Below are 72,089 nucleotides of genomic sequence, written 5' to 3'. Positions count from 1 at the left end.
TCCCTTATGACTAAAGATGTTGAACATTTCTTTAGGTGTTTCTCAGCCATTCGGCATTCCTCAGCTGTGAATTCTTTGTTTAGCTCTGAACCCCATTTTTTAATAGGGTTATTTGTTTCCCTGCGGTCTAACTTCTTGAGTTCTTTGTATATTTTGGATATAAGGCCTCTATCTGTTGTAGGATTGGTAAAGATCTTTTCCCAATCTGTTGGTTGCCGTTTTGTCCTAACCACAGTGTCCTTTGCCTTACAGAAGCTTTGCAGTTTTATGAGATCCCATTTGTCGATTCTTGATCTTAGAGCATAAGCCATTGGTGTTTTGTTCAGGAAATTTTTTCCAGTGCCCATGTGTTCCAGATGCTTCCCTAGTTTTTCTTCTATTAGTTTGAGTGTGTCTGGTTTGATGTGGAGGTCCTTGATCCACTTGGAATTAAGCTTTGTACAGGGTGATAAGCATGGATCGACCTGCATTCTTCTACATGTTGTCCTCCAGTTGAACCAGCACCATTTGCTGAAAATGCTATCTTTTTTCCATTGGATGGTTTTGGCTCCTTTGTCAAAAATCAAGTGACCATAGGTGTGTGGGTTCATTTCTGGGTCTTCAATTCTATTCCATTGGTCTATCTGTCTGTCTCTGTACCAATACCATGCAGTTTTTATCACTATTGCTCTGTAATACTGCTTGAGTTCAGGGATAGTGATTTCCCTTGAAGTCCTTTTATTGTTGAGGATAGCTTTAGCTATCCTGGGTTTTTTGTTATTCCAGATGAATTTGCAAATTGTTCTGTCTAACTCTTTGAAGAATTGGATTGGTATTTTGATGGGGATTGCATTGAATCTGTAGATTGCTTTTGGTAAAATGGCCATTTTTACTATATTAATCCTGCCAATCCATGAGCATGGGAGATCTTTCCATCTTCTGAGGTCTTCTTCAATTTCTTTCCTCAGTGTCTTGAAGTTCTTATTGTACAGATCTTTTACTTGCTTGGTTAAAGTCACACCGAGGTACTTTATATTATTTGGGTCTATTATGAAGGGTGTCGTTTCCCTAATTTCTTTCTCGGCTTGTTTCTCTTTTGTATAGAGGAAGGCAACTGATTCATTTGAGTTAATTTTATACCCAGCCAATTTGCTGAAGTTGTTTATCAGCTTTAGTAGTTCTCTGGTGGAACTTTTGGGATCACTTAAATATACTATCATGTCATCTGCAAATAGTGATATTTTGACTTCTTCTTTTCTAATCTGTATCCCTTTGATCTCCTTTTGTTGTCTGATTGCTCTGGCTAGAACTTCAAGAACTATATTGAATAAGTAGGGAGAGAGTGGGCAGCCTTGTCTAGTCCCTGATTTTAGTGGGATTGCTTCAAGTTTCTCTCCATTTAGTTTAATGTTAGCAACTGGTTTGCTGTATATGGCTTTTACTATGTTTAGGTATGGGCCTTGAATTCCTATTCTTTCCAGGACTTTTATCATGAAGGGGTGTTGAATTTTGTCAAATGCTTTCTCAGCATCTAATGAAATGATCATGTGGTTCTGTTCTTTCAGTTTGTTTATATAATGGATCACGTTGATGGTTTTCCGTATATTAAACCATCCCTGCATGCCTGGGATGAAGCCTACTTGATCATGGTGGATGATTGTTTTGATGTGCTCTTGAATTCGGTTTGCCAGAATTTTATTGAGTATTTTTGCGTCGATATTCATAAGGGAAATTGGTCTGAAGTTCTCTTTCTTTGTTGTGTCTTTGTGTGGTTTAGGTATAAGAGTAATTGTGGCTTCGTAGAAGGAATTCGGTAGGGCTCCATCTGTTTCAATTTTGTGGAATAGTTTGGATAATATTGGTATGAGGTCTTCTATGAAGGTTTGATAGAATTCTGCACTAAACCCGTCTGGACCTGGGCTCTTTTTGGTTGGGAGACCTTTAATGACTGCTTCTATTTCCTTAGGAGTTATACCTGGTATCTGTCTAGGAAATTGTCCATTTCCTGAAGATTTTCAAATTTTGTTGAATATAGGTTTTTATAGTAAGATCTGATGATTTTTTGAATTTCCTCTGAATCTGTAGTTATGTCTCCCTTTTCATTTCTGATTTTGTTAATTTGGACGCACTCTCTGTGTCCTCTCGTTAGTCTGGCTAAGGGTTTATCTATCTTGTTGATTTTCTCAAAGAACCAACTTTTGGTTCTGTTGATTCTTTCTATGGTCCTTATTGTTTCTACTTGGTTGATTTCAGCTCTGAGTTTGATTATTTCCTGCCTTCTGCTCCTCCTGGGTGTATTTGCTTCTGTTTGTTCTAGAGCTTTAAGGTGTGCTGTCAAGCTGCTGACATATGCTCTTTCCTGTTTCTTTCTGCAGGCACTCAGCGCTATGAGTTTTCCTCTTAGCACAGCTTTCATTGTGTCCCATAAGTTTGAGTATGTTGTATCTTCATTTTCATTAAATTCTAAAAAGTTTTTAATTTCTTTCTTTATTTCTTCCTTGACCAGGTTATCATTGAGTAGAGCATTGTTCAATTTCCAAGTATATGTGGGCATTCTTCCCTTATTGTTATTGAAGACCAGTTTTAGGCCGTGGTGGTCCGATAGCAATATGGGATTATTTCTATCTTTCTGTACCTGTTGAGGCCCGTTTTTTGACCAATTATATGGTCAATTTTGGAGAAAGTACCATGAGGAGCTGAGAAGAAGGTATATCCTTTTGCTTTAGGATAGAATGTTCTATAAATATCCGTTAAGTCCATTTGGCTCATGACTTCTCTTAGTCTGTTGACATCACTGTTTAATTTCTGTTTCCATGATCTGTCCATTGATGAGAGTGGGGTGTTGAAATCTCCCACTATTATTGTGTGAGGTGTAATGTGTGTTTTGAGCTTTAGTAAGGTTTCTTTTACATATGTAGGTGCCCTTGTATTTGGGGCATAGATATTTAGGATTGAGAGTTCATCTTGGTGGATTTTTCCTTTGATGAATATGAAGTGTCCTTCCTTATCTTTTTTGATGACTTTTAGTTGGAAATTGATTTTATTTGATATTAGAATGGCTACTCCAGCTTGCTTCTTCTGACCATTTGCTTGGAAAGTTGTTTTCCAGCCTTTCACTCTGAGGTAGTGTCTGTCTTTGTCTCTGAGGTGTGTTTCCTGTAGGCAGCAGAATGCAGGGTCTTCGTTGCGTATCCAGTTTGTTAATCTATGTCTTTTTATTGGGGAGTTGAGGCCATTGATATTGAGAGATATTAAGGAATAGTAATTATTGTTTCCCTTTATATTCATATTTGGATGTGAGGTTATGTTCGTGTGCTTTCATTCTCTTTGTTTTGTTGCCAAGACGATTAGTTTCTTGCTTCTTCTATGGTATAGCTTGCCTCCTTATGTTGGGCTTTACCGTTTATTATCCTTTGTAGTGCTGGATTTGTAGAAAGATATTGTGTAAATTTGGTTTTGTCATGGAATATCTTGATTTCTCCATCAATGTTAATTGAGAGTTTTGCTGGATACAGTAACCTGGGCTGGCATTTGTGTTCTCTTAGGGTCTGTATGACATCAGTCCAGGATCTTCTGGCCTTCATAGTTTCTGGCGAGAAGTCTGGTGTGATTCTGATAGGTCTCCCTTTATATGTTACTTGACCTTTTTCCCTTACTGCTTTTAATATTCTTTCTTTATTTTGTGCGTTTGGTGTTTTGACAATTTTGTGACGGAGGGGGTTTCTTTTCTGGTCCAATCTATTTGGAGTTCTGTAGGCTTCTTGTATGTCTATGGGTATCTCTTTTTTTAGGTTAGGGAAGTTTTCTTCTATGATTTTGTTGAAGATATTTACTGGTCCTTTGAGCTGGGAGTCTTCACTCTCTTCTATACCTATTATCCTTAGGTTTGATCTTCTCATTGAGTCCTGGATTTCCTGTATGTTTTGGACCAGTAGCTTTTTCCGCTTTACATTATCTTTGACAGTTGAGTCAATGATCTATGGAATCTTCTGCTCCTGAGATTCTCTCTTCCATCTCTTGTATTCTGCTGGTGAAGCTTGTATCTACAGCTCCTTGTCTCTTCTTTTGTTTTTCTATATCCAGGGTTGTTTCCATGTGTTCTTTCTTGATTACTTCTATTTCCATTTTTAATTCCTTCAACTGTTTGATTGTGTTTTCCTGGAATTCTTTCAGGGATTTTTGCGATTCCTCTCTGTAGGCTTCTACTTGTTTATTAATGTTTTCCTGTGTTTCCCTAAGTGTGTTCATGTCTTTCTTGAAGTCCTCCAGCATCATGATCAAATATGATTTTGAAACTAGGTCTTGCTTTTCTGGTGTGTTTGGATATTCCATGTTTGTTTTGGTGGGAGAATTGGGCTCCGATGATGCCATGTAGTCTTGGTTTCTGTTGCTTGGGTTCCTGCGCTTGCCTCTCGCCATCAGATTATCTCTAGTGTTACTTTGTTCTGCTATTTCTGACAGTGGCTAGACTGTCCTATAAGCCTGTGTGTCAGGAGTGCTGTAGACCTGTTTTCCTCTCTTTCAGTCAGTTATGGGGACAGAGTGTTCTGCTTTCGGGCTTGTAGTTTTTCCTCTCTACAGGTCTTCAGCTGTTCCTGTGGGCCTGTGTCTTGAGTTCACCAGGCAGCTTTCTTGCAGCAGAAAATTTGGTCTTACCTGTGGTCCCGAGGCTCAAGTTCGCTCGTGGGGTGCTGCCCAGGGGCTCTCTGCAGCGGCAGCAACCAGGAAGACCTGTGCCGCCCCTTCCGGGAGCTTCAGTGCACCAGGGTTCCAGATGGTCTTTGGCTTTTTCCTCTGGCGTCGGAGATGTGTGTGCAGGGAGCAGTCTCTTCTGGTTTCCCAGGCTTGTCTGCCTCTCTGAAGGTTTAGCTCTCCCTCCCACGGGATTTGGGTGCAGAGAACTGTTTATCAGGTCTGTTTCTTTCAGGTTCCGGCGGTGTCTCAGGCAGGTGTCCTGCCGCTCCTGGGCCCTCCCCCACGGGAGCCCAGAGGCCTTATACAGTTTCCTCTTGGGCCAGGGATGTGGGCAGGGGTGAGCAGTGTTGGTGGTCTCTTCCGCTCTGCAGCCTCAGGAGTGCCCACCTGACCAGGCGGTTGGGTTTCTCTCTCACCGGGTCTGGGATCAGAGAGCTGCTGCGGGCCGGGATCCGCGGGTGTGGGACTTCCGGTAAACACAGAACGTGCCCGGTCCTAGAGAAATTCTGCTTCCTTGTGTCCCAAGCTCACCAGGCAGCTTTCTTGCAGCAGAAAATTTGGTCTTACCTGTGGTCCCGAGGCTCAGGTTCGCTCGTGGGGTGCTGCCCAGGGGCTCTCTGCAGCGGCAGCAACCAGGAAGCGAAATACATAGGTTTTAAGAAACAACTGAGGTATTCATATTTCATGTTAGGTTGGGGAAGTGCTTTCCCTCTCAATGATTCTGTTTTTCCTTTTTTCTTTTTAAATGTATTTTATTAGATATTTTATTTACATTTCAAATGGTATTCCCTTTCCAGGTTTCCCCTCCACCAAGCCCATGTGCCATCCTCCTCCATCTGCTTCTACACCAATGGCTTATGCTCTAAGATTAACAATAGACAAATGGGATCTTGTAATTAAAAAACTTCTGTAAGGGGACAAAATGGCAAACAGCAGACTGGGAAAAGATCTTTACTAATCCTACATCTGATAGATGACTAATCTCCATGACTTTGAATTTAATTTTTTTATAACATTTCTTTTTTCTTAGTTTTTCATTGGTTTACATATCAAATGATATCATATTTCCAGGTTAACCTGCCACAATGCCCCCCCATCCTATATCTACTCTCACCCCCTCCCCTTTGCCTCTTCAGTTCTCCTTTTATGTAACATGATCCAACCTGCCTCTGATAACCTGTAGCAAACATCAGACCACACTGCCTCACAGAAAACAAACTAGTTGCTATTCTACCCTGAGCCCCGCATTATATTGCTCTCCTACTTCTTTACCAATAGGTTAATTTTTCTCCCTACATGTAGAACATACATATACCTGCATATTAACACAGTATGTGTGTGTATTTATACATACAGACACATACAAGTGAAATACAAGTTTTTTTAGAAGCTTGCTGATAACCACAGCATATACACTATCTAGTAGGCACTTTGCTTCTGTTCTGCTTTTGATGATGGATTCCAATGAAAGTAATTTTATGAGCACTATTGTATCATGACCTACTATTTGAAAAAAATGTTTCTTTGGGGCTGTGACAATTTTGATTTTGCTACTGAAATGGACTTTTGAAGGAATGTCAGAATTCTCTTCCACTGTCAGGTCTTGAAGTCAGTGATCCAGCAAAGCATGCAATTGGAAAAATTCTTTTGCAGAGGATAATATTAAAGAATGTCTGATGCTTATGAAGTCCCATGGATTAAACTTACATCTTTGATAAACTAAAATAAAAATTTTATAATTATTTTGGATGACTGACCTCAAATTTCTTATCATTACTTTGAATAGGTATTATTCATTCTATTTTATTGAAAAAAATAACCATGTAAAAAATATTGAGAGATTTAAAACCCTCAGCATCATTTGAAAAAATACAAAAGTGACCCAAAATTTATCTTTTCAAATTATTAAATGCATTCATTTTATCTATTTTATTTCCTATTATTTATTCATATAATTTTACATTTAATTTTTATATTATTTGTACATTTTAATGAAAATAGAATTTTACCATTTCCCTCATTCCTTTCCTCTTTCCAGCCTTTTCCATATCTTCTCCCTCCAAGCTCTCCCATGCCCCATTGTTCTCAGATTATGGTCTCTTTTTCTTTGATATATATATCAAGTATATATATCAAGTATATATATACATATATATATTCAATGCATAGTTATGGTTCTATATAATATATTCGTGTATATAATAAAATGTGTGTGTGTCTATGTAGGGCTGTCTATATATAATAATATATGTATGTTTGTACAAATATACAAATGCAACTTGAAGAGCCAATTTCTGTTGTTTGTGTGTATATGAATTTAGCTTAGACCACTTTATAGGAACTCAAAATTGGGAGAGGTTAACTTTCCATATCTCTAGATATCATTTGCCCATATTTTTTTTCATCTAGAGGTTTTGAGATTTTCCCCTTTCAAGTTACCATGTCTATTGATATTGTCATTGTTCAGGTCTTATTTATGCAAACATTTCTAGTACAGGCAGTCTCACGATAGACATATATGATAAGTGCAGTTGTGATTTTCTGTGATACTCCATTTGTTATATAAACAAGTTTCTTTGATGAATATGTGTGTGTGCGTGTGTGTGTGTATGTGTGTGTCTGTGAATGTGTATGTGTGTGTGTATGCATACACTTAACTGTTATTTGTACTTTAAGATATATAATAGCATTATTCATTAAGATTTTATCAAATAACCTTGGTGTTATTTTTCATCCCCCTAATTCTCCTTGTATCAACCTATTATAACCTTTCTGGCTACACCAACCTTCCCCATTTTTCTGTTTTCCTTTTCTTTTCATCTGTATCCTGTTCTTCTCCTCTCAATCTACACCCTAATGGTACATTTGTATCTTACTGGTTTCAACAGTTACTCCATGTTTTATACTCGCACATGAAGATATGGAGCTGGAAACCAGAGATAAGACAGAACATATGCTGTTTGTCCTTCTTGGTCTGTATTATCCCAATTAATATCATACTTTCTAGGTATACCTTTTATCTACAAATTTCATGGTTTTATTTTTCTTTATAACTGAATACTATTCATTGACATGTATACATCAGATTTTCATCTTCATTTGATCAAGAATATTTATGTTGCTTCTACTTTGTAGCTATTATGAACATATTCTGGAGAAAAATAGTGTATGAAGTAGAAAAATATTAGACTCATTTACTACCTTGCATAAAAATTGCTCCAAGTAGATTTAAAAAAAACTCAATGTAATATAAAACTGTGAAAGCAAAACATAGGGTGTACCATACAAGGTGTAGGTATTGCAGAGGCCTTTTAAGGATTCTACTATCCTAGGAATTAAAGCCGACAATTGACAAGTGGGATCTCATAAGATTTAATGGCTGTTGAACAGCTACAATAAGGGAAGGAACAAACTTACAGAGTGGGAGGAACATTTGCTAATTACACATTTGGCAAAGGATTAAAATTTACAATATACAAAGAATTAAAACAACAGCTACAAAGAGTTAATTGAGAAACCAAATCTTATCCAATTAAAAACTGTGCCAGGGTTCTAAGCAGAAAGACCACAGTAGAAAAAATAAAAATGCTCAGAAATACCTCAAAGAATTCTCACCAGCCTTGGCAATTAGAGAAATGAAAATTAAAACAACAGAAAGCTTTATCTCACCCTAATCCTTAAGGGCTAAGACTTACAAGATAACTAACAAGAGATTCTGTGAGGTCCTGTGGAAAGGCAAATTCTCAGTCACTGTTCTTAGGAATGCAAATTGGTACACCCACTCTGGAAACAAATATAGAGACTCCTGAAATAAACTAAAACCAAGTCTACTATATGACCGAGCTACATCACCCCTTCTGAATGCCCAGTGTACTGGAAATCCTACTCAACAGATACTTGTTCATCGTGCACATCAACTAACATTACAAAACCTCTGTTGTCAATGATTCATTTAGATCCTAATATTGTCCATAAATGCATGTATATTCCTTGTTTGATAGAGAAGAAAATTCAGGCAAAATAGGCTTAGATTTATCCTTAGTAGAATATTGGTAGTGAAGAGCAAGAATTTAATATGAAAAAGTCTAGGAATATTTAGGGCAATGTGTCAACCAAAAGAATTAGAAAATTTTATTACCTTAGGAAAATTGAAATGGCAATTTGTGGCAATACTACAATAGTTTATATGTTTCTAAATTTTCGTTTAAGTTTTTACATGAACATATATTTACATCTTAATAAAATCTACATTATTAAAAAGGTAATTTACAACATAAATCTAAGTTTATGTTTAAATCGAAGTTTAAATTCCTTAGGAGTCTAGGACAGAAGAATTGTATGATCAAGACTACCCTGGTCCATGTATGAGACCCTGTCTCCAAAAACTTTTTTTTAATATAATACAGCCAACTATTGCAATAATGATTTAATCAATTCATGAGCATGGAATGTCTTTGGACCATCTGGTGTATTCTTGCATTTATATCTTTAGTATTGGAATTTCTTGGAGTACTTGGAATAGCTGACTGATAAAATAGACACAGACAAGAGATTTGTGAAAAACTCTAATAAACAATCCACTAAGAAGAGAAATAAGGTTACATTAACTGAAATCTTTGTAGAGCAGAGGATATCATTTCCACAGTGAAGACTGCAAAATAGAAGAGAGGGGATTGGTGCCAACTATGACTCAGGCAAGAAATTACAGTATACAAAGAATATAATACATATTCTAGAATATATAAAGAATTACTATCTATCTAGAATATATTAAGAATGTAATTGTCAAATAAACAAACCATCCAATCAATAAATGAGCTTAATAAATGACAGATCTCAACAATGTCGACAAAAACATGAATGGTCAATAAATACTTTAACGTGTATTCAACCCTTTTTTTTTCTATTGAATAAAAGAAATTGAAAGCTGTCATGGACTTCTACACATCCTAATCAGAATACCAACCATGAAGAAAACTATATCTTGTTAAAGATACTGTGATAACAGTACACTGCTTGTGGGGATATAAGCTGACAATGCTACTGTAGAAGTTAATGTTGTTTCCCTAAGACTAATTACACATCTATCACATTACACATCTGCACCACTCAGAAGTATAGGTGAAGCATTGTAAGTAATATTCTGATACCACAGAACTGTGTTTATTGCTATATCATAAACAATAGAAAAGAAATGGACCCGGCCCAGATTCTATCAACAGATGAATAGCTATGGAAATGTGACAATATAAGAATAAAATAATTTAGCTAAAGTCATTAACATTGGGTCGTAGGAGCCTGTTGCTTTCTGGGCATCTAGGACTTTCAAGTGGCTAACATCATTTCCCCATAGTTTACTGCTACATGCCTCCATTCAATTTTTTGACCCTTGGTATTTCTCCCCTGTCTCCTCCCACACCTGATTCTGTCACCCTTTTTCCCTCCCCCTCCTCTCTCCCTCCCAGTTTCTTCCCTCCCTCTAGCACCTGTGATTATTTTGTGCCCCCCTTCTAAGGTGGACTGAAGCATCCACACTTTGATCTTCCTTCTTGAGCTTGATGTGGTTTGTGGATTGTATTGTGGGTATTCTGAGCTTTGGGGTTAATATCCACTCATTAGTGAGTGAATAAAAAGTATGTTCTTTTATGACTGGGTTATCTCACTCGGGGAGATATTTTCTATTTCCATGCATTTGCCTAAGAATTTTATGAAGTCGTTGTTTTTAATAGCTGAGTAGTGCTCTATTGTGTAAATGTACCACATTTTCTGTATCAATTCCACTATTGAGGGACATCTGGGTTGTTTCCAGCATCTGACTACTATAAATAAGGATGCTATGAACATAGTGGAACATGTATCCTTGATATATGTTAAGGCATCCTTTGGGTATATGCCCAGGAGTGGTATAGCTGGGTCCTCAGGTAGTAATTACACATATGCATTTTTCTGAGGAACCTCCAGATTGATTTCCAGAGCAGTTGTAGCAGTTTGCAATACCTTCAGCAATGGAGGACTATTCCTCTTTTTCCACACCCTCTCCATACCTAACAAAGGGGAGAGAGAACCTGTAGAGACCATACCTGGAGGGTAAATACAGCCCCAGGTTGAGGGATGGGGCCACCCACCCATTTCAAAATATAAATGCAGAATTGTTCCTGTCTAAAGGAAATTCAGAGACAAAGAGCAGAGCAGACACTGAAGGAAAAGCCATCCAGAGACTGTCCCACCTAGGGATCCATCTTATCTACAGACACCAATCTCAGACATTATTGCTGATGCTAAGGAACTCTTGCTAACAGGAGCCTAGTATGGTTATCCCCTGAGAAGCTCTGCTAGAGAGATGAGGATGCTTGCAGCTAACCATAAGACTGAACATGGAAACCACAACTGAGTAGTTAGGGGGAAGAAAGAAGGAGCTGAAGGGGTTTGCAACCCTTGCTCGATTACCGTAAATGAACAGAACATGTGAAACTCAAGAAAGATGACCAAAATGCGAATGCTTCACTCCTTTAAAAGGGGAACAGGAATACCTTTGGGAGGGGATAGGGAGACAAAGTTTAGAACAGAGACTGAAGGAACGCCCATTCAGAGCCTGCCCCACATGTGGCCCATACATATACAGCCACCAAACTAGACAAGATGGATGAAGCAAAGAAGTGCAGGCCAACAGGAACCAGATGTAGATCTCTCCTGAGAGACACAGCCAGAATACAGCAAATACAGAGGCGAATGCCAGCAGCAAACCACTGAACGGGGAACGGGACCCCCGTTGAAGGAATCAGAGAAAGGACTGAAAGAGCTTGAAGGGGCTCGAGACTCCATATGTACAACAATGCCAAGCAACCAGAGCTTCCAGGGACTAAGCCACTACCCAAAGACTATACATGGACTGACCCTGGGCTCCAACTGCAAAGGTAGCAATGAATAGCCTAGTAAGGGCACCAGAGGAAGGGGAAGCCCTTGGTCCTGCCAAGACTGAACCCCCAGTGAACAGGACTGTTAGTTGGAGAGTGGTAATGGGGGAGGATGGGGAGGGAAACACCCATATAGAAGGGGAGGGCGGGGGTGAGGGGGATGTTGGCCTGGAAACCGGGAAAGGGAATAACATTTGAAATGTAAATAAGAAATACTCAATTTAATAAGGAGGGAGAAAACAAAAAGAACAACAATATCAACTTCCCAGCCCCAGACCTCCCCCAACCTCAGAGCACCCAGGGACTAAACCACCAACCAAAAAGCCTTTGGTCCTATGGTGGCTCAATATCCCAGTGTAGGGCAATGTCAGGGTGGGGAGGCAAGAAGGGGTAGTTGGGTAGGGGAACTGCCTCATAGAAGTGAGGGTGGGGAGATGAGATAGGAGGTTTAAGGAGGGGAAACATGGAAAGGCAATAATAACATTTAAAATGTAAGTAAATACAAAACATACTTTTACCATAAAAACATACTGTTAAAAAATGAATAGAATATTCATATAATTATACAAATAATCAACTTCCATGTGTATGTGGTCTTTCTGGTTTTGTTTTTTGTTATTGAAGGCCAGTCTTAGTTCATGGTGATTTGATAGGATGCATGGGATTATTTCAATCTTCTTGTATCTGTTGAGGCCTGTTTTGTGACCAATTAAATGGTCAGTTCTAGAGGAGGGGTGTTGAAATCTCCTACTATTATTGATTGAGGTGTGATGTGTGTTTTGAGAGTGAGTAAGGGTTCTTTTATGAATGTAGTTGCCCTTGCATTTGGAGCATAGATATTCAGGATTTAGAGTTCATCTTGGTGGATTTTTCCTTTGATGAATATGAAGTGTACTTCCTTATCATTTTCATAACTTTTGGTTGAAAGTCAATTTTATTTGATATTAGAATGGCTACTCCAGCTTGTTTCTTGGGACCACTTGCTTGGAAAATTATTTTCCTTTTACTCTGAGGTAGTGTCTCTCTTTGTCACTGAGGTTTGTTCCCTGTGTGCAGCAAAATGCTGTGTCCTCTTTACATATCCAGTCTATTAGTCTATGCCATTTATTGTATTGAGTCCATTGCTGTTTAGAGACAGTAAGGAATAGTGATTATTGTTTCCTATTATTTTTGTTGTTAGAAGTAGAATTATGGGGGTTGGGGATTTAGCTCAGTGGTAGAGCGCTTGCCTAGGAAGCGCAAGGCCCTGGGTTCGGTCCCCAGCTCCGAAAAAAAAGAACCAAAAAAAAAAAAAAAAAAAGAAGTGGAATTATGTTTGTGTGGCTATCTTCTTTTGGGTTTGTTGAAAGATGATTACTTTCTTGCTTTTTCTAGCGTGTAGTTTTTCTCCTTGTGTTGGAGTTTTCTATCTACTATCCTTTGTAGGGCTGGATTAGGAGAATGATATTGTATAAATTTGTCTTTGCCACAAAATATCTTGGTTTCTCCAACTATGTTAATTGAGAGTTTTGCTGGACATAGAAACTTTGGCTGGAATTTGTGTTCTCTTAGGGTCTGTATGACATCTGCCAAGGATCTTCTGACTATCCTTGTCTCTGGTGAGAAGTCTGGTGTAATTCTGATAGGTCTGCCTTTATATGTTACTTGACCTTTTCCCCTTACTGCTTTTAATATTCTTTCTTTGCTTTGTTTATTTGGTGTTTTGACTATTATGTGATGGGAGGAATTTCTTTTCTGGTCCAGTCTACTTGGAGTTCTGTAGGTTTCTTGTAGGTTTATGGGCATCTCTTTCTTTTGGTTAGGAAAGTTTTCTTTTATAATTTTTGAAGATATTTATTGGCCCTTTAAATTGGGAGTCTTCACTTTCTTCTATACCTATTAACCTTAAGTTTGAACTTCTCATTGTGTCCTGGATTTCCTGGATGTTTTGGATTAGGAGTTTTTTGTGTTTTACATTATCTTTGACAGTTGTGTCAATGTTTTCTATGGTATCTTCTGCCCCTGAGATTCTCTCTTCTATCTCTTGTAATCTGTTGTTGATGCTTGTCTCTATGACTCCTGATCTCTCCTAGGTTTTCTATCTCCAGGGTTGTCTTCCTTTGTGATTTCCTTATTGTTTCTATTTCCATTTTTAGATCTTGTGTGGTTTTGTTCAATTCCTTCACGTGTTTGTGTTTTCCTGTAATTCTTTAAGGAGTTTTTGTGTTTTCTCTTTAAGGGTTTCTTCTTATTAACCTGTGTTATCCTGTATTTATTAAGGGAGTTATTTATGTCCTTCTTAAGGTCCTCTATCATTATCAGGAGATGTGATTTTAAATCCAAATCTGGCTTTTTCAGTGTGTTTGGATATCCAGTATTTGTTTGACTGGAGAACTGGGCTCTGAAAATGCCAAAAGTGTTGCTTTCTGTTGTTTAGTTTCCTGAGCTTGCCTCTCATCATCTGGTTATCTCTGGTGTTAGGTGGTCTTCTTGTGTCTGACAGTGGTTTGACCATCTTGTAAGTCTGTGCATCAGTACCCCTGTAGACCATCTCTCTCGCAGCAGGATCTGGATTCAGAGAGCTGTGTCACAGGGTCAGTTCTTGGCTCAGGCAGAAACCAGAAGGGCTTTTCCCAGATTGCTCTTCAGTTCCTGTGTCCAGAGGGCTCCAGGCTGGGTTCCTCTTGGGCAAGAAATGTGAGCAGAAGTGGTGGTCTCACATGTGCTCTCAGGATTGTCTGCACTTCTGAGAGACCCACCCCCTCCTCACAGAATCTGGCTACAGAAAGCTGTGGCACCGGGTCAGCTCCAAGTGCTGGCAGAAACAGGAAAGAAGGATCCTGTTCCAGACTTCTCCTCATTTTATGTCTTCTGAGGGCTCCAGGAGGGTCCCTCAGAGCTGAGGTGGTGATCTTACCTCTGCTCTTAGGTGTGTCCATGCTCCTGGAGACTAGCTTTCAGCTCGGTGCACAGGTAGAAACCCGTAATATTTACTTATTTATTTCCATGCTTGTGTATGTTTATACTCACTCATCAGTTCAGATACCTACCCATAAAAGCCAAAGATGGTATTATCTGGGTTTTGGTTTTTTTGTTGTGGTTGTTGTTTTTTCTCTTTTTTTGTTTGTTTTGTTTTTGTAGCTAGATTTACAAGAAGTTATGAACCACTCTAAGAGGGTTCTGAGAACTGAACATTGGTGCTCTGAAATGGCAACCAGTTTTATAACCTCTTATTCATCACTATGACCCCCTGAAGTAAGTATTAATATTTGTCAATGTATGTCAGAGATATGTTCTAAAATGCATTTCTTTCCATTTGTTTGCCTATTCTCCTCAGTCATTCACTTAGGTATCATCAAGCCCATCCTCAGAAAATGCTGAGCAAGTGTTGGAGTGGAGCAGGAAAAGAGAACATAATCATTATTTTTTTGAGTTCCCAAATCATCCACCTAGCTAAATAATGTAATAAGCACTCAAGTTGTGAAATATGGTATATAATAATAGCTTCCCAGTGTGACCGGTATCCTATGGTGTGGGTCCTGCAACTTTATTCTAGAACAGAGAATGATTTGCCTTGAAGCTGTGGCTTCCTTTGAATGAAGATGAGTCAGACATTCTCTTGGGACAGGAGCAAAGGATATATATTACTGCATTTCCTGTGAATATTCTTTTCCACAGAAACAGCCTTTGTTCTACAATAATTATTTTAAGATACTTTGCAAGATGACACCATATTTTGGCATCTTCACTTTTAAAATTTTGTTTAACTTGAAGCAGAGAGATATCCTACCAGATCTTATGACTAGTACAAGAACTCAGAATGTTCTTCTGAAAGCTGGAATAGAGCTGAGGGATCTAAATTCACTCATCCACAGATCCATTCAACAATTAAGCATTCATATGTATTTCTTGTTGCCAGGGCCTGTCTTATGTAATCCAAATGTATCAATAAGTTAACAACAAGAACATAAAATTTGGGGGGAAAATGTACTTTTAAATGAGGTAATAAAAGTACCTCAAAAATACTCAAAGATTTAAGAAGAGTCGGTTCTTAGACTTTGTAGATTTCCTCTCAGGGAACAGAGAATGAGTCAGAGGTGAGGTCAGATTGAACATTTGAAGATCAGTAAAGGAGGAGGCCTACAAAAACCGGATGACCAAGAAAAGAGGTTATCTGTAGCTAGGCCACAAGAGTAAAGAAGTAGTGGGAGATAGCTTGACCATACAGAGTTGACATCATTTTGGCTATAGCACATGAGAAATGGGAGCCGATGGACTGATTTTATTTGTAGGTGATATTATACAACTTTATAAATTGTACTATTTCTGTGGATTAAGCATAAACTGTATGGATAGATTTGGAGTCTATCACAGGAACCAGGAAAGAAGTGACAGGAAGTCAGAATAAGATACTCAAAATGATGGTGGCAATACTCTATCTTTATTCTACAAATAGACTTTCAATGTGTTTGTGTGTGTGTGCAGGTACATACATGTATGCACATATGTACATGTGGAGAGCAGAATGCAGTTTAAATTGTTACTCGCATATTATATGTCTTTGATTTTAAGACAGGTTTGTCATTGGCATAGTCTTCAGCAATTAGGCTTTTCTGATGGCAAGCAAGTCTGGGGGATCCTCCTGTCTCAGATTGCAAGAGAATAGGAACATGTGTAACCATGCTTAGCTTTTTACATGGAGGCTGAAAATAACTCATATGCTCATACTTGCAAGTGTTTTACTGGTCTTCTCTGCCCAAAGAAATATGATTTCTCAAAGAATTTAAATGAGAGAAAAGAAAAAGGTTAATTTCAACACATTTTGTTTGTAGACACAATGCTAGAATAATATTATTGCTATTTAGAGATATAGCAAAAATGGCTACGTAAGCAATGTTAGAGGATCATAACAAAGTTTGTTAACATTAAATTATAATTTGAACATTATATGACAATAGCATGTTGACAAACAAATATGTCAATCAATAATTCACATTCTACTTTGTTTTATTATCTGAACAACTGTCTTATGTATGGTAAAATTATAGGAGGCTCATCCTTTTTGACACAGTTGGTTACAGGTGTATTTATTCCTCAAAATCAGTATGTTTCTTTAGTTCCCTAGTTTGTACCCTATTCTTTCTCTGCATTTTACTTCACCCATACTTCTTTCTTTTCCATTGACCAACTGTATACTAAACTGTCACAATATCTTGTCACCTGAGGTATTTTTTAAAACACATTACATAACTCTTCTGAGATGTAAATATTTTTTCTTTAAAATTTTGCTTCACTAATTCATGAGACAAATTTGTATCTGTTTCTTTTTATCTCTGATTATTAATGTTTTCATTATCTTTTGATGTATAGCTGCTTCTCCTTAATTTATTGATAAGATCTCAAGGTGCAAGGTTAGTCTTCATAAGTATCTAATTATATTTTCTTTTAAAAACACTTTATAGTTTCTGTGTTTACAAGATAATGTGTTTATTATAATCCTTTTCTCATTACCTATTGATGCACTCAAATAACTCTTACTATTTATGAAGGTACAAATTGTAATATGTCCAGAGCAATAAGATCTCAGGGGCTCGAGACCCCATATATACAACAATGCCAAGCAACCAGAGCTTCCAGGGACTAAGCCACTACCTAAAGACTATACATGGGCTGACCCTGGACTCTGACCTCATAGGTAGCAATGAATATCCTAGTAAGAGCACCAGTGGAAGGGGAAGCCCTGGGTCCTGCTAAGACTGAACCCCCAGAGAACTAGATTGTTGGGGGGAGGGCAACAAGTGGGGGAGGATGGGGAAGGGAACACCCATAAAGAAGGGGAGGGGAGAGGGGGATGTTTGCCCGGAAACCGGGAAAGGGAATAACACTCGAAATGTATATAAGAAATACTCAAGTTAATAAAAAAAAAAGAAGGAAGACTAACTGGAATTTCCCATACCACTGATATTAAATGTTAAAACCAAAGTGTTACTGTCCCAATTTTAATTATGTAAAATTAGGATTAAATTAACTAAATAAGAAAAAAAAACTTCTATTATCTTACTCTGATCCAAAAAAAAAAATGATCCCATCTATGTGATTACACATGCACATATGCAGATATACACAAACACACATACACACACACACACACACACACACACACACACACACACACACACACACCGGAGTCCCCCCTTACTTAATGGCATTTATTTCCTATGGAATTCCCTGACATAGGTAACTTTAAGTCATTCAGATTCTTCTTCATCCTACCCAGTTCATATTTCTAGAGTTATTTTTATTTGGATTAGGATATACTGAGTCTCTGACTATTTTTCAGTTTCCATTAACAACTTTCCTGTTCTTTGAATCCAGCTCCATATCTATCTTTCAGACATTTTTGTGCTCATTTCTCATGAAACTTCTATTGTATCTTACATGTCTGGGGAGGTGATATACCTATGCTGTGCTTGTTGGCTTTTCAAATAGCTGTTAAAATTCATTACCCTGAATTGTCCATCAGAGATTGCTATTGTCTCAGGAAGAGTTGACCAGAGACCAAAGGTCTAAATCTTTTATGTTCAACATAACAAAACACGGTTCCTATTTTTAAAAGAAGTATTACCAAATGCATCCGTTTTGTTGCTTTTAGAATTTTATCAATCCTCGTTCTGAAAAGAAAAAAAGATTTTTAGAATAGAGTGGAAATATAGCATTTCTCTGTTGTATTTGCATGTTTAAATAACTTGTTAAAAACACTGTTTTCAGGTGTGTCACAGTGTGAGGTACATTGCTAAAGTGTGACCATGTGAATAGACATGTGCATTCAAACAGCCATATGCAACCATATTTCTAAGAGACAAATTTACTCTTCCTTCATATGACTCAGCTTTATATTTTCTATTTGTATTTAAAAATGCTCTTGTTGACACATTAAATTGTTTATTCAGTAATGGGTCATGGAGACCTGCAGCTTGGAAAGCGCTGGTGGACAGCATGACATAGACATATGTGAGTTGATTAATTTTAATCCAAAATTCAAGGCAGTTACTTAACATTTGAATCACCTGAATCATTAGTCTATACTTCGGAGTTGTTGACTAGCACAAAAAGAAACTTGATCAAGGGTTCGTGTTCCTCAGATTTCCTAATGAGATTTTAATTCTTAAAATGCATTAGCATATTGTACAATTGGATTAAGGAATGTTAGAAATCATACTTAAAATAAATAATAAATAATACTCAGAATTTGAGATGGCTCCAAGTACCTGGGAGGTATAGATAGGTAAATAGAGAGAGATAGATGGATACATAGATAGCTAGGTAGGTAGATAAGTAGATAGATAGATAGATAGATAGATAGATAGATAGATAGATAGATATACAGAAACAGATACAGATATAATATGTTTCTTGAGCAAATAAACTTTCAAACATGGTTATACTACAAACTAAAATTTGGTGTTTTGCATGAGGTAACATAATTTATTCTCCACAGATTTCTTACTTTTGTTATTCTCGGTACATAATTACCCTGCCTATTCTAACTAAATGCACACTAGACCTTGTCAGAATCAATTTGAAATTTGCCTTGTATAAAATCTCCATTCACAGAGTGCTTCTCGTGGTAAAAATCAGAACAGATATTTTATTGTCTGTTTGACAAGAAATGTTTATAGTTGTGTTGGATTTTATTCTAGATAAGATCATTCATGCAAGCACACCCTGAAATTTGAATGACCACTTTAGCTTTGTAAACATGAAATATATGTGTTAATAGGCTTTGATAAATTCTTGAAGTTAAGGAACCTACTCAAAGTCATGAAGTACAAATGAAATTATATTTCTTTGAAATTTAAGTTGTACTTCAAAGATCATTCTACAGTTCCTTCTTATTACCGTCACCTTGGAAAAGCTGTATCCTCTAAGGAAACCTAGGAGTACCTGAAGAAGGGAGGCATGTCAACCACATTATTTTATTATCATTCTAGAATATAAAATGATTTATAATATCAGCTTCTCAAATCAAGCTCAAGAAAGTTATTTCAAAGGTAATTTTAGGTATAAAAATAGATGTTTTGAAGTAATATTATACTATTCATAAAGAATAAATAAGCATCATTAATCTTTAATAATATGTTAACATTAAAATATATCAGTTTTATTTTTCAAATTAATGTTTGATTAACAGTTTTCTTTTTATTTATCCTTAGTAGAGTATACAACATAATAAATAAGTACAATATTTTTGTAGACATAAAGAAATTGATTCTTTGAAATTTTTGTAATCGTTGCTTTTAGAGTTGAAAGTTCATTTATTATTAGTGAAAAATTAGTAAAAATTAAGTACACCACTAGTTTGTGTTACATGTAATCATTTGATGGAGGAAATATATATAAAGAACCTGATAGAATTTTAATTAGTTGTGTTACCCAAATCCTAACTCTAGATACTTTTCACGTTGTGTTTTCGCAGTGATTAAAATTGTAGGTACCATGAGGCTTAGAAAATTCTTTTTTTCTTTATTTTTTAATTGGATATTTTTAATTTACATTTCAAATGTTATCCCCTTTCCCAGTTTCCCATCCATAACCCTTATCCCATCCTCCCTCCCCTTTCTTCTATGAGGTTTTTCTCCCACCCATCCAAGCACCCTTTCCTGCTTTCTTGCCTTGACATTCCCTAACACTGGGGGGATAGAGCCTTGGCAGGACCAAGGGCTTCTCCCTTTGGTGTCCAACAAGGTCATCCTCTGTTACATATGCAGCTGGAGCCATGGGTCACTCCAGTTGTACTCTTTGGATGGTAGTTTAGTCTCTGGGAGCTTTAGTTGGTAGGTATTGTTCTTGTGGGTTTGCAAGTTCCTTCCCTTCAGCTCATTCGATCCTTTCTCTAACCCCTGCAATGGGGAGGTGTTGTCAGTTCAATGATTGGCTGCGAGCATTCTCCTCTGTATTTGTCAGGCTCTGGCAGAACCTTTCAGGACACAGCTATATCAGACTCCTGTCAGCATGCACTTCTTGGCATCAGCAATATTGTCTGGGTCTGGTGGCTGTATCTATATGGGATGGATTCCAGGTTGAGCAGGCTCTGAATGGCCTTTCCTTCAGTCTCAACTTGAAACTTTGCGTATTTCCTCCTATGAATATTTTTGTTCCTACTTCTAAGAAGGACTGAAGCATCTGCACTTTGGTGATCCTTCTTCTTGAACTTCATGTTGTCAGTGCATTATATCTTGCATAATAGGGGCCTTTGGGCTAATAGCATATCATCAGGGATACCATTCATGCTTTTTTGTGATTAGGATTTCTACTAGCTGTGTGGTCCTTTGTGATTATCACTGTGCCAGGGTTCTTAGTGTTTTCCATTGCTTTTGTCAGGATTATTATTTTGTTAAAATTTGTGTTGCCATTATTATTTTATTATTGAAAGTACCATACTGAAAGAATGGCATTTACATCCATTGAGGTTGCATTTCAAGGATTGGGGAATGGGTAGCTTAGTGGCAGTTCACACACCTATCATGTATGAAGCACTTGATTCAATCCTCAGCACTGTAAAAACAGAAATCTTTCTTTGCTCTGTGTCCGACATCTATTCTCATAGCAATGAAAATGATGATGGTTACTGTCCACTATGCATAAGCTCGTATGTACTTTTAGATTTGTGAACATTGTCTTAATTTATTCTTGATGCATTTCTATAGGATGTTTTAAAAAATGAACTTCTTTTGGCAGTTGATGAAATTGAAGTTCAAGCCAATTAAGATGTACCCTTATGTTAATGCCTTTATTAATAATTGGTTTTGGTTCTTCTGAGCCCATGCATTTTCCATTTGCTAAGGTCCCTCTGCTATGCAAAACTTCTTTCATATCTCTCCAGATTGGTCACCAGAGAGACAATTCACCAGGAGAAAACAGATTTTGAATACAATCCTACAAAACAAGGACCATGTGTGTTATTGCTCAGAAAGTCTCATCTCTCTTGAAGGAATGCATGGCCCTTTCTGAGATTGGTGTCCCCATGAGACATCTAGCTTTTATTTTATTTTTTAATTTCTTTTTATTTACATCCCATATACTGCCTCCCCATACTCCCCTCATAGGTTTCCTCCCTCATCTTCCCTCCCCTTTGCCTTTGAGAGGGTGCCTTCCCCAATCCCCTGTATCCTTCCACCATTGTGCATCAACTCTCTGCAGGATTAGGCCTGGCCTCTCCCACTGAGGCCAGACAGGGCAGCCCTCTGCTGCATATGTGCTAGGGCCTCGGACTAGCCCTTGTATGCTCTTTGGTTGGTGTCTCATTCTCTGGGAGCTCCCAGAGGTCCGAGTTAGTTGACACTGCTGATCTTTCTGTGAAGTTGTTATCATCTTCAGAACCTTCAATCATTCCCCTAACTCTTTCATAGGGTCCCTGACTTCTACTCAATATTTGGCTGTAGGTATTTGTTTATGTCTGTGTAGAGCCTCTCAGAGGGCTTCTAAGCTATGCTCCAAATTGCAAGCTCAGCGTAGCATCTGTAGTAGTGTCAGGGATTGGTACCTGCCCATGGATGGATCTCATGGAGGACCAGTTACTAGTCAGCCTTTCCCTCAGACTCTGCCCCATCTTTGTCTCTGCATTTCTTGTAGACAAGACCAATTTTTGGTTGAAAGTTTTCTAGGTGGGTTGTTGTTCACATCCCTCCACTGGAGGTCCTGTTCGGCTACTGGGGGTGGTCTCTTCAGGTTCCATCAGGTGGAATGTAACAGTGGCTAAATGTCACAGTTGGGCATTTAGCTTTTATTTTGAATGCACTCACTGCTTCAGAAAGACTGGCCTTCTTCTTTGAATATACCCCAAGTAAATATAATGCTTTCAGTCACTAACTAAAACACTTAAGGTTTCCCACTATTTTATATTTATTCCCTGTTTTAGAGTCTTTGAGACGAAATGTTAAGTAACTAAATCTACTACTTACCAAGCCCATGATGGAAGCGAGGCTTACGCTCTGAGTAGCAAACATTGCCATCGAATGCTGTAGGAAAGCTACAGTGAGACTAAAGAATTAGAGTGAACTGACACTCTCCTCTGTCCTGAGCAGAGCTGGGTCTGACTTGCTTTCCCTGTGAGTGTCCACCAGATACAGGGCATTTTGCAGGTGATGGTGCTTCTGTCGCTGACATTTCTTCACTACTTCAATAAGGCAGTATTTGAGGAACTTCTTTGAGAAAAGGTGTTCATAAAGTACTAAAAACTTCATCCTCGGCACCTTACCCACATTCTAAATATGGCTGGTATTACATCCAAACTTCTGTCAAACAAAGACATAGTATAAAGCCAATTTCAGATAAGTGAGCTGACACTTGAACTATACATGTGTCAAGTATCCTCATTTGAATACATTTAGCCCAAGGCAGGAGTTATGTTTCTTCTTATTCTGTTTCTAACCTCATCATGTAGTGACATACATTCTCTAATTTCTCCTGACATATGAAATTATTGCCATCTTACTGGGGTATGTTTCTTCTAATTTTACACTGTACATATTTAAGCACAGTGAGATTTGTTCTCATTTCTTAGTCTACCACGAATGGCCAATGTTTACATTACATCTGCACAGCAATAACTCCTTTCAAGGCAACTGGTACAGGCAAACTGTATTAAGGCACGTAAATGAGGAAAGAGTAGTGTTTCAGAAAGATGGTGGTATTCTTCCCCAAGCAATGAACTTGGATCCATATGGAATGAATCCATAATTTTAATTCCTTCTCAAATTAAGTGTAAACTTAAAATGTAGAGTACTAAGGACCTCTATCATATTGTTTGGTTTTGTGATTCCTGTTGTTATTGTTTCTATGTGCCTTATGCAAACAGTGTTTACAGAATATAGCTCACAGTTTGTTTTGGCAGGATGTACCTCTCCATTACTTCTTCAGAGAACCTATGTATTCCATCATCATTTGCTATGTCTGCTGCTGTCCTACTGACTCATCACAGGAACTATCTAGTAGACCTGTGCACTTACTATGGCTGGAACTTCAAAACATAAAATCTAGACTATAACTTTATCAATTACAATTCTATATCATTCATCATGGAGTATAAACATGATTTGAAATCATACATAGAAATTCTCAATACTCTTTTTATTATATTTTTTATTCTTCTCTCATGCAATATATCCAAACCTCCCCTTAGTCAAGCCTCCCCTCCCTCTTCTTAATAAAGAGCTACCTACCCAAACTCCCCAAATCTTAGTTACACTAAATGCAATGAGTAAAATGCTAAACAAATTATACTTGGTAACAGAAAATGTTAAACAGTAACAAAAGTTTCTCTGTGCCTTTCTTGATGTTTGTTTATGTCTCTCAATAACCACTGTGGTAAAAAAATCATTAAATATGAAAAGAGGTATGTTTCTTCGTACAATGAGGCTTTTAATGGGAGAATATTAACTCAATCTATTCAAGAGATTAATGTTGTGATTCTTTAGTTTAAATGATGCCAGTGTACAATGGACTTCAAAATCTTTTATAATTGCTGTTCTTGTATCAGGGAAGAGAGTGCTATGGGCTTCTTGAGAGTAAACATGTCCTACCTCTGGTATTTGGTTATTTCTGTCAACCCAAGCCTTAGACCAAGCTCATCTTAGTGATATGCCTAAGAAGCAGCACAGTAGTGTGGCTTAGATTAAGCATTGACATGTGGCTTCTAGGCTGGTCCTGTGTGCATAGTCTTCTTGTAAATGAAGTTTCAGTAGTTCTCAACTGTTGCTTCTTGATGCCCGCATTAGTTACTTTTGTTGTTGCTGTGTGGAAAATACCTGATAAATGCATCAGAATCAAGAAAGTTTATTTTGGTGCATCTTTTGAGAACAAAGTCCATCATTGTAGTCCAGATAACAGGAGTGTGAAATACCTTTATGTTACTATAATATTTTCTTTTAAGTCTTTGAATATTTCATGCAAATATACAATATGTTTGATAATATCCACTATTCATTTTCACACTCCAAATCCCCTACCAGAACCTTCTATTATCTCTCTCTTCCAAAGGCATGCTTTCCTTTGTAAAAAATAATTAATATCCAGCTAGTACTGCCCATATGAATATATTTATAAAGTCATGCTCCCCAAATAGAAAATTTACCATGGATTATACCCCTAAGAAAAGTAACTTTTTCATACCAGCAGCCACAAACAGGCCAAAACTCTTCTGTTAAAGGTGGGGCCTTGGGAACCCCTCCCACCTTACTGAAATTTACAATTGGTTTGGTGTTATGTAGGTAGTCCCAGATGCTATGAGGTCATGTGATATGTGCATCATCTATGTCATGTTCAAAGGTCAGTATTTCATAGCTCTGATCAACCTCCATCAGTTTTTACATTTTCTGTTCCCTCGTCTGTGATGTTCCCTTAACCCTATGTTTGTGTGAATCATTGATCATTGTCTTCAAACTCTTTATTGCTTATTCTCAACACTTTAAACAGCAACATATCCCTGAATGAGTCACTATCTGCATAAGTTTCTTTGACCAAGGTAAAAGGCAAATATTTAAAAATCAATCTGAGAACCATAATCATTTAGGAAAACCTCAATGGGTTTTCTTTGGATGTGTGACTGCCCAAGCCATGGGGTTTGGCTATGTTGACAGTACCAGACATACATTCTCTCTGTAGAGAATGTCCAAACTCAACCAAGAAATCAATTGATTACCTCTGTAGAAAGTCTTAACATTTATTTTATCACTGGGCCCTTCTTTTATAGCAAGTTGATACTGTAACATACAAGGTACAGCCTTGGGTTTAACTTTTGATTTCGCCTCTCCCACAGCATTATCGTCCGAGATACATGCTTTTGAGATTCTGTTTTCAACTTGATGGTTAATCTCAATTATTCGCTTGATTGGATTGATAAGGATCTAGAAGGTATATATAGCACACAACTGGTTATTTCTCAAAAAAACGGGCCTCAACAGGTACAGAAAGATAGAAATAATCCCATGTGTGCTATCAGACCACCATGGCCTAAAGCTGGTCTTCAATAACAATAAGGGAAGAATGCCCACATATACGTGGAAATTGAACAATGCTCTACTCAATGATAACCTGGTCAAGGAAGAAATAAAGAAAGAAATTAAAGACTTTTTAGAATTTAATGAAAATGAAGGTACAACATACCCAAACTTATGGGACACAATGAAAGCTGTGCTAAGAGGAAAACTCATAGCGCTGAGTGCCTGCAGAAAGAAACAGGAAAGAGCATATGTCAGCAGCTTGACAGCACACCTAAAAGCTCTAGAACAAAAAGATACTTCTAGAGCAGATGTACAAACAGAAAACCACCTATCCCAAATGTAGGCAGCACCACGAAGCGGGGCTTGGAGACCTGGATAATAAAAGTTAGTGTGTCTTCTCTTTGTCTTCTCTCTGTTTGCCATGCTCTCCTCCACATAGTGGACTAAAAAACATCAATACTTCACCTGTTGTTTCTCCTAGATTTTTAACCATAGAAACAAGCCACTCCTGCTGAAATAGTGCCTTTTCATCTCTGTGCCCCATTCTGTATCTCACATAGCACTTACAAATCTTTCAGTGTACTAGTCTGAGATAGTTTCTTAGATTATTTTAGTGAATCTGAGGTTACGAGAATGGCTAGCTTACATTCTTTACATCTAGAGTCAAGGATCTACAACTGATATTCACAGATTGCTTTTCTTTTTTTTTTTTCTCCATCATTATTAACTTGGGTATTTCTTATTTACATTTCGATTGTTATTCCCCTTCCTGGTTTCCAGGCCAACATCTTCCTAGTCCCTCCCCTTCCTCTTCTATATGGTTGTTCCCCTCCCCACCCTCCCCCCATTACCACCCTCCCCCAACAATCATGCTCACTGGGGGTTCAGTCTTGGCAGGACCAAGGGCTTCCCCTTCCACTGGTGCCCTTACTAGGCTATTCATTGCTACCTATGGAATGCTTTTATCCTGGTTGCACCAACACCATAGGTAGTTGGCAGGAAGATCATAAAGATATTCATTTCAAAGTATATTCTAGCAGCGTTACTTGTTGGCATTAACTGTTATTTTTTTTCTTATTCACATCACATCCTGTTCACTGCCCCTCCTAGGTCACTCCTTGGATAATCCTTCGCAATTCCTCCTCCCATTGTATTCTAGACAGTTTGCCTAACCCTGCATATCCCCTACCTTGGCATAACAAGCCTGTACTAAACTAGGCACATCCTCTCCCAATGAGGCCAGATAAGAAAGCCCAACTAGAACATATTCCACGTACAGACAAGAGCTTTTGAGATAGCCCTGGCTCCAGTTGTTTGCGACCCACATAAAAACCAAACTACACATGAGAGGGGAAACCTAAGTCCAGTTGGCATTAATTATAATCAATAACTAAGTTAGGGTGTAAAAATTGATCTCATGTAAAGCTCCCCCTTTCCCTTTGTACTTTATAAGATGCACAGCTCAAAGTGAAGCGGTAGAGTTCTGTTCCCTCTCTTTGAGAGAAGAATGTTTTCATACAGAATTAGAATTCTTTGGTATGAGGATTTACTTACTCTACCTAAATAGATAACAATATATAAACATTTAGCACATTCTGGATTAATCAACCTCTACTACCTTGTTGATCAACAAATTTCAGTTTCTAATACTAAGTCCCCATTAGAGCTTTTAGAAATTCTTTGAGAAGTGGTTGATCCAAATCTAGGGTAGAAATAAACAACATGTTTCTCAAATAAAATATCTTCTAACAGCAAAAGTAAGAATTTATGAATGTACACTCATGCATACACACACACACACACACACACACAAATACACACACACACAAACACACATATACACAGTTCGTCAGAGGGACACAAGAGTCAACAAGAAGAGCTCTTACTGTTCAGAGCTGAAATACACTGATCAACAAATATATACATACACATAGACATACATATATGAACCTGTGTATTGTTTCTAAGTTTCCTAATTTGAGAGTATGCTAAATATATAAGTAAATACAAATAAATGTATATATGAATATCTACTGATATTATACATGCAACCATCTGTATCCATGCTACAGTGGACCATGAGTGCAGACTTTGCTTAATTCATCAACTCCTGGACCTTTGTAGATTATTACCCTTGCATATCTCTAACTACACTAAGAGTGATAAAGCTCAAATTCATATTGCCATACATTTGCATAATTGTTCGACTCTTGTTCCCATTTATATCAGTAAAAGAATCATTAAAAGTACTCCTGTGGGAATATATGTTATTAACTATAGTACTATCCTATGTACAATCACATTGCTATTAGTTTTACAGATTCCTCTCATTTTTCCTTAGGTCATCACTTTCTACTCAACAGTTTTTAGTGATTTTTATACATTTTTAATAGAGTTAGCTTGTTTTATTACAGTTAGAATTCCACCACAAACTCTTTATGAGGTTTAAATTTTTACAGACATTAAGGTTACTCCTTTGTGCTATCGCTAGTATGGATTTGGGAAAATAGATATCATAAATTAATCATTAAAGTATACAAATGTTTTGCATACCCTTAAAATTCCCAAATGCTGCATATCTTTAAACCAACTCCTCTCCTTGAATCATCTATTTTTTTACCCATAAATATGATGTTAGCAATAGAGTTAATCTGCAGACTTTCTGTAGCAGGTTAAGGTTTTATGAGAAACCAAACATGAATGAATGTTGAAATTTGTCAAATAATTTCACCATCAATTGATACAATCATGTGTTCATTTTCTTGATTACATTTATATGAGGAACTTACCAGTGGGCACACCACTAAGAAAAGAACAGCTTATGTAGAAATTTGAGTTCTATCAATAGGAAATTGATATATTTATTCCAGCCTTGCATATCTGGAGTGAATGCTAGCATTTCATTATGTAATGCCTCTTTACAAAGAGTTGAATTAAAAATATTTGTTGATAGGCTTTTTTTGTGGAAAAAGGAAACCTGCCACTGATATTCAGCTATTTTAACCCAAAAGTATAAATGTAGATAACAGGCAAAAGAAAGGAAAAAAGGAAAAAGAAAGTAGTGCTGTGGAGCCAGTCAATGACTCTGAATAAATAATGATATTTTTTATAAACTCAACAGGACTGGTTAGTTCATAAATGAACAGGAATGTTTGAGACAGAGATCTATTCCCAATCGGTTGGTTGCCACTTTGAGCTATTGACAAGTGTCCTTTGCCTTACAGAAGTTTTGCAATCTTAGGAGGTCCCATTTGTTAGTTGTTAATCTTGGAGTCTAAGCCATTGGTATTCTGTTTAGGAAATATTCCCTGTGCCCATGTATTCAAGGCACTTCCCCAATTTCTCTTCTATTAGTTTGAGTGTATCTGTTTTTATGTGGAGGTCCTTGATCCACTTAGACTTGAGCCCTGTACAAGGAGAGAAGAAAAATGGATCCATTTGTACTATTCTGCATGCTGATCTCCAGTTCAACCAGGACCATTAGTTGAAAATGCTGTCATTTTTCAACTGGAAGGTTTCAGCTCCTTTGACAAAGATCTAATGACCATAGGTGTGTGAGTTCATTTCTGGATCTTCAAGTCTGTTCCATTGATCTACCTGCCTTTCTCTGTACCAATACCATGCAGTTTTTATCACTAGTGCTCTGTAATACTGTTTGAGGTCAGGGATGATGATTTCCCCAGAAATTCTTTTATTGTTTACTATAGTTTTCACTATCCTGGGTTTTTTGTTGTCACAAATGAATTTGCAAATTGCTGTTTCTCATTGTATGAAGAATTGAGTGAGAATTTTGATGGGGATTGCATTGAATCTGTAGATCGCTTTCATCAAGATACCATTTTTACTCTATTAATTCTGCCAATCCATGAGCAGGGGAGATCGTTCCATCTTATGAGATCTTCTTTGATATTTCTCTTCAGAGACATGAAGTTCTTGTCATACAGATCTTTCACTTGCTTGCTTAGAGTCACATTAAGATATTTTATACTGTTCGTGACTATTGTGAAGGGCGTTGTTTCCCTAATTTCTTTCTCAGCCTCTCTATCCTTTGAGTAGAGGAAGGCTACTGATTTGTTTGAGTTAATTTTATAACCAACCACTTTGCTGAAATTGCTACAAGGTTTAGGAATTGTCTGGTGAAATTTTTGGGGTCACTTAAGTAGATTATCATATCACCCATGTTAGTGATATCTTGACATCCTCCTTTCCAATTTTTATCCCTTTGACCTGTTTTTGTTGTCTAATTCCTTTGGCTAGGACTTCAGGTACTATATTGAATAGGTAGAGAGAGAGTGGATAGCCTTTTCTTGTCCCTGTTTCAAGTTCCTCTCCATTTAGTTTGATGTCAGCTACTGGTTTACTATATATTGCTTTTACTAAGTTGAAGCATAGGCCTTGAGTTCCCAATCTTTCCAAGATTTTTAACAAGAAACAGTGTTGAATTTTACGAATGCTTCGCAGCATCTAATGAGGTGATCAGGTGTTTGTTGTTTGAGTTTGTTTATATACTGGATTACATTGGTGGAATTCCATATATCGAACCATCTCTGCATGCCTTGGATGAAGCATACTTCATGATGATGGATGATCCTTTTGATGTGTTCTTTCTGTGACTATCTTGAAGCTGCCTCATTGGCTATCAGAGAATTTTGCTAGCTTGGCTATACAAAGTAAAGAGATGAGATTATTTTAAGCTTAAAGGATTGTGTATAGCAAATAAACAACTAAGAGTGTAGAGATAATCCACAGAATGGGAGAAAAATAAAGGCCTTCTATATATTTTCTGAGGGATGACTATACAAAATATATCGAGTTATTTAGCTAATGTCCATTGGCTAACACAAGATGGATGTGTCATTAAAACCATTCAGTCTTGTCTTTGTGAGTATGCTCATGTCTGCTAAATTGACTGTTTCTTCACATATAGGAAGAATTGGAGAATCTGAAAATTAAGTGACTGACCTGAATCCACACAGCTACTTAGTAGCAGTAATAGGACTAATACATATACTGTCTCTTAGTGATATTTTTCCAGCAAATGTACAATTATTCTTCTGTCAACTTTCCTTTTTTATTGCTCTTAGCTAATGCTCATTAGGTGTCAAATTTAGAGATGCTGTTTCTAAAGTCACAGAACCAATCAAGCTGTGGAATGATGACTTTATCATACAAGTCATGATTCCTCATACAGGCCTCTATCCAGAAGACAATGATCATTAGCACCTCGCCATGTTACCGAACAAATTTGTAAATGATCAAAAAACTATGCATGAACCCAAATTATGATCCTAAGTAAATTTTCTATTCTATAATCTGTGACAAACTTAGGCTTTTATGACTTCCTCAAAAGTTTTCATGTCATGTGTAATTATAATACTGCATCATTAAGAAACTGATGAAAATGAGCATCTCTTGACCTCCTTTCATAGATTATTAATTACTCTGCTCAAAGAGGGATTAACAATATACACATTTAAAACAATGTGGCACAGTATAACTAGCTGTTATCTGCTGATAAAAACAATAGAAAGGACAGTAGGGATTTGAAACTTGAAAGTGAAGGAGCTCATTTAAATAAACACAACTTGAGTTTCATGAATTCTTTACCACAAAATGGATTTTGCTATCCATGGCTATTCAAAACTTCCTAAAGTCACTCATCCTATGCTGTATTTTACTGTCTGTAATATTCCAGGACTTATCTGATGCCCATACTTCAGAAAGCTCTGAGTCAGGTAGGCTAATAATTCTGTGGATTTAATAAGGCAATTCTTAATCCTTATGATAGGAATAAACAGGCTCAACAGAAATGCGCTAAGGAATTTACACATCAATCAACATACCATTGTACTATATACAGTCAAAACCCAAAGTGTCACCAGTGTGACTTATAAAGACTTGGGATCTCACATATGCTGTGGTCTAGAAAAGTGGTACAAGTTATGGCCACTTGAATATATATGATTTTCAGCAAGTTATATTATAATTCATAGTTCAGCCATACCTTATTATGAGATAAAGGAAAAATTTAATGTTTTACATTTTAATAATTTTTTGTAACAAGAAGATTTAGAGAAAATAGATAAAACAAGATAAGCATTTTCCTTTAATTCCCTAGTCACTGATCAGATTACAAAAAATATTAAAATATATTTGTATTTAGCATGCAAAACAGATTAGACAAGTCCTAATAAAGGATTGACGTTTTTCATACATAATCCACTTTTAATTAATTTTTCATAGGGTATACAAAAAACTTTAAGTTAGTGCTTTTTTAATTAAGTAATTAGTTAATATATATCCCATTTTATTGTACCCATTTCTTGTTCCTCCCTCTCAGAGTTGCATCCCCATCCACCCTCTCCTTCTCCCGAGACAGTGGGGCCCCTCTGGTTATCCCACCTCTCCACTCTGGTGCATCAAATCTCTGCAAGATTGGATGTATCCTCTCCCTCTGAGGCCAGACAAGCCAGTCGTGAAGACTAAGCTGCCTGTCTTCTACACAGATGCTGGGAACCTCGGACCAGCCTGTGTATGTTCTCTGGTTGGTGGCTTAGTCTTTGAGAGCTCCCAGAGGTTCAGATTTGTTGACTCTGTTGGTCTTCCTATTGGTTGCCATCTACTTCAGGGCCTTCAATCCTTCCCCAAACTCTTCCCTAAGTGTGTCCAACCTCCATCTAATGTTTGGCTGTAGGTATCTACATCTGTTTTAGTCTGCTGCTGGGTAGAGCCTCTTAGAGGACAGTTATGCTAGGTTCCTGGCTGCAAGCATAACAGAGCATCATTAATAGTGTCAGCAATTGGTGCTTGTCTATGGGATAGATTTCGATTTGGACTGGTTATTGATTGGCCAATTTTTTGTTTCTTTGTTTTACTTTTCTTTTTGCCTTGGCTCCATTCCTGCATTTCTTTTAGACAGGACAAATTTTGGGTCAAAAGTTTTGTGGCTGGGTTGGTGTTCTTATCTGTTGACTCTGGGTCCTGCCTGGCTACAAGAGACGGAATCTTCAGATTCCATCCCCACTGTTAGGCATCTCAGCTAAGGTCATTTAATTGACTCCTGGATAGTATTGAATATCTCAGATCTCTGTGATTTCCTAGAGATTCTACCCTCCCCCACCCCAGACAGCTACATATTTCCATTCATTCCTGGCTGTCTGGATCTTTCTCCTGCCTCTTCTCACATCTGAACCTGCCCCTGATTCCCTTCTCACTCGCCAGTCCCATCCACTTCCTCCCCCTTTTCTGTCTCCTTTTATTTCCCCTTATAAGTATGATTTAGGGGTCCTTGTTTGGGCCATCCTTCTTGTTTAACTTCTTCATGTCTGTGAGATATATCAAGGGTATTCTGTACTTTGTGGATAATACCCACTAAACAGTGAGTACATATCATGCATGTACTTTTGGGTCTGGGTTACTTCACAAAGATTGATATCTTATAGGTCCATCCATTTGCTGGCAAAATTCATGATGTCCTTGATTTAAAACTGAATAGTATGCCATGCTGTATATGAATCACATATTCTGTATCGACATTTTGGTTAAGGGACATCTGTGTTAGTAGCAGTAGTTGATTAATCCGGTCTAGTCACCTGGTGGTGGTATTGTGAGTTTCTCACTATCCACTCCAATATTCTGGAAAGAAAGACATATACACATAGTCTTATATTTAATATGTGTTAAACAGCTGAATGGTTGGGCCATTCCCAAACTTTCTTTGCTAACTTTCTAACACCACATTGCTAACACCTCCCCTCTAATACTCCTAAATAATTATTCACACACACACACACACACACACACACACACACACACACAAAACTACAATTCATCTTTCCTAGCCTAGACCCATTCAGGGGGGTTTCCTTGGGCTGCTCTTCCCTGGCTCCTACACGATTGTAAACTCTTTCTTCTGCAGGTCGCAAGCCTGATCCTTCTGCTTCCCTGGCATGGCGGTGCTGCCTCTTTCTTGCTCCCATTGCCCCTGGATCCTAAAGTCCTGCTTCTGTCTCCCTGCCCGGTCATTGGCCACCAGCAATTTTATTTGCCAGTTTGGAACCATTTTGAGGCAGGTACTCTCAGCTTCTTACATGAGGAATTCCACGCAATTTTGGGAACCCATAATGCAAACATTGTATCAAAACTACAACACGGATTATTTCTAGTTTCTGGCTATCATGAATAAAGCTGCTATGAACATAGTGGAACATGTGCCTTGGGATATGAAGGGGCATCTTTTGGGAATACGCATAGGAGTAGTATACTGGGTCTTCAGAGAGAGCTATTTCCTGTTTTCTGAGAAAATTTCAGATTGATTTCCAGGGTGGTTGTACAAATTTGCATTCCGACCAGAAATCAAGGAGTATTTGCCATGTTCCACGTTCTTTTCAGCGTGTGCTTTCCTTTGACTTTTTGATCTTAGACATTCTGATTGGAATAAGGTAGAATGTCAGGGTCTTTTTAATTTGTATTTCACTGAAGACTAAGGATGACGACTATTTCTTTAAGTGCTTCTCTGACATTTGAGATTCCTCTGTTGAGAAATCTCTGTTAGTTTTGTATCCCATTTTTATATTGATTATCCTTTTTAAAATTTTTATATTTCTTAGATATTTTATGTACTTACATTTCCAATGTTATCTCCTTCCCCCCCCTCTCCCATACCACCTCTCCCTGCTTCTATGAGGATGCACCCATTGCCACTCACCCACTCCAACTTCAACGCCCTGGCATTACCCTACAATGGTGAAAAAGGCCTTCACAAGACCAAGGACTTTTCTTCCTATTGATGCTGGACAATGCCATCTTCTGCTACATATGTGACTGGAGCCATGGGTCCCTTCATGTGTACTCATTGGTTGGTGCTTCAGTCCCTGGGAGCTCTGGTGAGGTCTCATTGGTTGATATTGTTGTTCTTCCTATGGGGTTACAAACCCCTTCAGCTCCTTCAGTATTTTTTTTCTAAGTCCTTCATCGGAGTCCCCTTGTTCAATACAGTGCTTAGCTGCAAGCATCCTTATCTGTATCAGTAGAGCTCTGGCAGAGCCTCTCAGGAGACACCCATATCTAGCGCCTGTCAGCAAGAACTTCTTGGCATCAACAATAGTGACTGGGTGACTGGGTTTAGTGGCAGCATATTGGATGGATAACCAGGTGGGGCAGTCTCTGGATGACCTTTTCTCAGTCCCTGCTCCACTTTTTGTCCCTGTATTTCCTCCCATGAGTATTTGTTCTCCTTTCTAAGAAGGAATGAAACATCCACATTTTGGTCTTCTTCTTGGGCTTCCTATGATCTGTGGATTTTGCTTAGTTATTCCAAGCTTTTGGGCAAATTTCCACTGCATACCATTTGTGTTCTTTTGTGACTGGGTTACCTCACTCAGGATGATATTATCTAGTTCCATCCATTTGCCTAAGAATTTAATGTAGCCATTATTTTTTGGGTTATTTGGTTTGCTAGAGTTAAACCTCTTGAGTTATCTATATATTTTGGTTATTAGCCATCTGTCAGATGTAAGGTAGGGAAGATCTTTTCTCAATCTAAGGCTGTTGTACTGTCTTATTGACAGTTTTCTTCATTTTACAGAAGCTTTTCTTTTTCATGGCATCTCATTTATTAATTATTGATCATAGTAGCTGAGCTGTTGGTATTCTATTCAGAAAATTTTCTCCTGTACCAATGTGTTCAAGGCTATTCTCATCATTCCTTCTATTAGCTTTAGTGTATTGGGTTTTATGTTGAGGTCTTTGAATCATTTGGACTTGAGTTTTGTGCAGGGTGATAAACACAGATCTATTTCCATTCTTCTACATGCAGACATCCAGTTAAACCAGTATGATTTCTTGAAGATGCTTTCTTTTTTCCCCATTGTATGGTCTTGGCATCTTTGTCAAAAATCAAGTGTCTATAGGTTTAAGGATTACTTTCTGGTCTTCAATTTGATGCCATTGATCCACTTGTTTATTTCCATACCATGCAGGCTTATCGCTATTGCTTTGTAGTAGAGCTTGAGAACCTTCCTCCAGAATTTTTTTATTGTTCAAAATTGTCTTGGTTATCCTAGATTTTTTTCTCCATATGAATTTGAGAATTGAACTTTCAAGGTGTGCAAAAAATCATGTTGGGATTTTGATGGAGTTGTATTAAATATTTAGATTGCTTGTGGCAAGATGGCGATTTTCACCATGTTAATCTTACCTATCCATGAGCATGGAGATCCATGAGATCTTTCCATCTTCTGGTATCTTCTTCGATTTCTTTCTTCATGGACTTGAAGTTCTTGTCATACAGATCTTTCAGTTGCTGCATTAGAGTTACATGAAGATATTTTATATTTTTGTGTCTACTGTGTCCCTAATTTCTTTCTCTGCCCCTTTATCACTTGTATAAAGGAAATCCTAGGTTAATGTTTTAAAGACAAAATATAAAATATAAAATGAACATTTTAGTTTTTGATTTTTCTAAAAAGTGTTAGAAGAGCAACTGAAAGGTGGAAATTTCAGCATGTGTTTCTGGATGGATGTAATGAATAACCACAGGCAAATCCAGAGCTTTACACCACCTTACATAAGCACCAACTAAATTGAACTTAATTGTAACTTATGAAACTAATAAATTTTTTAGGAAAAACATGCACAAGAGCAACATTGAACCACTACTGCCTAGACAAAAAGCTCTCTCGCTCTCTCTCTCTTTCTCTCTCTCTCAACAAAAAAATCTAAAAAGGGCAAATTGGCTGCATCTTATCAAAATGATACAGTTTTTTCTATGAGAAATTTGCTATATGTAAAATTGGAATGAAATGCAAATTATATGTCTGACAAAGTTATTATAGAAGATGATACCATGCACATGCAAATTTCTATGATCAGAATATAAACAACGTAATTAGTGAAGAAAATATCTGGCAAGCATTGCAGTGATGAGGTTATGCAAAAAACAAATAAAGATATAAAAACAGTTCAATGTAATATCTCATTAGAAAAAACTGAAATTTAGGGCCATGTATCAGAAAGATACTACTGTTACTTCTACTACTACTACTACTACTACTACTACTACTACTACTACTACTACTACTACAATAATAATAATAATAATAATAATAATCACCACAGTAACTGCTGAGTCTACGTCACATGTTGCTTGAGAGAATATGAAATGGAGCTCCCATTTAAGAAATTTATTCTAAAGTTTCTCAGAAAACTAAACAGAGAGATATCAGAAAGCCCAACAATGATGTTGTAGTGCATTCACCTTAGATAAGGGAAAACTTGAATTTACATAAAATTCTACACAAGTTTGTTTGTTATGGCTTTGTTCATAATAACCAAAAAACTGAAATTGACCTAGATGTCTTTCAATGAGTAAATCACTAAACCAACTTTGGCAAATGCAAACCGATGGAATGTCACTTAGCCAGGCAAAACAACACATTGTTGAGTTGATATCGCAATAACCTAAACAGATTTCAAGGTATTTATAATAAGCTTGCGTAAGGTTGATTATAATGCTTATGCAAGCAATAATGTGTGTTTCTATTTGGAAAAAATAAAACAAACAAACAAACAAAAAACTAAAAAACACCTGCACTTCTACAGGCAAAGAAAGATGTGCAGCCCAACTTCTATGCAAATTATCCCATCTAAATGATTATATCCAATATGAGTACAGTTGTATTAAATTAATGAAATAGAAACATTATAAACAAAGAAGGATTTGGGTTACTAGAGCTTAAGGTTGGCGGAAAGAAAAGCTAATCGGCTAGTTTTAACAGGCACCTATGTATTCCTGCCATGATTAAAAAAATCTGTATCTATTATTATTATTTTATTTGCACTGAGTGCTAGTCACACAAGTGTAGACATACAGCACTATTTGCACACATCCACATGAACAGTCAAAAGTTCAAATGAGTACCGGAAAACCTAATGGAATTTGGATCTGATGCAAGGATTGCACTGACTAGTGTCCTTGGGATGCTGTACCTGAGGATGCTAACATTGTGTAAAGCAATAAGAAGCACATGCTCATTCTTAAACTCCCACTGAATCTACATTGACCTCAAAACAAAAAAAAAGTTTTTAAAAAATACTTCAGTGTGGAATTTTGTATTCTGAAATAAATGATATTTAGAATAGAATATCAAGGTGTTCATGAGAATAATTTAGAAGATGATAAGAAATAAACATTGTTCTTTCTGAAGATAAAATAAATTTCAATAAAATCCCATGATGTATCCCCCCCCATATACAAGTAGTTCAATTGTCTCAATGCAATCAGAATAATTGTTTTCGGAGATACAATGTGGCTATTCCCGAGCTGCTAAATCCCACCTTGGACCAGGTTCTCATCTACAGTCTGTGCAGGTTGTAGCCATATGGTTTGCATTAGTTCTCTATCTGAGTCCAACAAACAACCCACAAATTTAACAGCTTTGGAAATACATGCCTTATCTTTAAATCCTGCAAGCTAAGAATTGGAGCACAGCTTTCTGAAATTCTTTGCTTTGAGTCTCCCGCAAGACTACAATCAAGGTGGTAGTGAGTGTTATCTCTAAGCGCAATTTTTGGAAAATGTGCCTCTAGCATCATTTCAGTGGTTTCTTGAAAAATCCCATTCTGTGAAAGCTCTTTGACAGTTTAGTTTGTTCTCTTCGGTTACTGGCAAGAAACTATCCTTACTTTCTTCCTTGCCCTACAAATCATTTGTAACACGTTAAAGTGACTAAGAAAAGGGAAACAAGCAGAAGTAGTATTTGCTTTGTAATGTGGGTAATAATCTCTTTTCCTTCAATGTTGCTGTACTTTTGCTGTGGTTAAAAGCAAGTTATTCAAAGGGAGTCTATTACACAGAATTCTAATTAACAAGAGATGGGCATCTCTTGGAGTCAAGAGATCACATGGTCTGCTTGTTACTCTTTATTTGATCTAATGTTATAATGCTGAATTCTTGACATCTGGGTGGGTACAATCCTCCTGTAACTAATTGGAAAGAATAGTGAAAGTCATCAGAGGTGAGAGGCTGAAAAGGAGTTTGTTTTCACTGGTGAGAACTTATAAGTTCTTGGTGTGTTTAGCTACAGTCCCAGATAGTTAAATTGCATCAGGAAGGTTTTCAGTGAAGATGAAGAAAATCAATAAAGTGTGATTGTTTCAAAATAGAATTTTAAAATATTTATTGAAACCCCCTTTTTAAGATTTAAGACATTATATTCATCATTGTGCCACAAAAGAAAGTTTTAGAATCATAAATGATAATACCATGATGCTGATGTTTTAAATAGAATAATCCAAGATCAGAAATATGACAAACTGTTTTCCTTCTTGCTTACATGCATAGATGTGTGTGTGTGTGTGTGTGTGTGTGTGTATGTATGTGTGTGTGTGTGCAAGCACATGGGTGGGCATGCATATGGAGGATGAAGGTTGAAGTTTAAAATCATCTTTCTTCATTCCTCAGTCATATTTCGTCATTATTCCAGTATTTTCAGTGAAGCAGGATCAATCAGTCAGACGTCAAGCTTACCTGTTTGGTTCATCTGTATTTCCAGCTTCCTCTTTGGAAGACCTTAATAACCTTCTGAAGCTGATATTTCCCTCGGGGCACAGCATCCACCTGGTGTGTATATGCATTTGGGGACCTGACATCCAGGCCTCATGTTTGAGCTGAGAGAAAGTCAACCACCTAATCTCCTCTCTAGTTTCTCTGTGTTCCACTTTGTATTCTACTGGATCAGACTTGGTTGGGAGGCAGACATTTACCCCACAGGCAAATGTGCCAAATTTCTGTTTTGGCTCCTCTCTTACAGAGCCTCGTCAAAAATGCAGTGTTGCTCTTCTGCAGTCTGCTGGCCCCGGCTGGCCACAACTGTAATTACAGCCAAGCTTACAGTCACTGAGGAAATCTCTAGGAGAGGCAGGAGTTTGAAATAACATAAAGTGGAATCTCAGTACACTAATCAGAATGCTAATATCAAAACCTGAGGTGACAGCACATGATGGCAAGAAGGTGGAGAAAGAGGAACACTCCTCTATTACTGGTGGGACTGCAAAGTGGTATAACAACTCTGAAAATCAGTCTGGCAGTTCCTCAGAAAATTGGAAATAGTTCTACCTGAGGACCCAGCAATACCACTCCTGGGTATATACCCAAAAGATGCCCCAACATATATCAAGGACACATGTTCCACTATGTTCATAGCAGGCTTGTTTGTGATAGTTAGAAGCTGGAAACAATCCAGATGTCCCACAACAGAAGGATGGATACAGAAAATGTGGGTCATTCACACAATGGAATACTACTTAGCTATAAAGATGGAGGACACCATGTGTTTTGCTAGCAAATGGATGGAACTAGAAAATATCATTCTGAGTAAGTTAATTCAGACCCAAACAGACATACATGGTATGTACTCACTAATAAGTGGATATTAGTGAAAAATGAACAGACTACCTAGGATACAATCTAAAGAACTCAAAAAGTTTAACAAGTTGAAGGGCCCAAGTGAGGACACCTCAAGCCTCAATCTGACTTGGGAGGGAGAAGAAAGCAATCACAGGAGTGGGGAGGGAGGAACCTGTGTGTGGGAGGGGACAGGGAGGGGGAAAGGAGAGTATGATCAAGTATTGAGTGGTGGCAACAGGACTGACAACCTAAGAGCCAGCAGAAAGAATGGAAACAGGCAACCACAAAAGGTAGGAGGTGGAGACAACCTCCAGAATGTACCAGAGGCCTGGGAGGTGAGAGTTTCTCAGGTCTCAAAGGTAAGGACCTTATATGAAATGTCCTACAGTAGAGAGAGGGAACTTGTAGAACCCACCTCCAGCAGAAAGACAGGGCATCAAGTGAGGGACAGGGTTGCTATCCCACAGGCAAACTGATCAAGACAAAAACCGATAGCAATGTGAGGAGAAGCAGGTGCAGTGGCAAGCCCAAGGTGGGATCTACCTCAAGGGGATGCCCCAAGGCCTAACAGTATTACTGAGGCTATGGAGTGCTCACAAAAAGGGGCCTATCATGACTGCCCTAAAGACCCAACAAGCAGCTGAAAGAGTCAGATGCAGATATTTACACATGCATAGAAGCTGCTGACCCCTGTGGTTGAATTAGAAAAAAGCTGGAAGAAGCTGAGGAGGAGGGCAACCCTGTAGGACGACCAGCAGTCTCAACTCACTTGGAGCCCAGAGATCTCTCAGACACTGGGACTCCAACCAGGCAGCATACACCAGCTCATATGAGGTCCCCAACACATATACAGTAGAGGACTGCCAGGTCTAGACTCAACCAGAGAAGATACAGCTAACCCTCAAGAGACTGGTGGCCCAAGGGAATTTAGAGGACTGGTGAGGTGTGGGGTGGGGGTGGGGTATCCTCATGGAGACGGGGGGGGGGGGTGGGGTTGGGGGGGAGGTATGGGATGTGAAACAGTCAGAGAGATGAACCTCGAGGGGGATAAAATCTGAATTGTAAATAAAAGATTAATTTTTTTAAAAAATGCCATAAAGTACCATCTTACAATTCTAAAAATAAAGTATTTACAGATGAAGGTCACAAGTAAAAAAAAAATAAAACAAAAAGCAAAGAGCAATAGCAATAACAACAAAACCTCACATAAGCAGGAAGGAGGGAATGAGGGAAAGAGAGGGATAGAGTGGGACAGAAATGTAATTTGTACTTTGAGTCAATGATGGTATAACTTCGATTATGCATTCCTCAGGACTTCCTAGAAGAAGATCCATCTAGGAGTGATGGGTACCTTAACAGAGTGACGCTGATCCTCACAGTGATGGATACATGACATTAACCTTTCTCTCCCTGTTTAAGAGGGAATGTGGTTTTTAAAAAAGTGTCCTGCAATGTACAAAAACTGATCATTTCTCTTATAACATGAGCACAGCCAATACAATCCAATTATAGTATCATAGCTATAAGTGCAAACAAGCCAATAAGATAAACTTTAATATGATTCAGATGAGAAATCTGTAATACAAGACTATTTTTTTTCACCATTAAATGGTCAAGGACACTGAAGTTTAGAGAGGTTCAGAGTCACTCTTTTTTATTTATTTATTTATTTATTTATTTATTTATTTATTTATTTATTTTTATTAACTTGAGTATTTCTTATATACATTTCGAGTGTTATTCCCTTTCCCGGTTTCCGGGCAAACATCCCCCTCCCCCCTCCCCTTCCTTATGGGTGTTCCCCTCCCAACCCTCCCCCCATTGCCGCCCTCCCCCCCACAGTCTAGTTCACTGGGGGTTCAGTCTTAGCAGGACCCAGGGCTTACTCTTCCACTGGTGCTCTTACTAGGATATTCATTGCTACTTATGAGGTCAGAGTCCAGGGTCAGTCCATGTATAGTCTTTAGGTAGTGGCTTAGTCCCTGGAAGCTCTGGTTGCTTGGCATTGTTGTACATATGGGGACTCGAGCCCCTTCAAGCTCCTCCAGTTCTTTCTCTGATTCCTTCAACGGGGGTCCTATTCTCAGTTCAGTGGTTTGCTGCTGGCATTCGCCTCTGTATTTGCTGTATTCTGGCTGTGTCTCTCAGGAGCGATCTACATCCGGCTCCTATCAGTCTGCACTTCTTTGCTTCATCCATCTTGTCTAATTGGGTGGCTATATATGTATGGGCCACATGTGGGGCAGGCTCTGAATGGGTGTTCCTTCAGTCTCTGTTTTAATCTTTGCCTCTCCCTTCCCTGCCAAGGGTATTCTTTTTCCTCATTTAAAGAAGGAGTGAAGCATTCACATTTTGATCATCCGTCTTGAGTTTCATTTGTTCTAGGGATCTAGGGTAATTCAAGCATTTGAGCTAATAGCCACTTATCAATGAGTGCATACCATGTATGTCTTTCTGTGATTGGGTTAGCTCACTCAGGATGATATTTTCCAGTTCCAACCATTTGCCTACGAATTTCATAAACTCATTGTTTTTGATAGCTGAGTAATATTCCATTGTGTAGATGTAAGACATTTTCTGTATCCATTCCTCTGTTGAAGGGCATCTGGGTTCTTTCCAGTTTCTGGCTATTATAAATAAGGCTGCGATGAACATAGTGGAGCACGTGTCTCTTTTATATGTTGAGGCATCTTTTGGGTATATGCCCAAGAGAGGTATAGCTGGATCCTCAGGCAGTTCAATGTCCAATTTTCTGAGGAACCTCCAGACTGATTTCCAGAATGGTTTTACCAGTCTGCAATCCCACCAACAATGGAGGAGTGTTCCTCTTTCTCCACATCCTCGCCAGCATCTGCTGTCACCTGAGTTTTTGATCTTAGCCATTCTCACTGGTGTGAGGTGAAATCTCAGGGTTGTTTTGATTTGCATTTCCCTTATGACTAAAGATGTTGAACATTTCTTTAGGTGTTTCTCAGCCATTCGGCATTCCTCAGCTGTGAATTCTTTGTTTAGCTCTGAACCCCATTTTTTAATAGGGTTATTTGTTTCCCTGCGGTCTAACTTCTTGAGTTCTTTGTATATTTTCGATATAAGGCCTCTATCTGTTGTAGGATTGGTAAAGATCTTCCCCCAATCTGTTGGTTGCCGTTTTGTCCTAACCACAGTGTCCTTTGCCTTACAGAAGCTTTGCAGTTTTATGAGATCCCATTTGTCGATTCTTGATCTTAGAGCATAAGCCATTGGTGTTTTGTTCAGGAAATTTTCTCCAGTGCTCATGTGTTCCAGATGCTTCCCTAGTTTTTCTTCTATTAGTTTGAGTGTGTCTGGTTTGATGTGGAGGTCCTTGATCCACTTGGACTTAAGCTTTGTACAGGGTGATAAGCATGGATCGATCTGCATTCTTCTACATGTTGACCTCCAGTTGAACCAGCACCGTTTGCTGAAAATGCTATCATTTTTCCATTGGATGGTTTTGGCTCCTTTGTCAAAAATCAAGTGACCATAGGTGTGTGGGTTCATTTCTGGGTCTTCAATTCTATTCCATTGGTCTATCTGTCTGTCTCTGTACCAATACCATGCAGTTTTTATCACTATTGCTCTGTAATACTGCTTGAGTTCAGGGATAGTGATTCCCCCTGAAGTCCTTTTGTTGTTGAGGATAGCTTTAGCTATCCTGAGTTTTTTGTTATTCCAGATGAATTTGCAAATTGTTCTGTCTAACTCTTTGAAGAATTGGATTGGTATTTTGATGGGGATTGCATTGAATCTGTAGATCGCGTTTGGTAAAATGGCCATTTTTACTATATTAATCCTGCCGATCCATGAGCATGGGAGATCTTTCCATCTTCTGATCTTCTTCAATTTCTTTCCTCAGTGTCTTGAAGTTCTTATTGTACACATCTTTTACTTGCTTGGTTAAAGTCACACCGAGGTACTTTATATTATTTGGGTCTATTATGAAGGGTGTCGTTTCCCTAATTTCTTTCTCGGCTTGTTTCTCTTTTGTATAGAGGAAGGCAACTGATTTATTTGAGTTAATTTTATACCCAGCCACTTTGCTGAAGTTGTTTATCAGCTTTAGTAGTTCTCTGGTGGAACTTTTGGGATCACTTAAATATACTATCATATCATCTGCAAATAGTGATATTTTGTCCTCTTCTTTCCGATCTGTATCCCCTTGATCTCCTTTTGTTGTCTGATTGCTCTGGCTAGAACTTCAAGAACTATATTGAATAAGTAGGGAGAGAGTGGGCAGCCTTGTCTAGTCCCTGATTTTAGTGGGATTGCTTTAAGTTTCTCTCCACTTAGTTTAATGTTAGCAACTGGTTTGCTGTATATGGCTTTTACTATGTTTAGGTATGGGCCTTGAATTCCTATTCTTTCCAGGACTTTTATCATGAAGGGGTGTTGAATTTTGTCAAATGCTTTCTCAGCATCTAATGAAATGATCATGTGGTTCTGTTCTTTCAGTTTGTTTATATAATGCATCACGTTGATGGTTTTCCATATATTAAACCATCCCTGCATGCCTGGGATGAAGCCTACTTGATCATGGTGGATGATTGTTTTGATGTGCTCTTGAATTCGGTTTGCCAGAATTTTATTGAGTATTTTTGCGTCGATATTCATAAGGCAAATTGGTCTGAAGTTCTCTCTCTTTGTTGTGTCTTTGTGTGGTTTAGGTATAAGAGTAATTGTGGCTTCGTAGAAGGTATTCGGTAGTGATCCATCTGTTTCAATTTTGTGGAATAGTTTGGATTCGGAGACACTCTTAAGGGTGTGGGGTTAAAGCATGACAGATCCACAGGCCTTCGGAAGCCACACCCCCACACTTTTCCCTTTGAATCTTGATTACCCATTGTACCTACCTTTACATCTTAAAGTCTACTCTCACCCTCTTGTTATTTTACTAGACTAGTGTTTTATGACTTTCTCTGATCTGCAACGACTATCTGTAAGTACTTAGTCTTTAAACTACAGATGTTTCTCAGGTGAATTGTACCTAGAAGTCCTAAACGCTGAGAATGTTTGGAGCCATTCTGGACAGGAATTCAATAGAGAGATGTTAATGAACCATCAGAAACCTATGGACTTGATAGCCTAGAAGGGTTGGGAAACCTGAGAATTGATTGGTTACCTAGTCAATTATTTCTAGTCAAATTTCCCCTACAATGACACAATTTTATTACAGGCATTTCAAAAGGCAGGATTTCTATGCCCACAAATAAGTCATCAGATTAGAGCAGAGGTAATAAGCATGGCTTGGAGATGAGGAATGATATTACACTCACAGAAGCAGCAAAGGGCAGTTTGGAAGGGAGGACCTGAGCTGCTTCCTCATTGTTTTTCTGTTCTGTCTGAAGTTCATTGTGTTCTTGAAAGTGTTGCTTTTGCAGGACCTAATGAATGATACATCAAGGCCTGCCTTGAAACTGTAGAGAGAAACTCTCTGGTATGACTCATGAGCCGTGCAGAATTACAGATCTTTTCTCATTAGTCTGATTAAAATCCTAAGCTCATTACGGCTCAGGAAGTGATTTGGTTTCAATGCCTTTTGGTTATGTTCCTTTTCTTCTTTTCCAGGAGCACATATTTTGGCTAAGAAATCATTTTCTATTTTAAATGGTTCTAAATTTCAACTCTTAAATGTGTGTTCATTATCATATCATTCAAACCTGTAAATGTTCCTTTTTGTACTTTTAAGAACTACTTTAAAAAAAGTGATTTTGATTTTTTTTATGTGGTATTTTGTTTCACAGATGAGAACTTTCCAGACAGTTTTTTGGCATGTTTTATTTTCAACTTTTTTTTTTTTTGGTCAAAAAGGCAGACTTCTTAATTGTCAAAAGAGGATACTGTCTTTGAAATTTGACTTAAGATAGAGCTGTAGTCTCCTCTAGATTGGGTCATTCAAACTATAAAATTGCAAATCTTTGAATGAAGTAATTAGAAGTGATGGTACCAAGTAGCTATTGAATAAACTAATATACCTAAAGCATGTGGAAAACTAGAATCCCAAATGTTTGTATTTCTTACTTCATTTACAAATATGGAAACATGGAGATTTTTGCATTTAAGGCCGAACTAACCATTCTTTAATCAAAGAGGATAGGGAAGAGATTAGAAAATTTTCTGTCTCTGATATGAGGACTTAAGGTCACATTGGCATGACTATTAGAATAAAGGCATAATTCCAAATATGCACTAAGAGTTATCTGGAAATTTGGGATTTTTCTAAATTTCTGTGGCAGAAATCTAGCAAGTAGAGGTTGGTATACACATGAAGTAATTCAAAAGTGTTTAGCTTCCCAGTCTAAGTGTTTTCTGCATTATGTCTCACTGAAGGGTTTCTTAGAGCAAGTCAACTATTTTATTTAGCCATAGATGGAATAATCCCAGTGATAGCCATGATGGTATCTCCTCTATCTGTATAATTGGTATATCTAATTAATAAGCTGGAGACCATGAGCCTTCACCTGGCATCCAAATATGTCCCTGGCCAACTGTGAATATGTGGTATGTAATAAAGAGTTGGATAGGCCTTCAAGGAGACATTTTTGACTATTTGTACAATGCCTTTTATGTATCAAAATAGAAGGACATGTTAGTTACCTGGTGTTACTATGAACAATGAGCTCATAGGACTTGTAGTATTTGGGATAGCATCTCCCAAAACACTGGCTACACAGTCATTCCTACAGCACTGCTGAAAGGGATATAGGCTAATAAAATCCTTACTTTCCATAAATGTTCAAACAAATTTTTAAAACTTTTTCGGGATAGTATATAAGGAAACAATCAAAGGCATGAGGTCTGAGGTTGTCATGCCTACTGGATTGGTGGAAGCACAGTTACACATTACTTTCATTTAGGATTGATGAAGAGAGAACACAGGTCTGAGGTCCAAAATTTTGGACTTCTTTCTCTAGTCATTACATCATCTCATATTCCAATTGATTACAACGAGAAAACCGAGGACTCCACGGTGCTTTGTTGGCTTTCACTGCCTCTTGCATTTACTGTCTTAAATCATCGTTTTCCCCCCCATCTTTATTAACTTGAGTATTTCTTATTTACATTTCGATTGTTATTCCCCTTCCCGGTTTCCGGGCCAAAATCCCCCTAGCCCCTCCCCTTCCCTTCTCTAAGGGTGTTCCCCTCCCCATCCTCCCAGAATTACTGCCCTCTCCACAACAATCATGTTCACTGGGGGTTCAGTCATGGCAGGACCAAGGGCTTCCCCTTCCACTGGTGCTCTTACTAGGCTATTCATTGCTACCTATGAGGTTGGAGCCCAGGGTCAGTCCATGTATAGTCTTTGGGTAGTGGCTTAGTCTTTAGAAGCTCTGGTTGGTTGCCATTGTTGTTCATATGGAGTCTCAAGCCCCTTCAGCTCTTTCAGTCCTTTCTCTGATTCCTTCAATGGGGGTCCCGTTCTCAGTTCAGTGGTTTGATGCTGGCATTTGCCTATGTATTTGCTGTATTCTGGCTGTGTCTCTCAGGAGCGATCTACATCCGGCTCCTGTTGGCCTGCACTTCTTTGTTTCATCCATCTTATCTAATTGGATGGTTGTATATGTATGGGCCACATGTGGGGCAGGCTCTGAATGGGTGTTCTTTCTGCCTCTGTTCTAAACTTTGCATCCCTATACCCTCAAAAGAGTATTCTTATTCCTCTTTTAAAGAAGAAGTGAAGAATTCACAGGCGCCCCTGGTTGCCGCCCTCACAGAGAGCTCAAACGCAGCCCCCCACGAGCAACTTCAGCAGCCAGACCACAGGTAAGACCAACTTTTCTGCTCCAAGCGACCTGCCTGGTGGACTCAGGACACAGGTCCACAGGAACAGCTGAAGACCAGGAGACAGGAAAGACTACACGCCCAAAAGCATAACACTCTGCTCCCATAACTGGCTGAAAGAAAACAGGAAAACAGGTCTAAAGCACTCCTGACACACAGGCCTATAGGATGGTCTAGCCACTGTCAGAAATAGCAGAACAAGGTAACACCAGACAACCGGATGGCAAGAGGCAAGCACAGGAACCCAAGCAACAGAAACCAAGACTACATGGCAACATCAGAGCCCAATTCTCCCACCAAAGCAAACGCAGACTCTGAATGGGCGTTCTTTCTGCCTCTGTTCTAAACTTTACCTCCCTATCCCCTCCCAAGGGTATTCTTGTTCCCCTTTTAAAGAAGTGAAGAGTTGGGGATTTAGCTCAGTGGTAGAGCGCTTGCCTAGCAAGCACAAGGCCCTGGGTTCGGTCCCCAGCTCCGGAAAAAAGAAAAAGAAAAAAAAAAAAAGAATTCAATATAGTTTGGGGCTGGGGATTTAGCACAGTGGTAGAGCGCTTACCTAGGAAGCGCAAGGCCCTGGGTTCGGTCCCCAGCTCCGAAAAAAAGAACAAAAAAAAAAAAAAAAAAAAAAAGAAGTGAAGAATTCACAGGCTCTCCTGGTTGCCGCCCCTGGTCCCTCTGGTGGGTTTGACTATCAAAACACACCAGAAAAGCAAGACCTAGATTTAAAATCACATTTGATCATGATGATGAAGGACTTCAAGTAAGACATAAAGAACTCCCTTAGAGAAACAGGAAAGCATAAAGTAGAAGACTATAGAGAGGAATCACAAAAATCCCCGAAAGAATTCCAAGAAAACACAAGCAAACAGGTGAAGGAATTAAAAATGGAATTAGAAGCAATAAAGAAAGCACAAAGGGAAACAACCCTGAATATAGAAAATCAAAGGAAGAGACAAGGAGGCATAGATACAAGCATCACCAACAGAACACAAGAGATAGAAGAGAGAATCTCAGGAGCAGAAGATTCCATATAAATCATTGACAAAATGGTCAAAGATAATGTTAAATGGAAAAAGCTACTGGTCCAAAATATATAGGGAATCCAGAACTCAATGAGAAGATCAAACCTAAGGATAATAGATATAGAAGAGAGTGAAGACTCCCAGCTCAAAGGACCAGTTAATATCTTCAACAAAATCATAGAAGAAAACTTCCCTAACCTAAAGAAAGAGATGCCCATAAGCATACAAGAAGCCTACAGAAATCCAAATAAATTGGACCAGAAAAGAGACTCCTCCCATCACATAATAGTCAAAACACCAAATGCAAAAAACAAAGAAAGAACAGTAAAAGAAGTAAGGGTAAGACATCAAGTAACATATAAAGGCAGACCTAACAGAATCAAACTAACCTTCTCGCTAGAGACTATGAAAGCCAGAAGATCATGGACAGATGTCATACAGACCATAAGAGAACACAAATGCCAGCCCAGGTTACTGTATCCTGCAAAACTCTCAATTAAAATAGATGGAGAAAATAAGATATTCCATGAGAAAACCAAATTTACACAATATCTTCCTACAAATCCCATACTACAAAGGATAATAAATGGTAAAGCCAAACATAAGGGGGCAAGCTATACCCTAGAAAAAGCAAGAAACTAATGGTCTTGGCAACAAAACAAAGAGAAGAAAAGCACACAAACATCATCTCACATCCAAATATTAATATAACACGAAGCAATAATCACTATCCTTAATATCTATCAACATTAATGCTCTCAACTCTCCAATAAAAAGACATAGATAAACAAACTGGATATGCAACGAGGACCCTGCATTCTGCTGCATTACAGGAAACACATCTCAGAGACAAAGACTGACACTACATCAGAGTGAAAAGCTGGAAAACAATTTTCAAACAAATGGTCTGAAGAAGCAAGCTGGAATAGCCATTCTAATATCGAATAAAATCAATTTTCAACTAAAAGTCATAAAAAAGGATAAGGAAGGAAACTTCATATTCACCAAAGGAAAAATCCACGAAGATGAACTCTCAATCCTAAATATCTATGCTCCAAATGCAAGGGTACCTACATACATAAAAGAAACCTTAAAAAAGCTCAAGGCACACATTGTACCTCACACAATAATAGTAGGAGATTTCAACACCCCACTCTCATCAATGGACAGATCATGGAAACAGAAATTAAACAGAGACATAGACAGACTAAGAGAAGTCATGAACCAAATGGACTTAACAGATACTTGTAGAACATTCTATCCTAAAACAAAAGAATATGCCTTCCTCTTACCACCTCATGGTACTTTCTCCAAAATTGACCATAAAATTGGTCATCAAACAGGCCTCAACTAATACAGAAAGAAAGAAATAATTCCATGGGTCCCATCAGATCAGCACGGGCTAAAACTGGTCTTCAATAACAATAAGGGAAGAACGCCCACATATACATGGAAGTTGAACAATGCACTACTCAATGATAACCTGGTCAAAAAAGAAATAAAGAAAGAAATTAAAGACTTCTTAGAATTTAGTGAAAATGAAGGTACAACATACCCAAACTTATGGGAAACAATGAAAGCTGTGCTAAGAGGAAAACTCATAGCTATGAGTGCCTGCAGAAAGAAACAGAAGAGAGCATATGTCAGCAGCTTGACAGCACACCTAAAAGCTCTAGAACACAAAGAAGCAAATACACCCAGGAGGAGTAGAAGGCAGGAAATAATCAAACTCAGAGCTGAAATCAACCAAGTAGAAACAAAAGGACCATACGAAGAATCAACAGAACCAAAAGTTGGTTCTCTGAGAAAATCAATAAGATAGATAAACACTTAGCCAGACTAATGAGAGGAGTCAGAGAGTGTGTCCAAATGAACAAAATCAGAAATGAAAAGGGAGACATAACTACAGAATCAGAGAAAATTCAAAAAATCATCAGATCCCACTAAAAAAGCCTATAGTCAACAAAAGATGAAAATTTGGAGGAAATGCCCAATTTACTAAACAGATACCAGGTACCAAAGTTAAATCAGGAACAGATAAACCATATAAACAACCTCATAACTTCAAAAGAAATAGAAGCAGTCATTAAAGATCTCCCAACCAAAAAGAGCCCAGGTCCAGATATGTTCAGTGCAGAATTCTATCAGACCTTCATAGAAGACCTCATACCAATACTGGCCAAACTATTCCACAAAATTGAAACAGATGGAGCATTACCGAATTCCTTCTATGAAGCCACAATTACTCTTATACCTAAACCACAGAAAGACCCAACAAAGAAAGAGAACTTCAGACCAATTTCCCTTATGAATATCCATGCAAAAATACTCAACAAAATTCTGGCAAACCGAATCCAAGAGCACATCAAAACAATCATCCACCATGATCTAGTAGGCTTCATCCCAGGCATGCAGGGATGGTTTAATATAGGGAAAACCATCAATGTAATCCATTATATAAACAAACTGAAAGAACAAAACCACATGATCATTTCATTAGATGCTAAGAAAGCATATGACAAAATTTCACCCCGCTTCATGATAAAAGTCCTGGAATGAATAGGAATTCAAGGCCCATACCTAAATATAATAAAAGCCATATACAGCAAAACAGTAGCTAACAGTAAATTAATGGAGAGAAACTTGAAGCAATCCCACTAAAATCAGGGACTGAACAAGGCTGCCCACCCTCTCCCTACTTATTAAAAATCGTTCTTGAAATTCTAGCCTGAGCAATCAGAAAACAAAAGGAGATCAAAGCGATACAGATTGGAAAAGAAGAAGTCAAAATGTCACTATTTGCAGGTGATAGGATACTGATCCCAAAAGTTCCACCAGAGAACTTCTAAAGCTGATAAAGAACTTCAGCAAAGTAGCTGGTTATAAAATTAACTCATATAAATCAGTAGCCTTCCGCTACACAAAAGAGAAACAAGCCGAGAAATAAATTAGGGAAACAACACCCTTCATTATAGTCCCAAATAATAAAAATTACCTCGGTGTGACTTTAACCAAGCAAGTAAAAGATCTGTATGATAAGAACTTCAAGCCTCTGAAGAAAGAAATTGAAGACCTTCGAAGATGGAAAGATCGCCCATGCTCATGGATTGGCAGGATTATTATAGTAAAAATGGCCATTTTACCAAAACGATCTACAGATTCAATGCAAGTCCCATCAAAATACCAATCCAATTATTCACAGAGTTAGACAGAACAATTTGCAAATTCATCTGGAATAACAAAAAATCCCAAAAAACTATCCTCAACAATACAAGGATTTCTGGGGGAATCACTATCCCTGAACTCAATCAGTATTACAGGGCAATAATGATAAAAACTGCATGGTATTGGTACAGAGATAGACAGATAGACGAGTGAAATAGAATTGAAGACCCAGAAATGAACCCACACACCTATGGTCACTTGATTTTTGACAAAGGAACCAAAACCATCCAATGGAAAAAAATTAGCATTTTCAGCAAATGGCGCTGGTTCAACTGGAGGTCAGCATGTAGAAGAATGCAGATCGATCCATGCTTATCACCCTGTACAAAGCTTAAGTCCAAGTGGATCAAGGATCTCCACATCAAACCAGATACACTCAAACTAATAGAAGAAAAAGTGGGGAAGCATCTTGAACACATGGGCACTGGAGAAAATTTCCTGAACAAAAGACCAATGGCTTATGCTCTAAGATCAAGAATCGACAAATGGGATCTCATAAAGCTACAAAGCTTCTGTAAGGCAAAGGACACTGTTGTTAGGACAAAACGACAACCAGCAGATTGGGAAAAGATCTTTACCAATCCTATAACAGATATAGGGTTTATATACAAAATATACAAATAACTCAAGAAGTTAGACCGCAGGGAGACAAATAACCCTATTAAAAATGGGGTTCAGAGCTAAACAAAGAATTCACAGCTGAGGAATGCCGAATGGCTGAGAAACACCTAAAGAAATCTTCAACATCTTTAGTTATAAGGGAAATGCAAATCAAAACAACCCTGAGATTTCACCTCACACCAGTGAGAATGGCTAAGATCAAAAACTCAGGTGACAGCAGATGCTGGCGAGGATGTGGAGAAAGAGGAACACTCCTCCATTGTTGGTGGGATTGCAGACTGGTAAAACCATTCTGGAAATCAGTCTGGATGTTCCTCAGAAAATTGGACATTGAAATACCTGAGGACCCAGCTATACCTCTCTTGGGCATATACCCAAAAGATGCCCCAACATACAACAAAGATACATGTTCCACTATGTTCATACCAGCTTTATTTATGATAGCCAGAAGCTGGAAAAAACCCAGCTACCCTTCAACAGAGGAATGGATACAGAAAATGTGGTACATCTACACAATGGAATATTACACAGTTATAAAAAACAATGACTTTATGAAATTCATATGCAAATGGATGGAACTAGAAAATATCATCCTGAGTAAGGTAACCCAATCTCAGAAAAACACACATGGTATGCACTCATTGATAAGTGGCTATTAGCCCAAATGCTTGAATTACCCAGATGCACAGAACACCTGAAACTCAAGATGGATGACCTTCAACATTAAAATACTAGATTTCACCCCTTTGCTGTTGCTACAGTATCTAACACTAGATAATGCACAAGAAAATTTATTTGATCTTTAGTTGAACTTATACTTCTAGGACAGAAAGATTAAAACCTGCTAAGAACCATGAGATTTAAATCAGAAAAGACATGAAAGGGAAAATAGCCTGGGTATGAAATAAAGTACAAGGAATGGGCTTGTTGAAATGCTTCTTGCTTTATTAATTGGCTTAAATAATTAGTTAGTCATTAGATTGATTAATACAATAAATAATGGAGTAATCCATGAGATTAAACATATCACACACAATGAGAACTTAGCTCTGTAAAATAGAATGAATAAGTTCATGAGGGGAAGACCCACACTAGTCTACAAATGTCAGGAGTTCTGACACTCTAACACTGACAGAACTGTGACCACCAAGACACTAATTCCTGGGCACATTCAAAATAGTATGTTTACTTTCCTTAAGAAAGAATGAGTTTCCTTTTAGGGTGTATTTTTTAAAATATATATTATTATCTCATTTTGTCTGTCGTTGGTATGATACAGAAGTCTCCCCCATGGGAAAGATTCCTGAATCTCTCTTTCATGGCTGGTTTAAATTTTCAGAGCATTCATGAGAGGTAATGAGTGCAAGAAGAGGTGCAAGGTCTACAATTGAAAACATTTTCTTAGAAAATATTCACACATGTTTCTGTTATTTTCATGTCATAGCTCTTTGATTAATGCTCTATATCTTTCTGTTTTATAACTCTTAATATTCACACTGATTTATTGCACTCTAATTGTACATACTCTTTAAAATGAGTGTTTTGTCAACAGCTACTTCAGAGCGCTGAGCCTTATACCTTTACCATAAAATCTATTGTTAGTTTTTCAAACAAATGTTATGCTGTCTTCATGAAAGTTATTTTTAAAACAAAACAAATCAGAAAGGTTAATAAAATTTCCAGGTCTGTTTTCCAAGTTACTCTAAGACTTGGTAATAGAAATATATTTTTTCAATTTTTATTTATTTTATTTATTTATTTTTCCATTTTAGGACTCTTCTTTGCTGTTAGTGAAAGATTAATGTGTACAACTTTTACAAAAGGACATTGAAAACAATTCCTTATCATTTAAAAAGACACAATTTTCATTACCAAATAGCATTGATAGAAATGTGTGTAAATATTAAAAATTTCACAAACGCAGGCTTGAAGAGATAAAACAGCAAAACAAATAGTACATCAGTTCAATGTGGCATTCTAGACTCCTGTCAAAGGCATGCAATTGATTTGTATGTAGTTATTAAAATGATTGTATATCAATTAAAATAGAAAAAGGAAATCTGCACATAATATGTTCTCAGTCATCCAACAGTTATTCATATGTGAACTATGAGAAAATAAGTACGGGAAAGTTGATTTTACATGGAAATAGTTGGTATTTTATAAGAGAATGGATTTTGTAAGATTTTGTTATCTCTATATTATCCTTAGAAAGGCAAAAATTTAATAATGACTATAATGTCAATTAAGTATAATGGAATTTAATAAATATTTGACTTAGGGAGAACAGTGAGAAAATATAGGATAGTTGCCACAAATTTCCTCAATAATATATAGGATTACAGGTTGTTTGTTAGGAATTAAGATGGTAGTCAGTGATATACTAATTTTGAAATAAAGTTCTAGCTCAACTATCTATAGTGGAGAAGCAGATATTGTTTAAGTAGTTATATGAATAAATATGAATTTTAACTTTCGAATGTGTACTTAACAAATAACTTAGTAAACATATCTAGTTTCTTTGAGGGGAGGTTAGTTTTATAGTGAGTCCTTTTGACTTCAAAACACAGATCATTTTTCAATAGAAATGATGGAATTGAAATACAGACTCTGGAATATTTTCTTTATGAACTCTTCCTGAATTCAACACTCGTTCCTTAATCTAGAGTACATTCAAATCAATTTATCTTATGACACCTCTATAATAAGCCAATCATCAGAGAAGTAGACTCTCAGTATTGATATCAAGAGAATTGTTTACAATTCCTAATTCCACAATTCACAGTGTAATTGTTAACCTTCATTATTATCTTGAACAGACTTGTAATCACCTAGGAGATTCACCTCTGCCTGTATTTGTCTCAGAGAGCAATAAAAGAGAGAACAATATTTGCATATGACTTATGTGATTTTTAGGGGCCAGTGTCACATTTTCAGTTAAAAGGAAGCAAGCCAGCTGTTCACCGTCAGCCACAGTTCTTTACTTTCTTAGTATAAATCTAATAGGAATAGGAAAAATTGTTTCAAGCTCCAGATGTCATCTCTTCCCTTCCATGATGGACTGTACCCTCGAATTGTGAGGCAAAATAAGCCTTACCTTTGTATCCTTGTTTCTTTCAATAGTTAGCATTAACTAATACAGATGGTCCTGACTAATAGTCAAGCTTGAAATTTTGCTGATCGTCAGGTGCTCTCAAATAAACAAACAACTGAAGATAAAGGCTACAAGCATTCTGCATGGGCGAGTTTACTTATGATGGCATGCTGTCCTACCTCTAACTGCTGACAAGGAATGCCTTAGTCATAGGAATATGGGTTGTTAAATTACAAAGCAGGAAGTATACTGATCACAAATAGATCCTAACAACAACAATTAATATCCCCATAATTAAACTCAATAATGGCCAATTAAATATAAGCGTTATATTAGTATCTCCCTTTTTGTTGGTTTTTTCTTCTTACTCCTTCATTCAAAACCACAGTGTTTGCTCCGAAAATCTCTAGGTTGGCATGATGCTGTAGTTTCTACATGCAGTCAATAGTTTCTGCCTCATGTGTCCTCTAAAAAGTTAAAGTTTCGAGGTTAAACAATATGGATATTCTCCCAAAAATATAACAATTTAACATTTTATAAATTCTAAGAAGTGAAGAATATAGCTGCAACACAAAGGAGTGTTGTAATTGATGACAGCATCATAGGTTGGGGGAATGTAAGGAGTATACAATGAACAGCAGCATCAGAAACCTGCGAGAATGCCTCAGCAAAGTGTAGGGAAATCAAAACTCACAGCACATGGAAGAGGGCTTCCTTCTTTCATCGGTCACAGGCCACGCATTCCTGTCTTGAGCTGCACACCAGCTAAAGACAGAACAGGCGCAGTGCCTCATCCCACAAGGAGGGCAAAGGTTAATGAAGTGTGTTTGTAAATGCTAGGAATATGACAGGCAACAGTCAGCTTTATAGGAATACTTTAATTAACACCAATGTGATCCATTAACAGATCCTCTGTTGCACACTCAGATTCATTCTTTTATATTGTTCTCATTATTTTCTGTTGCAAGCTAACAATCACAGAGCCATAAAACACGGAAGCCAATGGAGACATTGGCTGATAGAGGCTGTCAATGAAGACAACATAAAAACACTGTAAGTGTAAAGAAAATTTAAGTAACCACCTACATCTTCCGCCATGCCAGTCTTTCTGATATTTCACGTATCAGTGTTTTATGGTAACGCTGATAGACATCTTTAATGTTTTGTTGCTTCCTTGTTTAAACCTTATAGGCCTAGTAGAAAACAAATTCTTCTAATTTGCTTCTCCTTTTTCAGAAGCCAGGTCTACTTCCACCAATCACCCAAATATTTTTCAATATTGACTAGGTCACCTTTATTAATGTTTCTCTTGGTTTATTCCTAACCTTTTATTCCTTGTAGGCTTTAAATAGCTGATTAAATGTCTATAAAAATTTCACTAGAATAAGTCATGGAGATTGAGGATATGAGATTCTTTATTTTTGTATCTCTTGAGTTTAACATAGCTATTGTTATCTAAAAGACATCAAAATCATATTTGGGTCATGAATAAATTGAAAACAAAGTAGGAAATTGTACATAAATTAAGATACTTTATAGGAGTCTGTATTGTTTTATATCCTTGAAAGCCACATTCCACTAAAATAATGAATGTAATATTTCTAGGAATACTATCTCTTACAATACTTGAGTCAGAAAATTAGAGTCTACCAATGAAACCATAGCTATAGCCTTTTCTACACAGTCAGGCAATAAACACTCATTTCATTTTGTTTACCATAACAAAGTGTTGTGACTGTGCAATGGATAAAATTTCTGTTAAATGTCATGATTAATCAGTAAAAAGAGAGGACCAGATGTTCTAAAATAAATTTGCTCTCTCAGCAGATTTCCCAGTGCTTCATGCTTTTAAATATTCCGTTCCCTTTCCCTCTGTGATCCAGTCAGTCAGTTATTTCCTGATTTTACTGGTTTAAAGTTTTTTTTGAAACAGATCATCAATGAAAATTTTCACTTATATTCAACCAACTATGTTGAATATTGATTATTTAGGACATTTTTTTCACTGTTGCAGTGATGTTTACAAAGTTATTTGACTAAAAGGAAGCATTTACAAAGTTTAATTAGACACAGAGAGAATGTATGTGTGTGTGTATATGTGTGTGTATGTGTGTGTATATGTGTGTGTATGTGTGTGTGTATGTGTGTGTGTATGTGTGTGTGTATGTGTGTGTGTATGTGTGTGTATGTGTGTGTATGTGTGTGTATATGTGTGTGTGTATGTGTGTGTGTGTGTGTGTGTGTGTGTGTGTATGTATACATAACTGCAGGTACGTGCACAGACTAAACTAAAGCTTCAGATAGCTTAGAGCTGGAGTTACAGGTAGCTGTGAGCTACCCAATATAGGTGTTAGTTACCAAACCCGGGACCTCTGGAAGTCAGCAATTGCTCTTAATCCATCTCTCTAGCCTCGAAAGATTATTTTTTAATTTTAAATTATATTTATTTGACAGGTTTGTGTAGGTATTCATGAGTTCCAAGTATTACAGAGGCCAGAGAATCTGCAAAGCCACAGTTACAGATTGGGAACAATCTGACAAGGGAACTAGGACCCTAAATAAGGTGTTTAAAACACAGCCAAATAAACCCCTGAGCCAGAAGGGCCTCTGGCCCTCCTACTCAACTTTGAATATGTTGGATTCTATAACTTTATTTGGTTCTTTTCTTTCTTTTTCCTTCTTCTTGTTCATAGATATTTGGACAGAAAGATTATCTATCTCTCTATCTGTCTGTCTGTCTGTCTATCTATCTATCTATCTATCTATCTATCTTTCTATCTATCCATCCATCGATCTATCTACCTAGCTGTAGATATCTATTCTGTTTAATCTCCACCAATGCATATTAGTGTGTGTGTGTGTGTGTGTGCGTGCGTGTGTGTGTGTGTGTGTGTGTGTGTGTGCAAGTGAAGGCCAGATATCATTTTCAGATTTGTCTTTAAATCTCCCTCCAACTTTATTTTTCTTGTGTCAAGGACTCCTAATGAACCAGGAGCTCACCCATTCAGCAAAGCTGTTTGGTCACTAGGTCCTTTCTAGGGATTTACAATGTCTATTCTTCCTAGTGCTAACATTATAGATGTATGTCTTCTTGCCTGACATTTAATGGGATTCTGGGCATCTGAACTCAGTTCCTCATGTTTCAGTAGCAAACAATTTAGTATATGATTCATCTGCCTAGCTATGTTCATTTTTTTCTATTTATTTGCCCCTGCAGAGCAGCTACATGGAGTAGATATTCTGTAAATATGCGATGATTCAAGAGCAATAATTTTTTCACATATACATTGGCTTTTGGTTATGACCATATTTAGTTTCCATGGTGATATTTTAGTGGAAGTGTTTTCTTGTAAGCGATAATATGTTCATTTTAATACACAACTGGATATATAAGAAAGGCTTCTGTTACTTTCATGTATTCTAGTGCTACATCTTCTACATGTTACCCTTGAATTGAACTCTCAAATGTTCCCATTCTCTTGTGTTAACATTTCCTGGGGAGATGTGAACAAGCAGCCCTTGCTCCAGATACGGAATTGACTGCAGGTTAAAGGAATAAATCCACTGCAGTCTAACTCTGTGAACAGATGTGTCTATTTAGATTACTTTCAGATCGCTTCTCGGCCTTTTGGCTAAGATCAAGTGTAGATTACTTTCAGAAGTATTGATGAGGTGTTATTTACAGAAGCATGGCTGATTCAGACACAGTTTCATCAGTCAAAAGCCCACCCCAGCATAAGTGTTGACTCATGAAAGTGCTGATCACTGAATGCAACTTGCTGCTGCCTCAACAGGTCCAACTCTTCCCTTTCGCCATCAATTGACCACTTGAGAATCCTTGTGCTAAAGGTGCAATTTTAATCTTGTAGATTTTAGCTCTCTAGGACTCAGGGGCTTATTTACTTACTGAATCTTAATCTCAAGATCCTCCCTCTTACCTCCTCCTAAGGAAGTAATGTCACAGTTCAGAGAAAATTGCTGTATACAATTCCACCCTTTCTCTGGCCCTTAAATTCTTTTTGTTCCTTCTTCCAGGATGTTCCCTAAGCCTTGGAGATGATTCCATTGCCTATCTAAAGACAGGCACTGGGCCATGATGTCATATCAGCAGTCACTTGTTGTCAAGAATGTTAGCAGTGGTTGACTGTCAAAGATTCATACAACTCTATACCACAGAGAAGAGAGCCACTGTGGCATTTCCCTGTGGAGATACTTCATCTCCCAATGGCTGAGCTGCAGTTACACATTCTCCTCCCTCAAGAACATAATGTTTCAATTCAAAGGAAATTGCTAAACAACACACACCATAGCATCCCTTCATAAGTTACTTGATTTACTAACATAGTCCAATCCCAATATTTTTTAATGTTAATTTTTTTTATTTTAATGTCAAATCTTTTTAATTTTATTTTTCTTGGATATTTTATACATTTACATTTCAAATGTTATTCCCTTTCCCCCTATCATATACCCCTCCCCCTTACCCTTCTTCTCTGAGGATGCTCCCACTCCCACATCAATGCCTTGCAATTCGCCTACTTTGAGGAAATGAACCTTCACAGAACCAAGGGCTTTTCTTCCTATTGATGCTGGACAATGCCATCCTTTGCTACATATGTGGCTGGAGTCACAGGTCCCTCCATGTGTACTCATTGGTTTGTGCTTTAGACCCTGGGAGCTCTGGTAGGGTCTGGTTGGTTGATATTTTTGTTCTTCCTATGGGGTTGCAAACCCCTTCAGATCCTTCAGTCTTTTCTCTAACTCCTTCATTGGGATTCCCTTGTTCAGTCCAATGGATAGCTGCAAGCATCCTCATCTGTATCAGTAGGGCTCTGGCAGAGCCTCTTAGGAGACAACCATATCTGGCTTCTTTCAGCAAGAACTTCTTGGCATCAGCAATAGTGACTGGGTTTGGTGGTTGCATATGGGATGGATAAGAAGAATCCCTTAGGTATACAAGCACTGTTGGGAAATATAAAATGAGACTTTTTGCAACCACTCTAAGGTCTCTCATCAAACAGTGACAGTCACAGATTTACTATATCAGCTACATAAAGATTTAAAAAAGATACTTCTTTCATCATTTTTAAAACAATAGCCCTGGTATTCTTCATATGATATTATGGGACTTATTATATCATGCCATTCTGATGTAAAAAGGAATCCCTAAGGTCTAAATTACTGTGGATTTAAACGTTGTCCTATTACTGATGGCTAAACTGCATTTGCACATTCTACATCACCTTTTCCATCTGATGAATTTGAACTATTTTTCAGCGGTCTCTGGGGAATTGAAATGGAAACCTACTTTGATATCTCAATACAATGAAAGAGTAGCAACAATTCCCTCAGTGCCACAAAGTTAGATGCACAGTGCTGAAGTAGTGTTTGTGACCAGCAAGCTGAGAAAGGCTCGGTTTTTGGTCTTTGTTTTTTGATATATACAATAGGAAAAAGAAAGTATGACCTTAAATTAATATTTTATTAGAAACATCATAAACCTAGTATGACTATAGGATGGTCATCATGTACAAATAAATAGGTTATTTATTTATAAAACTTACTTTAGTGATACCCCATGGGCATTAGGGTCAGAGATGCTAAGGTGCTAATTGCATCTATATTTGATATTCAAAAGTGAAGTTTCCCATTCAAGATATAAATGATTTGTTTTGAAGACAATACTGTAAAGTAGAACTTGAACACCCCATTGCTATTGATGTCAGCATTGCTATGGTTATCACGGCCATCACCATCACTATCTCTATTTTCAATATGTTTCCATCTGTTACCTTCTCAGAAAACATGGAAGCCAAACCTCTCTGTGGAGATGTGTTCTAATATCGTGGGTGTGGTATGAAAATATTTGTATATTTTCTTAATTATCATGAAGAGCATTGACTTTTAGCTCTCTACTCAAATCTTGATGATAAAGAAGACAAGGAAAGGTGGGCTGGGTATACAAAATATGAAATTTTATAATATGTTACTAGAAGAAAGAAGATTTGGGGGTTGTTTAAAATGTAAGGCCTAAAGTTCTTCTTGATCAATATACAAACTTGAGTGAAAATAGTTAGAATAAATTAAAGGTGAGAGACGAAACAAACCTTTTCATATCCCAGAGAAAGAGAGGAAGAGAGAGAAAGAGAGCAAGAGAGAGAGAGAGAGAGAGAGAGAGAGAATTTGAGTAATTAAGGACAAGCTTGCACTTTTATTTAATTAGCATAGTGTTTGCATTACATAGTAGAGCTGTATTAATCTGTCAATTGTTTTCCTGGTCCCAATTTTTTTTCTTAATCATTGATACTGAAAGTCATTCAGAATCCTCAATTACTAAGAGTGTCTCATCAAAATTGAGCCATTTGAGGCACCAATCAAAATTTATTCATCCTTCTAGTTATTCTAGTAAACCTAAGTCCAACTGCAAACAGTGAGTAGCTTGTGTGGGATAGAAATTAGAATATTTGGTTCTGAGGTTAGATTTATTAGTCTGTTTTAACAGGTCTTTATTTTTTAAAAAGCAATAGCATGATATTAACTACTCTTAGTTAAATATGAACAAACTGATTTCCTAAGTGTCCTAGTAAACACTTAGAAGTACTGTTTTATTTAATTTGACAACAGTTATAAGGAAACCATGCCCCTGTTTTAGGACTGAAGAGAATAATATTGAGATTTTGGGGCCAGTTTCCCAACAATCCAGATAAATGTCTGGTATTCTGAATTTTGGACAAACCCCACTGTCTGGGACTTGTCTTTAAAGATCAAAGAGACTAGGCCAGAAGTTTATGCTGTAAAGCTTATGCTTGTATCGTACTATATGAGTTTGCTATAGCTGAGTTCTTTCATAGAGCAACATTACTACCCACCACTCAAGAGAGAACAATCTACATATGTTTCTGGATATTAAGCTATGGATACAGCCTAGAGCTTGGATTGTATCTCCTCTATTTCTTTTCTGGCCACAACTTTCCTTAATCATGATACTACTACTATGGACTTTTAGCTCTCTACCAAGTCTATAAGTGTCAAAGTCAAGCCAATGTTGATGACATACCCCTTAATCTCAGCACCAACAAGGCGGATTCAGGTAGCTATTTAGACTTTCACGTATAATACACAAAGAACTGCTTCTTCTTCCTCTATTCTACCTCCTGCTGTACCTCCTATATTTCTTTCTCACTTATCCTATTTATTATTCTCAGAATTACTTGCTGCTTGAAACCTACCATTGATTTCAAAATATTTCCCAACCTTACCAACTACAATAATGTCTTCAAAAATATGAATCTGAGTTTAACCTTTGCCTTAAACTGAAGAATGTTGAATCTTCATTCCACAAGCCACAAATGTAGAATTAAGCCGTGAAAATATCTATGTAGCAATCTATTTTCTACAGATATTTTTTCCTTCTACAGCTGTGTTTATTAACTTAGAAAGTGCCTTAAGTTTTATCTGTCTTTAGTATAAACCCAGCATTCTCAAGCCACATGAAATTTAGTAGTAACTGAACTTATGTGAGTGTAAATTACATCTGTATCACTAATTATTCACATTATTATATCATGATATATGTCATATATATCACACATAAATATAGATATATATTTATTTTATATCACATAATATACTGTCATCTTGATATCCAAAAAATACATGTGAAAAATGACTAAGAAATTTAGTTCAGATTTATGGTCAAAATAAAAAAAGTACTAAAAAAATGCCTGAATGCTAATATTATCATGAGGACTAAGTAAGAAAGAGAGTGATGGCATTTAAAAATGTCAGCCTATGACAGGAACAGGATGTAGATCTCTCTTGAGAGACACAGCCAGAATACAGCAAATACATAGGCGAATGCCAGCAGAAAACCACTGAACTGAGAACAGGACCCCCGTTGAAGGAATCAGAGAAAGGACTGGAAGAGCTGAAGGGGCTTGAGACCCCATATTAACAACAATGTCAACCAACCAGAGCTTCCAGGGACTAAGTCACTACCCAAAAACTATACATGGACTGACCCTGGGCTTCAACTGCATAGGTAGCAATAAATAGCCTAATAAGGGCACTGGTGGAAGGGGAAGCCCTTGGTCCTGCCAAGGCTGAACCCCCAGTAAATGGTATTCTTTTGGGGAGGGCAGTAATGGGGGAGGATTATGAGGGGAACACCCATATAGGGGGAGGGGTTAGGAGATGTGGGCATGGAAACCAGGAAAGGGAATAACATTTGAAATGTAAATAAGAAATACCCAATTTAATAAAGAGGGGAAAAAATTCAAAATAATGTCAGCCTAGAGTGAATTGAGATAGATGAGAACCAAATATCTACCCAAATGAGACTAAATGTAGAGTCTGAAGAAGGTTGATTAAAATGTTCAGCGACACCCTGGGCAACATAGTGAATTCATACCTGGCTTTGGATAATTTAGGAAGACCATATCTTAAACAGAAAAGGTGAAAAGATGAGTTGGAACATACCATAATGCTAGCCAACTTGCCTACCTTATTCAAGTCTATAAGCTGAATCCTCTGTAGTAAAAACAAACAAACAAAAAAATTAGGATTCTGTTTGCTAGCTAGTTTTAAGTAGACTCAAGCTAGAGTTATCTAAAGGGAGTGTTCCTCAATCATGAATTGCCTTCCTAAGATCCAGCTGTAGGCAAGGCTCTGGGAGCATATTTTTAATTAGTGTCTGATGTGGGCAGGAACAGCCTACTGTTGCTAGAGCCATTCCTGGGCTTCTCATCCTGGATTTTATAAGAAAGCATGCTGAGCAAGCCACTAAGAGGTATTTCTTCAGAGCTTCACTATCAGTTTCTGCCTCCCAATTTTCCCTGGTTTGAGTTCCTGCCTTAGCATCCCTAAATGTATATATAGAACCAAAATTAACATTTTCCTACAAAAGTTGCTTTTGGTCATTACCTTAGGATTTCCATCGCTGGGAAGAGATACCATGACCAAAGCAACTCTTATAAAGGATAATATTTAATTGAGGATGGCTTAAGTTTCAGGGGTTCAATCCATTACCTTCTAGGCAGTAAGCATGTCAGAGTCTTGGTAAACATGGTGCTTGGGAAGAACTATTGACTGCTTTCTTCCCTTGGATAGATCTAGCAGGGAAAATTGGTATTCAGGACGAAGGCTTCTAGATCAGGTTTGAGCTCAATGCCTTCAAGAGATGTGGCCAGAGTGTGTGGTATCTTCAGGATTAGGATCTCATGCTAAATATCTGGGAAACGAGCAAGAGCAATGCCAATAATGTATGTTATTTTAAGGGTGTCTTGTCTGATCAACAAATTGAAAAGAAGTTTCACATTGTCACGCCTGACACTGGCTTTTGTTAAATAGTGTGGTTGAAGGGAGAAGTACTGCCACCCTACGTGCTTTAACTTCATTGCAATAGTGGTCTGTCTGTCTGTCTGTCTGTCTGTATGTATGTATGTACACATGTATATATGTATGTATGTACATATGTATGTATTTGCATATATACTAAAAGAAATATATATGTATGAATCATATAATGATATATAAACACATGTATATATATATTTGTATTTTATATTACATTATATTATAGTATACAAATATATGTATATATTTGAATATATGTATTTATATATACATATATATCAAGATTTTATATTATTTGTAGCAATTGTGAGGGTGACTCTTTCATAGGTTTCTTTCTGCTTTCATTTGCATATAAAAGGGCTACTGATATTTTTGAATTAAAGAGACAATTTCCTAAAGTGTACAACAATTACGCAGGCACTAAGCTCATGAGACTCATGAAACAAAAAAAGCCTCTATAGAGAAAATGGACACTGTCAGCAGACTAAATGGCAGTCCACAAAATTTCACTAACTTCATATCTAACAGAAGGCTTAATATCCAAAATATATAAAGAATTCAAGAAACTAGATATCAACAAACTAAATAATCCAAATAGAAAATGGAGTACAGAACTAAACAGAGACTTCCCAACAGGGGAATCACAAATGGCAAAGAAACACTTAAAAAAGTGTTCAGCATCCTTAGTCATCAGGGGAATGCAAATCAAAATGACCCTGAGATTCCATCTTAAACCTGTCAAAATGGCTAAGGTCAAAATCACAAGTGACAGCTCATGTTTGTGAGACTGTGGAGAATGGGGAACACTCCTACACTGTTGGTGGGAGTACATACTTATACAGTCACTTTTGAAGTCAACATGGCAGTTTCTTGGAAAATTGGAAATCATTCTACCTCAAGACCAGATACCACACTCCTGAGCATATACACAAAGGACACTCCATTCTCTCAAAAGGACACTTGTTCAACTATCGTCAGCGAAGCTTTATTCATAATAGCAAGAAACTGGAAACAACCTCAACGTCCCTCAAGTGAAGAATAGATAAAGACATGTGGTATATTTAAGCAATGCAGCGTTTCTCAGCTGTTAAAAATGGCATCATGTTATTTGCAGACATATGAATGGAACTAGAAAAAAAAATCTTGAGTGAGGCAATCCAGACCCAGGAAGACAAACAGGGTATGTACTCAGTTGTAAATTGATGTCAGCCATAAAGTAAAAGACAATCATGCTATAGGCCATAGACCCAGAGAGGGTAAGAAGGAGAGCTTAAAAGGGAAAAGCAAGGATTTCCCTGGGAAGGGGAAATAGAATAGATTTCACCAGTGGACTGGGGACAAGGGATAGTTGGGAATAGAAGAGATCAGATAAAAAAAAAACAACAATTGGAATTGAGTGATATTTTAACAGTGAGGTAAAACCTGGTGTAATGGGAGTTCCGTGATATCTACAACAGCAACCTGAGAAAACCCTCCTAGTAAGGGGATCCACAGAGCCTGAACCAGAAAAGGCTTCAAGTGCAGAGCAGTTGCAGAGTACCACAGCCAAACATTTGGCATAGCTCACTAAGTCCCAAGGAGGAAGGTAAGGAAGGATTGGAAAAACCAGGGGCTCAGGGCCCCACTAAGAGACCCAGCCCATAGAATCCATTAACAGGGACTCATAATGGGCAAAGATCGGGAAGCCTGTAAGGCTGGCCTAGGTCCTCTGGGTATGTGTCATTGCTGAGTAGCTTTGAGTTAGTGTTGGACTCGTAACAGTGGGTGCAGGGCCTGCTGTGACTGTCTTGCTTACTTGTAGTACCATTTTTCTCCTACTGAATGGCTTGTCCATTTTCGATGTGATGGTATGTGTTTTGTCTTATTGTGCCTAGTTATGTAGTCTTAGATTGATGTCCCAGGGAGGCCTACTCTTTTCTGTGGGGAGGGAGAGTAGGGATAGATCTGTGGCATAGGGAAGGTGTAGTGTAAGTTAGGGGGAAGGAAGAGAAAAGGGGTGGAATCTGCAGTCTTCATATAATATATTAGAGAAGATTAAAAATACTAATATCTTAGCTTCAGAAAAGAAAAAAGAAACAAAATCCATATGTTGTCTATAATAAATTCATCATATCATCATACATACCTTTAAATATAGGAACCACCTATAAGTGTAATGATGAAAACTATCTTCCAAGTAAATGGAGCAAAGAAGCAATCTAGTGTCAGTATTCTAATACTTGCCAAAATAGATTTCAAAATAAAACAATTCTGAAGAGATATAAAATAGTTCTTTCTGGTTATAGAAAATATAAGCAAGAAGTTATTACAATCCTAAACATATATGTGCTAAACTCAGGTCCATCAAATGAGACAAATTAGAATATCATTGGGCTTAAAGGAACAGGGTGACACAGGCTCAGTTAACAGTAGGTGATTCTAATACTTCACTTTCTCCATAGACAGATCATTTGGACAGAAACCAAAAAGAAACACCAGAAGTAACTGAAATAATACATGAAACAGACCTTACATCTATTCTTCAGAATATCCCATTTAAACATCAAAGAAGACATTCTCCTCAGTCTCCCAAATGTCATTCCCGCTAATCCTAATGATTGCCTCTCGTCATTTAATCAGACAGTAATATGAGGTGTCACTGGCTCTACATCTTTATTTCATGTTCATGTGTTCACATCTCTCTCGATGGGAACTATGTTGAGCTCCTTAACTCAGACCTATGACTTCAAACCACAAATTAGGACAAATGCCCTAGATGTGATTCCATTTTCTAAATCAACACATTTATTTTCTTTCTTAAACAAATCTGATGACATAATTCTTTGTTAATTATTTTTTATTCACTGGATTTTTTAAATTTACATTTCAAATGTTATCCCCTTTCCCAGTTTCCTGTCCATAAGCCCCATATCTCATCCCCCTCCCCCTTCTTCTATGAAGGTGTTCTACTGGCTTTTTGTCATGTGGGTGCTCTTTCTCATCCCCTCCAATATTTTAGAATTTCTGCCAGTGAAAATGTCTGCACATAATGGTAACTACCTCGCCATCATCAAGGAACAAAGATTTTAGTACTAGGATTAATGAATATACAGCAGACATTTTTGATGACTGACTTTAGCCTGTATCAACAGGTATTTATTTAATTCTAGCATGACCTTGGACCCAAAGACAACAAATGAAGATGTAATCAGTTATATGAGTGATTATAGGGTGTCATGCTGTAAAGGAGGTAAGAACTGCACTAGCTGCTTGAAGCAGCTTGAGTTGGAAAGCATTGAGTTTATTTCTTTATATCTCTTAAAGAGTTCTTATTGTACTCCATATATTTGTTAGGTTAGAGAAAATTAATTTCACTTAGCTTTTTGTAACTGAGCATAAGAAATTTCTGTGTGCACTACTTGTTAATAAAAGGACACTTGTTAGCTTTGGTGAATTATTTGACTTTAAAAATTGTTAGATAAAATATCAAAGGAAGGACTCATTTCTTGGCCTATTTCTCTGAGAACATTTTCAGGGACTTATGAAAGCATTCATTAGAAGTGAATCACATTGTATTTCCTTCAAATAAGTTTTCCATTCAAGCAACACTTAATTCATAGTTTATACATTCAGGGCCAAATAGCTACACAGTCCACATTCCATGGGAGGTACCAAAAATTTATAAGATGTTTCAGGCTTCCTGAATGTAGAGGTTATTATGTCTACAGAGATGATAGCAAGTGCAATGGAATAGTAAGACTGTCAACATCCCTTTGATGTCTTTTAAACAAAGCTATAATGGACACCAACCCATTCTCACTCAATGTGATCCTATGATAGAAAAATGTTGTTTGAGTCTTGGGATCTTAGGTATGCAATGAACCCAGATCTCATTCCAAACTCTTTTGATTTTTGTAGTGAAAATATTTTCATTCTTTAGATTTCAGCCTCATTAAATTTGTACGCTGCAAAGGCAGATAAATAGCATTCCTCGCATTTCTTCGTGTGACAGTCTCAGTAATTTCAAGAGGCCTTTACCAATTTACCACACTACAGTATCCAGCATAGGGAATTCATGCCTTACGACTCATGTATGTGTTTAAGCTGGATGCCACTGCGAACAGTCAGCAGTGCATCTGTAAATGTAGAATAACTATTTTCCTAAGAGAAACAAACCATGAGTCAATTACCATAAAGGATAATTGATTAGTAGGAAAATCCACTTTGCCTCCCTTAAAATACCACATAAAGCTAAATTCATTATTGTTTCCTTGTTTGAATGTAGAAGAAGATTCTTTCTGCCACTTTTGTATTTTTCTCAGACTGAAACCTTGATTTTTTTTTTAGATGTGCTTATAGCTTTTAGGCTACTAGAAATACAGGCAGCAGCTAAGACAGCTTTGAGGAACTTGGTATTTCTGGTAATGACATAATTAGACTGCAATAATGATATTTCATTGTGATTCTAAAAACATTTCAAGTAGGATGAAAATCATAGATATGAACACAGAAAAATCTACAATAAAATATATTTTGAATAAATATTACTATGGCATAAAACTGTGATTTAACGATGTTCTACAAGATTTACTCTTATTATTTATTGAAGTGGCTTTCTGTTTAGTGAATGAGATATTTTTGTTTCCAGTCAATGACTTCTTCAATAAGCCCACAGAGAGTTTTCTTTAAAAAAGAAAAAAAAGCATTCTAGGAATGGATAAAAAAAAATACTTCTCTCCAAATTTCCCCCTTTTGATTTGAAACTTTACATGATTCAATAGTATTTCCAGTCCTTGTCTCTTCCAGTCTATAAGGAAAGTAAAGGCCTCCTTGACATTTTCTCTATGGAGATTTGAGGAATTTCCAGCCTTTTCCCTCTGCCCATTTACACATATATCTGAATGTACACAGAGGAGGCAGAGGTCAGGGAATATTGGGTAGAGTGCAGGAAGCAATGAAGTACTCCTGGTAATCCTCCAAATAGATCATTAGCCCCTTTAGGACTAAATACATGACTCTTATATGAACGAGTAGTAATGGAAAACATTCTGTGTTGAACAGGAAGCTATGTAGATGTAGACTACCTCCTCATTGACTATGGGCTACTCCCTGACTTAAGTATTGGGGTACAGAGGCTACAGTGTCTATGTAGTATTCCTGTACAAGTCTGTAAATATCAACCTCTGTCAATTGCAGCAGTTTCTAGGAGGTGGATGAGGAAATTCTATAATTTCTTTTCTGATGTGAACAAGAAGCACTGTGATAGGATATTATGCTAGGGAATAAGATACCATTGGCCTAGCATTTAAGATTTGGACTCTGGCACCAAAAACGTTTGGATAATAAGAAAAAGTCTCAAAGTTTCAACCTGTAGTCAGAAGGTTCTAAAATGAAACATGGGATTTTATTTTCTACTGCTTTCCTCTCTGCTCCTTCAACTTTCATCCTTATTGGCAATACCTGTATTTGGCCCATTGAGGCAGAGAACCATAAATACAAGAATTGAATTTAAAACTTACTTGGCCTTGAGAAATGTACTTGTCTGTAGGGAGTTATAATTTTTTGTATTTATCAAATGGAAAAATCCACTCATGTTCCTGGGGATGAAATAAGAAGAGACAATGCCCAACAGGAAGCGCTATTACTGTTTCAGTTAGCTATGGAGTATCTCAAACAAATCTACCCTAATAGGCAACTCTCCACCCTCCAACCCCAAGTCTTCCCTAAGTCATTGAAATATGCTTCCTCCTCAGTTTTTGCTTCCTTTATATGCCCGTATAATACCTGACTGTATTGCTGTTTTAAACACTCTACTGTGCTCTACCTTGGAGCTTTACCCTTAATTTAGACATGTAAGTGTTGTGTAATTGTGACAGATTGTTGGGCTTGATAGACAAGATACAACTTAGCCAGGTTTTTGCCTGATTGGAATTTTAATGTCCTTTTAACCATAGATCAAATCTCTTTACATACACTATCAACCAGTAGAATGATGTTGTAATAAACGAAGTCAGAGGGTAGAATATATGAAAGCTCCTGTCTTCAGTGTAGCTCCTCTTCTGAGTAGAATGAGGAAACTGAGGTGGCTGTCTGGATGAATTAGGCTCAGGCTGAAACTGGAGAATAAAGCCGTAAAATCGCTCCTGTGGTTTGCTGCCCTGAACTGGTTTCATAGCCTTATCTGAGCTGCCTTGTATTTGTTCAGATAAAGAGATATGTCACAAAGCATATATCATAACTCTATTAATCATCTCATTACAAATGACACAAATGTGAAGAAGGGGGCCCACTTATTCACTCTTCATCACAGACTCCTTAGCAGTCAACCCACATCCACCCACTCTGACATTTCCTGATCCAAACTGTATAGTAATTCCTCTCCTTATCCTATGTATTCCACACGTTCTTTCAGGTCAGTACACAACTGCTGTTACTTCTGAGAGTTTGAGAAAAATTCATACTCCCACATCCATCTATAAAGATTATTCAAGGTCTTGACAACAGCAACTCTTTCTTCCCCCACAAAGAAAAGTAACTTTTTTTCTTACATTGGAGGTTTTATGATGTGCCTTAAAATATGACTGTGAAAAAATAAGTTTCAGAAAGAGAATCATTTGGAATTGTGTGGCCCTTCATTTGATGACACGTTATTATAACATACTATCACAAATTTGAGGCCCTCCTAAGTCCACTCTAACACTCTAACACTTACTGAGCTTTCTTGCTGTCGCTGGACATGGAATCACCTGAATCACATTGAACAATTCATCCATAACCTCTTCCCCTCACTCTCCAATATTATAGTTAAGACAGTCTGGGCTGGGTCCCAAAAAAAGTGATGAGTGCTTTGAACAATTAAACGTGTGGCCTGGTCAAGAATCACTTATCTAGGGCATATGACGCAGGGGCAAAGAATGGAGACTTTGGAGTTAGCCTCACTAGAAGTCAGATGTTCATTTTCCCATCAGCAATTAAAATTTAAGGGTTTTTGTTTAACCTTCTTCCGCTTTCATTTCACCAAGA

Source organism: Rattus norvegicus, chromosome 3, assembly GCF_021556685.1.
Source record: "Rattus norvegicus strain SHRSP/BbbUtx chromosome 3, alternate assembly SHRSP_T2T, whole genome shotgun sequence".
In the NCBI taxonomy this organism is placed as follows: domain Eukaryota; kingdom Metazoa; phylum Chordata; class Mammalia; order Rodentia; family Muridae; genus Rattus; species Rattus norvegicus.
Note: the sequence above shows the minus strand (reverse complement) of the source record.